This window comes from Triturus cristatus, chromosome 2_2 (assembly GCF_964204655.1).
Source record: "Triturus cristatus chromosome 2_2, aTriCri1.1, whole genome shotgun sequence".
Lineage (NCBI taxonomy): Eukaryota > Metazoa > Chordata > Amphibia > Caudata > Salamandridae > Triturus > Triturus cristatus.
Window position 1 is genome coordinate 437,490,005 of NC_140582.1, and position 72,089 is coordinate 437,562,093.

The window sequence follows — 72,089 nt, forward strand, 5'->3', positions numbered from 1 at the left end:
CTGTGAAGGTCTGGGTATTGGCAGGATTGCTGTTATTTGGTGTACTTGCAGGCACACCTTCTTCCACAGAGGCCAGCTAACCCCCCTGTAGGATGCTTCCATTGCAGGGAGTCCAAGTTAAAGTTCTGGATGTCAGGCAGTGGTGTCCTGGTGTATGTTGGTGCACAACCCCCACCAGGCCCTTGTGCTCCCCATAGCAGAGCCCAGGGTCAGCCATGTCGTCAGTACTTTTCCACTCACTGTGAGGTGTACATGGTTCAGGGTGGGCTTAATGGGCCATGTGGGAGGGGGTCGGGTGTCTATGACTACAACTCCCATTGAGCTTTTGGCTACACCCACCCTCCAAGCATACTCGACCTTCCTTCCTGTGACTCAGCTTCCCTGTGAGGTGGTGTAACAGTGCTGGCAAGATGGCTGACAGTGGTGTCCTGGTGTGTGTTGGTGCACAACCCCCACCAGGCCCTTGTGCCCCCATAGCAGGACCCAGTGTCAGCCATATTGTCAGTACTTTTCCACTCCCTGTGAGGTGTACATGGTTCAGGGTGGGCTTGATGGGCCATGTGGGAGGGGGTCTGGTGTCTGTGACTCCAACTCCCATCAAGCTTTTGGCTACACCCACCCTCCCAGCATACCCAAACTTCCTTCCTGTGACTTAGCTTCCCTGTGAGGTGGTGTGACAGTGCTGACAAGATGGCTGATAGTGTTTGTTGGTGTTTAGTACCAATGCATTGCTGTATTTGTTGTTAGGTTTTTACATGTTATGACCTAGTTCTATATTACTCGGAGATAGCAGCTATTGCGTTTCTGTAACTGGCATACACATCACAGAATAACTTGTTTCTGGCCTAATTTGGCTTTGCTAACACTACTTGTTTTCAATTTCCCCTTGGCAGTTGCCACACAATATTGACTAGATTGGTTGTGTACTCACCAGGCTCTGGTATTCCTGTCAATCCATGGATGCCCTCCGGTGGGAGTATGGCCCACACTTTCTCCTCCCAGGATGTGAAGTATGTTGGTTTTGAAGGAGGGCCACCACCAGTACGCTGGCTCAAGGCATGCTCTCTGGCTATGAGCTTCTTGACCCTCCTTCGCACATCATAGTACCTGTTCTGGATGTCATCCTTTGTGCGCAGGCAAGGTGCTTGTGCATTCACCTTGCCGACAATCCTCTCCCACATCTTTGTTTTCTGTGATATGGGGGTTTGTTCGACCAAGGTTCCAAATAAATGTGGCTCTACTCTGAGTATTTTATCAACCAAGACTGCCAACTCACTATCTGTGAACTTTGGATTCTTCTTTGGGGCATGGTGCTGGGTGGTTGTGGAGATTGATGTGTGTGTGGGGGTGTAAGTGAGGGTGAGTGGGTGTCAGTTTCTCTTGCTTGATGTGAGTGTGTTTAGGAGGTGATAATGGTCTGGATGTTGTGTGGTGAGTGAGTTGTGGGTGTGGCTCAGAGTGCTGTGTAGTTGTCTTCTCTGCTGTGATGTGTTTGAAAATGGCAAAGGATCATGGTTGTGAATTTGGGCCTTAATGTAGGTGGAGTTGTGGGTGTGTCTTTGTTCATGATTTTTTTTTCTTATTTCTTTATTGATTTGGACATTGCTTGTTTGAATCTTTTTCTCAGGATTTAAATGTAGGTTTTGTTGTGCATGATGGAGACGTTCAGTCGACTGGGAATGACGCTGACAGGGGCAATTGAGAGGTACTTTGAGTCTGTCTCACTCACAATGTACTCTGATGCAGTGTTTGCGTACGCGTCAGTCACGACGGGCTGTTTTCGATAGTACTCACTGTTTCCCATACGTCTCGTTCTTCCGGATTGCGCTCCGTGCGAGTCGTTTTATTTTTGTGCGCATTGCATCGTACTCGTACGCTCGTACGGAGCTTGTATGTGTCGTTCGGGTCCAGTCTGGGTCCGTGTCGGTCGATACGTTTCGCATTCCCTTTACGGGCGGGTCACTGTTTATCGTGCGGCTCGGGCGTGCGGGTTGCGCTCTGTGAGACTCATTTGGAAATCACACGCATGGCATCGTACTCATATTGTCATACAGAGCATGTACGTGTGGGTCGGACTCCAGTCCCGGTCCGTGTCGGTTGGTACGTTTTACATTCCGGATCGGAATCGGGCCCTTAGTGCCAGCACTGAGACTTAAAATGTTTCTTGTAACATCTACGTCTAGCTAAAGAAGGGCTATCTTTCCAGATGTTTGCTCCTTTCCACCAAAATCACCCTGCCAAAAACCTTACACATTTACACACAGCAAGTGCAGGTCCATGTCCACTTCATTACAACAGAATGTTTTTCTTCAGTGAGATCTCTTATTGGGTTCTATGATTCCATCTTATTGCTTGCAAACACCGTGTATGAATTCTTCGGTTAGTGCTACAGAAGCAACAATCTGTATTTGGTCCTTTAGTGTATTATTTCTGGCTAACTGATTCTCAGACACTCTGATATATATATTTGGCTATCTTGGTATTTTGTGTCTATGGCCCTTGTTTACTTTGGGCCATATTGAACCACTTTGCTGTTAAACCTCTGTCATGAATACCTCACGTTTCATATCCCGGTCTGCCTGAGCTGTATATTCCCCACTGTCATCATTGTTTTCCAATTTGGCAGGTGCCATGTACTCTGCTATCTACATACTTTTGCATGTTCTGCTGTGCTCTGTATACAAGTCTGTTAAATAAAGTACAAGTGCCTGGATTTTTTGTTTAAACAGCTTGTCCTTCTGAGCAATCAATAAAAGACCTCCATTTCCTGTCGGAGTATCGGGTATTTTGTTTTTGCTCATACAATGGCTGCTGACTTATTATACACAGGGCTCCATTGCCCAGCAGGCACCAGGGCCCCAGGAGGCGGTCCATGCAACATAGACATCTGTTTCTGCTTGTCCTACGATGCACTATAAAGCGCAAGGTGTTCTCCTGGAGCGCGGGATCCAGCAACACTAACAGGCAGGACTTCATTGCCTATCAGATGCCAAGGCCCCAGGAGGCAGTCCCTGCAAAATTGGCTACTGTTCTTGCTTATCTCCCACTGGCGCTATAAACCATAAGGGTTTCTCCCACAGCACGGAATCCAGCAACACTAATGGGCCGCACTCCATTGCACAGCAAACACCAGGGCCCCAAGAGGCGGTCCCTGCAACATTGGCAGCTATTCCTGCTTGTCCCACGTTGGCACTAAAAAGCCTGAGGTTTTCTCCCACAATGCAGGATGCACATGTGTCACGCCAGGGGAAAGCCCGAGCCAAGGACTTGCCAGTCTATGCCCGTCCCGGGACGGACAAGGCTGAGCTGGGCTGGGCCACCCTCCTTGGTTTTTCAACAGAGGGGCTCTATATTTTGAGGTGCTTTGTTATGTTTATTGCCTGATATTTCTGTCATGGTAAGGCACTATTATTTCCTGCTGTTGTTTTGGCCTCAATAGAAACCAGTCTTGCTGTGCCCGGTCCCCCTTTGATGCCCCCCCCATACAGTGTCTGTTAGGTTTAAGAAAATCTGTGGTGTTATAGTGGAACTTTTGGCAACAACTTTATTGCAACACTACAATGGGAAAGAGGAAAGCAAGGGTAGTGACACCTTTATCTTCTAAAAATAAGTTTCTGGCTTTGGCCGCTGGAAACTGTGTATTGGACTATATTGACAATCTTATCACAGAGTGTGTGGCAATTGTAAATCCTGCCCCACCCCAAAGTGATAAATCTCTTCCAGCCATGGCCCCCAAGCACATTCCCAAAATGTTTCATAAAGCCAAGAGGGGACATGGATTTTCATCTGAAATAGCACCATGTGAATCTGAAACTCCTTGAGCAGAAGATAATGATGCAGCAATTGAATGCTGAAATAGTTTCTCAATTCTTTGTCCTGATATTGATGTAAATGAAGGGTCCTGTAGTGATGTTTCAAGAACCCCTACACAGGAATGTTATATTATGCTCTGTTGTTTGATGGGCATCATAGGGGGCTTAATGGACCAGATAGCATCTCTGATAAAGGTGGTAGTGAGTTTTGAGGAGAAGGAGAAGAAGTGGAATAGTGCTATTGCCTCTGGGGAATTGGAGCACAAAAGGTTGGATACACATGTGATTAATAACCAGGGGTTCCCTCGTGATACTTCGTATTTCAATCCGTTGCCTAGGGAAACCCTCGCTACATTTCATCAGCTTATCGCACCTCCAAATCCCAGGTTTAGTTTCCACCATGGGGACGTCTAATGTGGCACCAAGGGGAATGATTTTTCTAGGAGGGCTATGGGAGCTGGTCTACGGGGGAGACCAAGGCCACCATTACTGAGGTGCCACCCCTCCAACAATTTCCAACCGCTCTGTCCTAGGGAGGTGGTGAGAATGGTCGTTACATATCCAACCAATGGGAAGTCATAGGCACAAATCTTTCTTACAGTGCAAAAATAACTTCCTAGGCAATTAACATTTTTTGTATATTGCTATGTAAAGCGTGTCCAAGTAGTATAGCCAAAAACAGTATTTAAAAATATCATATAAATGTTTATTGTTAATATGATTCTCACTCAATCAATCAAAATCAATAATCAAAGGCTTATCGGCATTATCCCCAGCTGAGTAAACGTTCACGAAGAAGGAATCGGCACCCCATCACGCCGCAGATCAGGATATCTGTCCCTAAAACCAGACGCCCGTCATCCATACGGCACCACTTTAATTATCATCTGTGGCAATCCTTCACCAGGTTCACAGAACAAAAGAGTTTTGCTGCACAAAGAATTTATCTTGAACAAATGAAAAATTCCGTTCATTCAAGTTATTTGATCGACATATGTGAAAATTCATTCTAGCAGATAGAACAGGCTTTATGACCATCACCTGCAATACCCGACAACGCTCTTTTTATTTACTGTGAAACCCCATGGTTAAAGGCATTACATCAATTATCAGACCGTCAAACACTACCTCCAGATAAATCCTTCACCTGCTATCCACTCGCTAGACTACACCTTGAAGAATTGTGGCATTTCCTGACGAAGGCGTACTTTTCGCCGAAACGCGCGTAGAAGATGATCATATGGCCACAGATTTGTTTCTACTTTTAATTGTTGTTGAACACATTGAATGTCTATACTATGTATAAATGCATTGTTGAATTGTTTTTTTATTGATTTTGTCCGTGATTCTGTGAGAATCATATTAACAATAAACATTTATATGATATTTTTAAATACTGTTTTTGGCTATACTACTTGGACACGCTTTACATAGCAATATACAAAAAATGTTAATTGCCTAGGAAGTTATTTTTGCACTGTGTTATACCGTGTCCTAGGAATTACATTCCATTTCCTCATGTTCAGGGGGTCCCTGTTACCCACATAACAAATCTTTCTTACATCAGTCCCCAGGTTTCCCGATGGTGGTAAGGAAGATTACGAGTCACTCATAAACAAAGTTATACACTGGTTCCAGGCTGCTCGCCAGTGCCATTCCATCATAAGAAGCAAAGTTATGGCTGCTGAAAGATTGTTAAGCCCAAAGGTGAAAATAATAGTTATGGTCCAATTCTTCCAAAGGCATTTAGTGAATGGTCTTATCGCTATGGATGCTAGAACCATTTCCCAGGCCAGAACTCTAATTGAGATCAAATATCAGAATCTGGAAAAGGGTGCAAGTAGTGCTGTAGGCAATTTGCCCAATGCCAGGGGGGATGCAAACCCCAAGACAAATGGGCCTTTTTCTTGACTGACCCGCTATGCCCACTGCTATTATTTATGGAATGGATATAGCAGCCCTCCCTTCTCCTTCTTGCCCCAAAAAAGCCTTTGATCACTTCCAACTAGTGAGCCAGTCCTCTGCAGCTAGGGGAAAGTCAACAAGTGCTACATGTTTTGGGTCTGATTGATGTCCACTTATTTTTCATGAGCAGATTGTCCCTGTCTCCCCAACTCTGGATGTATAGCTAGTGGTTGATGATTGCTTTTTATGCGGCCAGCCAAATGTATCCCCGTTAAAATTCTTGTCATGAAATGCTGCTGGAATTTCAAAACAGCTTCCCGATTTGGAATGGGGAAATTTCATTGATTCCCATGATGTTTGTCTCTTTCAATAGACTTCGGGCCTCATTTATGAGAAATGGCGCATCTCTGCGTGAAAACAACTATGCGACACTTCTCAGCGACATGATGGATGAGTCTCATTAACCGTATGAAGCATCATGTCACAAGGAATGACAGATACGGCAGTATTACTGACATATCTGTCGGTGCATAAGTGGCGCATTGCTGGGGTTTGTCTGAAAACAGACACAACTCCAGCAATGTGTCCTTTCACATGGGGCAAGACCCATGTGAAAGGGCCTGCATCACACTTACGCCTGCCATTAGGCAGGCGTAAGGTTTTGATGCATTGGCGTCCTAGAAGTGGCGCAGTGAAATCTTATATATTTCACTGCGCCACTCCTACGACCCTTTATTGCTAGGGAACGCCGACCCTGCACACATTAAGCCTGACGCAGGTATAATGTAGCGCATGGGTTTAGATGCGTCACTTCGCAAATATGTACATTCAGGTAAAGATGCCCTCAATGGATTCATTTCAGGTTCTAAATGCTCTATAATTTCACAAAAAACATTGAGTTAAGCTCAAACTAGTGGCTTATTTACAAGCAATGTCTAAATCAATTCATGAATTGTACAGCAAAGCAAACGCAAAAAAGAAACTAAATTCCACAGAAATACACAATTTGACAAGGGTCTATACTGAAGCCAATTCCAATTGATATAAAACTGTATAGTAACAAAGGGTACAGATTACACATCACATAAGAGCAAAAGTGACTGAAATGGACATTAATTCCTATATAGCCCTTAAAATGACATACTTTTGGCCTGGTCCATTTCATAAATTCTTTCACAGGAGAACCATCTTTGATATTAAAATGTATGATTCCTGACAGATTGCTGACATTGAAAATGGGTCAAAATGTCGACTTTTTGGTCTTTGGTATGAAGACATCTATAAGACCATCCTCAGGACATAGGGTCAAGTGTATTTTGATGACACCTATATGAACAGAATAATCCCCCAAAAATGTAGATCACTAAAAGATCACAAGATAAGAAAGTGATACACCCCGAATGTGAGAAAAAGAAAACAATGATCAAAGTGGGATTAAGTGACAGCCCCAACCTTTATTTACAAAACGGAGAGATGAACTTAGAAGCGGAGAAGCAGCAAGACCTTCACCAGCTAATTAAAGAAGAAGACTATCCATATGGACTTACTGGATAATACAGAGCTCAGATATGTGTTCCAAAACTGTAAGCAACAGTGCACTAGATACAATGGTGTTCTGAAAATCTAGAGAAAAAGAATACCAAGGTTATTGTTGACAATCCCAATGGCATTAGCTCAAATAAAATCATTATCTGCATGGTTCTTAGTTACTTCATCAAAAGAATGTGAACAACATCAAATGTCTCGTTGTTCTCTGAGCCATGGGAAAATACTACATCAATGTCTGATGAGGCACTTCATCCAATAATCTAATGGTAACTCGTGGCCAATAGCAGAGGAGATGGACACTTACATATAATACTAGAGTGCAGGGGTTCATGTTGTTTAGAGATGAACGATATCTGCCACATAACATTGTTACTTAGCGACAAAAAAGAAAAAACTGAAAGTGCTCATTAATCAGATCTTCCCTTGCTCTAAGTGCATCGATATAGGACAAATTCTCATTGTATTAACGACAGAGAGGTGAGAACGCCCAGTGTGTCTTGCGGCATAAATTAGAGACCTGACATTATCATATTATTAGACAATGATGCATTGGCATTAATATTCAGGAAGGCGAGGTGAAAGCACCCACTGTGTCGAACACTATAGGTTAGAGACTTGATAGTATCGATATTAGACGATAGTCCATAGGTGAGCACTGGAGTATTGGGTCTAATATCTTACCGGCAGGCGCGCAACACCCATTGGACTCGAAGGGCTCCAGCACCCCCCCTCGCGTGTGGCAGCCCGGGATGAGACCGCTTCCCGGGCAGACACAGAGCCGCACCCGAGCACTTCACAGGTCTTTAAAAGACCATTTGCATGTTAATGAGGCCTTGCTGTTGTTTCACCCCTTCTAAGAGCCCCTGCAGTTCCATTCTGCCTATTGCTCACCCCTTCTAAGAGCCCCTGCAGCTCCACTCTGCCTATTGCTTAAAGTTTCAGCCCCCCCCCCCGAAATTTTTTCTTAGCCACCCCCGAAATTTGGCTCTAGTTGCGCCTCTGCTTACCGGGGACACCCAATACGTGTTAATTGGTGTGTGCTTACCAAGATGAGAATGGCAATCACCATAAGAGGGCAAAAGCTCATAAAATAGTGCTGATTCTCTTCAATTTGAATGATAGATTGCTGTGAGTTTGACAACTCTACAGAAAAGAATACAAAAACAATCAAAATAATGTGAAACCACCAATAAAACTGGTGCTCTCGCGAATGTGGTATCTAATATGTTACAAAAGGCACTTACTTAATCAGGGGTTTACAGCATCTTTGCTCTCGTCCTAACTACTCCGATTGAGTGAAGGCAGATCGTCATGGAACGGAAGTGTTTAAATACTTCCGGGTTGACCTAAACATAGAGATACAGCGGCCCAGTATATTCTGCTGAAAACCAGCAGTCCTCTTGATCTGGTCAGGCCAGTATTCAAGAGGACTTACAATGGTGGGGCATATCAACAAGGGCTTTATCTCTGCTTTTTTGGCTTTAAAAGCCAAAATAGGAGAGATAAAACTAGCGCCCTATCAACAACAGGGTGCTAACATGCAAATTTGCATGTTAGCACCCTTTTACTCTACGCTTCCCCTTGCATCTCTAATGAGATGCAAAGGGGGCGTTCCAGAGCAAAATAATAGGAGAAATGTCGCTAAGCGACATTTCTCCTATTATGAAGAATGTCGCTAACCCTGTTAGAGACAAAAAAAGCAGCGCTAACCGCGGTTAACGCTGCTTTTTTACGTCTGGTATTTTTCTGATTTAGCCATGATATCCTATGGAAGGAGGATATCATGGCTAAGTTTGCCTGTCCCTATCAACAAGGTAACGTGAGATTATCGCTAGGTTTCCAGCGATAATCTCACGTTAGCCTGTTAGCGTGAGGAGTTTTATCGCTATTGAGATAAGCGTTGCTAATAGCACGCTATCTCAGCGATAAAAATTCACGCTAGCCGGCGATAATTATCCTAGTGCTATGTGTGCTTAGAGATAATTTTCGCCGGTTGTTGTTGATATGCCCCGGGGTAGTTACAGTGTCGACATGGGATTAAATCTCGCCTCAATATATCAGTTTACTGTTTAGCCCCATTATGCAGCGATGACCATTAATTATTGGTCATTATGCCAAAACTCAAGTGATAAGTCAGTGAAAACAGAAGGATAGATTTTCACTGCTATTGAGATGTTGAAGTTACTACATGTGAGAAACATTTGGAGCAACAACGGCCATCTTGCCATGGTCATAAAGGGAAACTTAATTTAAACAAAAAAACTTGATTCCAAGGGAGAGGTTAAAGTTCGAAAATCAAAATAAAACAAAAAAGTCCACAAGGGGGTTTAGAGATTGTGGAGGGAAGCCACAAATAACTGAACAGGGGGCAAGAAAAGCATACTCAAGCAGATTGTAAAGCATATGTATGGTTGGCTAAAGTGATTGTATTATTTTGTCATAGAGTACCTCTGCTGGGAGAAGGAGTGTGTGTTACCACTAGACCTTGAACGGTCCTACTAAAAAAAGATCAGCATGCTCCCATAATTCTTTCCACAGGAGCTGCAGGTACCCAAGAATATTTTTCTCTCTCTCTCTCCTCTCCCTATTTCCATATTTCTCTTTCTCTCGCTCTCTCTCTCTCTCACTCCCTAGCACACTGTGCCACAGGGTCACTCGTTAATATCAGTCGTCTGTTCTCACACTGAGGATTAATCTCAAGGAGAATTGGTTGGAAATCTTTGCGTCAGCAGAAGTGCTGGGAATTCAGGTGAGTAGCCCTTAGAGTGACTCCACCTCACCTTCTTCTCATTCTAGGAGACAGATCACAATGCCACTGTGAGCACCATAAAAAGTTGAGTACGCAACTAAACATAGGCAGGGCACAGTCTCAGACCATGACAGCCTCTGCAGAAGAAATACTTTTCCACTGGCTTTTGTCGACGCGCTACCCTGTACCTATAATGATCTTTGACCCAGGGCTAAAAACATTTGAAAAACTCAGAAAGTCTCTGAGTAATGTCTCCTTTGTGCAATTTATTTACTGACTAGCCTTTTCTTGCGCTCTGTATGATGAAACAACGTTTTCTCCAAAAATACTTCTGAGATTGTGTCTATTTTAATGTGTCGTGATAACTTGAAAAATAAAGCAGCTGCGAAAACTTTCAAATTGCATAATGACATTTTATGAGTTCTATTTATTTGAAGAGGTGCATGTGTATATATGAAATGCATATGACAGTTCTAAAAACTGTCACTTCATTGCTGTCTAGTTTGTTTAATATGAGATAGCTATGCTCAGAAATGTTTACAGCGTATTTATGTGCGTCTTGGTAGTCCCAAAGAACGCTATGAAATGTAATGTGTATTACAACGAGAACAGGTTAAGAATACCTCTAAAAATAGAGATTTTCAGCCTGACATTACCATAGCAAGAGGAATGTAATGCTCATCTCCTAGTGCTTTACTTCATCAACGCTAACTGAGTTCCACGTGTCTCACCAAAAACTCATGTCACCTGTTGCTTGTGTGTATAAATGTGGGCTCATGAATCAACTTATGCCATCACCATTTTATCACCATATTTACACCACACACGAATATTAGACCTGGCTTGTCCATCAAGTTTATACCCAGATTGTTTGCTTTTTGGCCTTCTGTTTCAGACCTCTTTTGTTGGTTTTATGACTCTGGGCACTGTTGATCAGTGCTAAAGGGCATATGCTCTCCCTGTAACTTGCTATTATGGATTGGTGATTCCATGTTTGGCATATTTGATTTACTGGTAAGTCCCTAGTACAGTGCACTGTGTGTGCCCAGGGCCTGTACATCAAATGCTGCTAGTGGTCCTGCAGCACTGATTGTGCCACCCACATGAGCTGCCTGTACATGTAACTCAGACCTACCACTGTAGTGTCGGTGCGCAGTTTGGTACTGCCATATCAACCTGGCAAGTGCACCCACTTGCCAGGCCCTAACCTTCCCTTTTTTAACATGTGAGTCACCCCTAAGGTAGGCCCAAGGTACCCCTGTGGGCAGGGTGCAGGGTTTATGAAAGGCAGGACATGCCATGATGTGTGTGGCATGTCCTGGTAGTGAAATACTGCCAGTTTTGTTTTTCACTGTTGAAAGGCCATCTGTTCCATAGGATAGAATGGGAGTTTATTTATGACATTTCATAAATATAACTTCCCATTCGGAAAAGATAGGAAGTTGGAGTTTAGAATGCCTGAACTCAGAATATAAAGATGCATCTTTTAGTAAAGATGATTTTTATATTGTGTGTTTGAAAATAACACTTTTAGAAAATGGTTATTTTCTTGCTTAGCCATCCTGTGTGCCTCTGCTAGGCCTGTGAAGGTCTGGCTTTTGAGTGACAGGGGCTGGGGATGTGCATTCTTTCAGACGGCCACCAGGGGGTTTGATGTGTGTCCTGTCTTTCCTTAATGAGTAAGAGCTGGGCTGAATAGACCTGGGCGGCATTTAGAGTAGGGGGTGGAGATTTCTTTCACACCTGAATGGGCTTGGTCTGCCTTGGACAATGCTGTCTACACCGCCTGCCAGGCAGCTGCACCAGAGAGGACAGAACTGCTTTTGGCTGGGCAAAGAGCTCCTCTGCCACAAGAGAAAAATGGAATTTGTGCTATAAAAAGTGGGGCCCAGACCGCTGAACTTTAGATTACTGCTTAACTAAGGAACCTGCCAGGAAGAATAACCGGGAAAGCTGGAGGAGGAGTACCTCCCCTGTGCTGTGTGCTGTTGGGGTTGGCCTGCAGAGGTTGCTTCTATCTTGGGCAGGGACTGGACTGTGCTTTCATCATCCTGCAGTTAGAGTTTTCTTCAAGGGCTTGAAGTAGAGCTTGCCTCCTGTTGGAAGTCTCAGAGATAAAAAAAGAGTTCAAAGATCATTTCTGGGAATCAAAAGGAACCTTTGCCAAGGAGAAAAGCTGGAGAAACTGTGGAGGAATTCTGCCCATGTGCTGTTTTCTGTCTGGGGTTGGCCTGCAGTGGCTACTTTCTGCCAAGGAAAGGAGAAGGACTTTCCTGTGTGCTGTGTACCCTGCTTGGGGAAGATATCCAAGGGTTTGAAATAGAGCTTGCCTCCTGTTCTGAAGTCTCAGGGACACAAATACTTCACCCCCAGTTCCCCCTGAACTCCTTTGTTGTGTGGTCTGACCTGCTGAGAGGCGCCTGCCAGTGTTCTGGACCTCTGGAGGTTGTTTTGTGACTGGAAAATGCAAGAACTGTGAAAATCGACTCATCGCCTGTTTCCGACTCATCCCAGCGGTGTGAGAAGAATTTTCTGATGTATCACCGCCACCGAAGAATGGACGTGCGATGAATCCCATGCACCGATTCCCGACTTTTAAGATTACCGCACTGATTCTGATGCAGACCCTGTTGTGGAAGAACCGACGCACTGAGAGGACTCAGATGAAATCATTGCAGCGCATTCCGGTTCTTCATGCATCGCATCATACCGGATCATCATGCATCACATCGAATCACATTGAAACGTCAAGTCTGTCGCATCGTTGGGGGACGCAGTAAGAAACCAATGCATCACCTCCTCAAGCAGTAAGAAACCGACGTTTCACCTCCTCTACGGTAAGGAACGGACACATCACCTCCCCCTACGCAGCAGTAAGGAACCTTAGCAAGAAACCGATGCAGCACCTTCACTGGGTGTAAGGAACCTACGCATTACCTTCCCTACGACCCTTTTTGCTTGCATTTTTTGACACATTCAAGGTCCCTTGTGTAAAAGTGTCGCATCCCACATTTTCTTGGAACAGACTGTTTCTAACTTTAATAAATCATATTTTCAGTACTGTATGTAGATTTTAGTCTCTTTGGTCTTGTTTTGGTTTAGATAAAGATGAAGGATTCTTCTAAACTGGTGTGGTGTTCATTTGTAGTGTTTTCACTGTATTACTGTATGTGTTCACAAATGCTTTAAACACTGCCTCTGAGATAAGCCTGTCTGCTCCTGCCAAGCTACCAAGGGGGTGAGCAGGGCTTATTTTAGAAGTTTATCCCCCTTACCCTGACTAGGATGAATGGCCCCTACTTGGACAATAGTGCAAACCATTGCCAACGAGAGACCCCCATTTCTAACAAGGTATAAATGATAGGGTACGCAATTTTTGTACTGTTGTATTTTTTAGTCCATTCTTTTTAAAAATGTGTTTTCCTGCAATGCTATTTATTTAAATGTGCATTCATAAATGTAAATATATGCATTGCAATGTGCTTGAAGAGCACTTTGTGGTTTTCCACTGTTCCCTTCACGAGCCTAGATGTGTTCGCCATTGTGAGTAGTTGTTAGATCTGGGGGTCTCTAGTGGGCAGGGTAGGTACCACTGTCCAAGTAGGGACCCTTGCTTCTAGTCAGGGAAAGGGGGATGCACTGTTAAGATAACCCCTGCTCACCCTCTAGGTAGCTTGGCCTGAGCAGTCTAGGCTATCAAAGGCAATGTGTAAAGTATTTGTACCAACACTCACAGTAACACAGTGAAAACACCACAGATTTACTCCACACCAGTTTTAGAAAAATAAGGTATCTTTACTAAAAACTTCACAAGACCAAATACTACAGACAAACCAACATATAATTCAAAAAGGTTACTTTAAAGATAGTTCAAGAGTTTGCAGAAAGTACTCCAGGATGTAAAAGTCAGTGTCTTGCACAATGCGACTCTCAATGCACAAAATGCGACACTTTCGTGCCCAACAGTACCTGTAGTTGCGATAAGGTTCCCAAAAGCTATAACAAGGAAGCTTGCAAAGGCGATGCGATACTCCTGAGATCCTGGGGAGGCTTTGCAGCAGCCCTGCTTCACGCAGCAGAGGTGGATGCGCCGGCTCCGATCTGTAAGGGGAGGATGCGATGACTTTGGCCTTCGTTGCGTAGGTTTCTTAGGGGGAAGCTTCACGCACAGGTTCGATGCGACACTCTTCGATGTGGTGCGATGCGTGGCGCAGCGTTGCCTTCCGGCGCCGCAACTCTCGATGCGCCACGGAACGGGACTCTGCGTCGACGCACGCAGCGACTGGAGACTTTCACGCACCGGCAGTGGTGCGGTTCGCAAACTGGTTCTGCGACGACCCTCGCAATGCCAGGAATCTTCACGCTTCGGGACGATGCTCGACGCACTCGGCGATGCGGGGACCCTGCGTGTTGCGATGGTGCCGCGATGAAAGTTTCCTCGCACTCTCGTCTTGCGACACGCAATCGGATGATGCGTTGGGTACCAGTCACTCTTGTTCACGCTTCTGTTTCCCAGCTCCCAAACACAGCAAAACGACCTCCTGAGGCCCCAAGACTGGGCAAGCACTCCAAGGCAGGTCAGAACTCTCTCAGCAGAGTTCCAGGGGAGCTGGTGGTGAAGTCCTTTTGTTCCTGGGACTTCTTAACAGGGAGCCAGCTCTTCTCAGGCCCTTGGAGATCAGAATCAAAAGAAGGGGACACAGCAAAGTCCTTCCCCTCTCCTTGGCAGCAAAGCAAAACAGCAAGCAGGCAGTCTTCTCCTCTTCAGTCCTTTCAGCTTTCTCCTTGGCAGAGGTTTCTTCTTAGTTCCAAAGTGATCTAAAGTTTTAGGTGTCTGGGGTCCTCTTCTTATACCCCTCCAAGTCTTTGTCTCTCTTTGTTCCAGTGGGGGGATTCCCCTGCTCAAACCGGTTCCTGGGTGTGCTCTGCTCTGGAGCACCTGGTTCCTTTCAGAGTGAGGGGCAGGGTCGTTAGACGCTCAGCAGGAGGTGGAGCCTTCTTTGTGCCAGCAGAGGCAGAGTCCTCAGCCTGGCCAGCAGGGGGTGGAGCCAGCTTTGTGTTTGTCAGGGGCAGCCCTATTCAGACCCGGGGACTACTCCTCCCACCCATCTAAAGCAGATCTCCCTATTCACCCTGCTGCTGACTCATCCAGGCTCCTGGAGCCACCTAGCACATCACCTGACACCAGTCAGCCAACCAGCACACAGGCACACAGGAAGGTTAAACAGGAGAATAGCTACTTTCTAAAAAGTGCTATTCCCACACAGTGAATTTAAAAACCATCTTGCTAAAAAGATGTATAATTAAATTCTGAACACAGAGATACCAAACTTGGATTTTCTATCTTGCCCCTATGGGAAGATAGGCATGTAAACAGCCTTCCCCATTCTATCCTATGGGCAAGATAGCCTCTCAGCAGTGAAAAACGAAAATGGCTGTAATTCACTACCAGGGCATGTTACACACCTCAGTACATGCCCTACCTTTCAGATACACTGCACCCAGCCCAGGGGGGTACCTAGGGCCACCATAGGGATGCCTGACATGTACAGAAAGGGAAGGATAAGGCCTGGTCAGTGGGTGCACTGGCCAGGTCGACATGGCAGTCCTGGACTGCACATAGGCACTGCAAGCAGGCCTAAGACATCATTTTAGCGCTACTCCTGTGGGTGGCACAATCAGTGCTGCAGCCCACTAGTAGCATTTGAATCACCAGCCCTGGCACACGCAGTGCACTTTACTAGGGGCTAACAGGTGAAACAAATATCCCAATCATGGATAACCAATCAATACAACAATTTATACAGAGAGCATATGCACTTTAGCACTGATCAGCAGTGGTAAAGTGCCCAGAGTTCTATTGCCAACAACCACAGGTCAGAAAAAATAAAGGAGGAAGAAGCAAAAAGTTTGGGGATAACCCTGCAAAAAGGGCCGTTTCCAACACAACCCTCTTCCAGCCTAAAGCCAGGGTAGACCAAGCGATACCTCGATGGGATTCCCTGGTTAGGGCGATAGAACACGGAAACTGGCCCAAACAGCAGAGCACTATTCCTGTTCTATGCCTTCCTGAACCCGGTTGGATCTCTCCATCCATACTCTCAGGGTCCACCAAGCCAACCCATGTGGAACCCTTCTCCTCACCTGTGGACACCATCTGTGCAGCACCTAGCCTTAACTTGCTCACAGGTGTGTCCCAACAGACAGACAGCAAGCCGCAGTGACCAGTGACAGTGGTCAGGGATGAGACCCAGGCCTTATGCCTCTCAGGGCCCTCAAACCCCTGTGGTGTCAGAGGGTGGGGGGCAGTAGCCCCAGGTGCTTGGCACCCTTTGTCCACTCCCTTCCCTGTCAGGTCGGGTCTGACAACCTGGCACTGACCGACCATCCCCGGGCCTGTATCCGGTGGCTGGACAGGAGGCTGGGGTAGGCTTTTCCATACCCAGTCCTCCTCTTCCTTGGGGCTCTGTACCCTCCCACCTGGAGCGGTACCCCCTTCTAGAATAGTCAGGGCACCTGTGGCAGGTGTCCTGCACCATTCGCCCACCAGTTCAGGGGTTCTATCCTGCAACTGGGATCCCAGGTCAGGGGGGACACCCCGGACCTGGCCCTCCAACCTAGGGTCTACACCCTCCAGGTGAACCGGGGTCAGAGGCGAGGACTCCCTCCCTCTGCACCCCCTTCCAGAATTCTGCACCCTCCTACTCGGAGTAGTACACCTCAAAGACAAACTGGTAGAGACACTGCTTACAGATGTCCCTCCCTCCAGTTCAGGACCTCTCTCCAGCAACTGGTCTCCCAACCTAGGGTCTAAACCCTCAGGTTGCACCGGGGTCAGAGGCGAGGACTCTCTCCCTCTGCACCCCCTTCCAGAGCGCTGCACCCTCCCCACTGGAGTGGTACCCCTGGAAGCCAAACCGGTCAGGACACAGCTTACAGATGTCCTTCCCACCAGGTCAGGCAGATCCTGAACCTGGCCTCCCAACCCAGGGACTAAACCCTGCGGTTGCACACCTGCCTGGCATGCCAGGACTTCTGGGGACTCACACAGTATCTCCCCGAGGGTGACACATGACTCATGTGTCTCGTGACAGTCTGCCTGGCGCAGATCTCCCGTCCCCTGTCCACCTGACAGTGCGCGAAGATCTCCCAGGACAGAAGTGGTGTCACCATGGTCACTCCTAGGGGACTCAGCCCTTCTGGCTGGTCCCTGACCCACTGGTTCTCCCACTGGGGAACACATCCCCCTCTCACCCCTCAGTCTGGACTTCTGCACCCTCCCAACTGGAGCGGTACCGCCAGACACCAGAACCACTGGAGCTCTGTTTACAGAGGCTCCAGGTTCTCCTGACACTAGGAGATCCTCCTCAAATGGCCTACTAGCACCGTCTAGGCCCCCAACCTGGTGTTCCCTTAAGGAACCCACCAGGCCCTGAGACTGGGTTTCGGGCACCTTAGGACCCACAGTCCCACACTCACCCCTTCTCCACTGAGACAGGACGTGAGCCCCTACACCCCTCCCACTACACTGGGACCTAACCGGGCTACACTGAACCTCTTCCACCTCACAGGTCTGGAAGATATCTGGGCCACTCCTTTTGGGATCACTCCCCAATGCCTCTCCAGACCTTTTGGCATCCAACCAAAGGTCTGCCTCCAACGCAAGCTCTCTGGAACCAGAGAACTCACACTCCACCGGGTGTTGGCATAGCTCTGGAAAACAGGGACTTAAAATATGCTCTCCAACAAATGAATCACACAGCCCCCCACAGTTGTTAACCAAGCTACCGTTTGCCTCACCCTCCAGTGCCTCACACAAGTACCCCACACCACTCTCCTGAGATTGGCAAGACAGTACCTGACTGTCTCTGTCACACAACTCACACTCTTCTGGGCGGTCTTCACACTCACACACCAAGGTTTCTACCATGGGGGAACCCCTCTCCCTGTACCTCTCATCTAGGGTCAGTAGAGTGTCCCTCCCACCACTAGGAATATGGTCCCCTGTGCCAGTTCCCCAATCCACTTCAGGGACACTGCACTCCACTGGAACTACATCATAAACCTGAACCCCCTGGTGTATGTCAACCCCCTCCCTCAAGTTAGGCGCCACATCTCTGGGTGTTTGTACCTCTCCCTCAGCACTGGATATTACAATCTTGCTGCCACCATCTGAGCTGGACTCCACCTCCAACTCAGCAAAGCTCACTTCTTGAGCTAACCATTCTTCTTCAGCTGAGACACTCATGGCCTCAAGCCTCTCGAGCTCCAAATCAAGCTCCCTCATTCTTAATTCATGTGCCAAGGTCAATTTCAATTCTTCCAAGGCATACATCTTCTTGCTCTCCTCCTTTGCCATTTCCATTTCAAGCCTCATGACTTCTAACTCATGATCTCTAGCCCTTTGATTCTCCTCCAACTCCTCTGGAGTGAGACTCTTACTGGAATGGGAGCTGCCAGCCCTTGAGACTGGTCCGACCACGAGCAGAGCTTGGGGAGCAAAACCATTCTCTTCATCTGCATCATCTTCCTCTTGAGCCTCCCACCAGGCCTTCAAGACTCTTTGTAGCACATCCCTTCTAGATCCGCTTTACACTGGGCAACCAAGGTCTTTGCAGAATTGCTTGAGCTCCTCAACCTTGTACGAATACAGATCCTCCATGGAAAACTCCAATTCTGCCCTCTCACTTATTGCCACCTGAGACATGATGCTCTTGAAGAGTTACTCCAAAATAGAACCAAAATCAAAAATACAGCATGTGGTTGTCTATTGGTCTGCACTTAAACTAGTGATGTACACCAATTACTGTGGGTCAAGTACAAATACAAGTTCAATCCTCACCGCTGACCACCAATGTTAGATCTGGGGGTCTCTAGTGGGCAGGGTAGGTACCACTGTCCAAGTAGGGACCCTTGCTTCTAGTCAGGGAAAGGGGGATACACTGTTAAGATAACCCCTGCTCACCCTCTAGGTAGCTTGGCCTGAGCAGTCTAGGCTATCAAAGGCAATGTGTAAAGTATTTGTACCAACACTCACAGTAACACAGTGAAAACACCACAGATTTACTCCACACCAGTTTTAGAAAAATAATGTATCTTTACTAAAAACTTCACAAGACCAAATACTACAGACAAACCAACATATAATTCAAAAAGGTTACTTTAAAGATAGTTCAAGAGTTTGCAGAAAGTACTCCAGGATGTAAAAGTCAGTGTCTTGCACAATGCGACTCTCAATGCACAAAATGCGACACTTTCGTGCCCAACAGTACCTGTAGTTGCGATAAGGTTCCCAAAAGCTATAACAAGGAAGCTTGCAAAGGCGATGCGATACTCCTGAGATCCTGGGGAGGCTTTGCAGCAGCCCTGCTTCACGCAGCAGAGGTGGATGCGCCGGCTCCGATCTGTAAGGGGAGGATGCGATGACTTTGGCCTTCGTTGCGTAGGTTTCTTAGGGGGAAGCTTCACGCACAGGTTCGATGCGACACTCTTCGATGTGGTGCGATGCGTGGCGCAGCGTTGCCTTCCGGCGCCGCAACTCTCGATGCGCCACGGAACGGGACTCTGCGTCGACGCACGCAGCGACTGGAGACTTTCACGCACCGGCAGTGGTGCGGTTCGCAAACTGGTTCTGCGACGACCCTCGCAATGCCAGGAATCTTCACGCTTCGGGACGATGCTCGACGCACTCGGCGATGCGGGGACCCTGCGTGTTGCGATGGTGCCGCGATGAAATTTTCCTCGCACTCTCGTCTTGCGACACGCAATCGGATGATGCGTTGGGTACCAGTCACTCTTGTTCACGCTTCTGTTTCCCAGCTCCCAAACACAGCAAAACGACCTCCTGAGGCCCCAAGACTGGGCAAGCACTCCAAGGCAGGTCAGAACTCTCTCAGCAGAGTTCCAGGGGAGCTGGTGGTGAAGTCCTTTTGTTCCTGGGACTTCTTAACAGGGAGCCAGCTCTTCTCAGGCCCTTGGAGATCAGAATCAAAAGAAGGGGACACAGCAAAGTCCTTCCCCTCTCCTTGGCAGCAAAGCAAAACAGCAAGCAGGCAGTCTTCTCCTCTTCAGTCCTTTCAGCTTTCTCCTTGGCAGAGGTTTCTTCTTAGTTCCAAAGTGATCTAAAGTTTTAGGTGTCTGGGGTCCTCTTCTTATACCCCTCCAAGTCTTTGTCTCTCTTTGTTCCAGTGGGGGGATTCCCCTGCTCAAACCGGTTCCTGGGTGTGCTCTGCTCTGGAGCACCTGGTTCCTTTCAGAGTGAGGGGCAGGGTCGTTAGACGCTCAGCAGGAGGTGGAGCCTTCTTTGTGCCAGCAGAGGCAGAGTCCCCAGCCTGGCCAGCAGGGGGTGGAGCCAGCTTTGTGTTTGTCAGGGGCAGCCCTATTCAGACCCGGGGACTACTCCTCCCATCCATCTAAAGCAGATCTCCCTATTCACCCTGCTGCTGACTCATCCAGGCTCCTGGAGCCACCTAGCACATCACCTGACACCAGTCAGCCAACCAGCACAGAGGCACACAGGAAGGTTAAACAGGAGAATAGCTACTTTCTAAAAAGTGCTATTCCCACACAGTGAATTTAAAAACCATCTTGCTAAAAAGATGTATAATTAAATTCTAAACACAGAGATACCAAACTTGGATTTTCTATCTTGCCCCTATGGGAAGATAGGCATGTAAACAGCCTTCCCCATTCTATCCTATGGGCAAGATAGCCTCTCAGCAGTGAAAAACGAAAATTGCTGTAATTCACTACCAGGGCATGTTACACACCTCAGTACATGCCCTACCTTTCAGATACACTGCACCCAGCCCAGGGGGGTACCTAGGGCCACCATAGGGATGCCTGACATGTACAGAAAGGGAAGGATAAGGCCTGGTCAGTGGGTGCACTGGCCAGGTCGACATGGCAGTCCTGGACTGCACATAGGCACTGCAAGCAGGCCTAAGACATCATTTTAGCGCTACTCCTGTGGGTGGCACAATCAGTGCTGCAGCCCACTAGTAGCATTTGAATCACCAGCCCTGGCACACGCAGTGCACTTTACTAGGGGCTAACAGGTGAAACAAATATCCCAATCATGGATAACCAATCAATACAACAATTTATACAGAGAGCATATGCACTTTAGCACTGATCAGCAGTGGTAAAGTGCCCAGAGTTCTATTGCCAACAACCACAGGTCAGAAAAAATAAAGGAGGAAGAAGCAAAAAGTTTGGGGATAACCCTGCAAAAAGGGCCGTTTCCAACAGTCGTTGAGAGCGCATGTGGAGGAAAGTCTATGTATTATTCTATGTGACTGAACAAGAGAGCCCCAAACGAGAGATCATTTGGTCTCATCATTTAGTCAATGACACAGTTTATGATACGTTGAATATGAATTACATCACAGGGAACATGAAGAGCCTGATCTGTATATATATATAAATAAGCTTTTATTCTGAATAGGCCTCATACCTGCTGTGCTCGATTGCTAAAAACATATGCAGAGGGTTTAGCGCCCACTTACTATTGACAGATAGAAAATTAACCAAAAGAATTATAAAACCTGTGAAGCGTTCTGTTGTTTTACATTTTTGCTGTGTGCAGAGAGGAGACTGAGTGGTGTGCGCCTCCTTGAGGTGACTATGACATGTAGGACATCCGAAGACCCCTTGGGATGATAAAAGGCAAAACTAAGCCTCCTCCAAACCATTTGGAGTTGTTAAAAAAAACAGTAACCAATTGTGTCTGAATTACGTTCATAGATGGAGCAATGCCTTCAGTGCTAAACATGGGCAAGGACCACACAGTTGCACAGTAAAAGTGCCGATTTTTGGACAGAGCTGCAAATCATTAACACACTCTGGGTACAATGACAGACCTTTCCCAAAGCCACTGTTCACCACATGGGCTTTGTCTGTCGGGAACAGGGATATGCCTAACATGGGAGGCAATATTCTTGTGAGAAATTCACCCACAGAGTCAGGACGGCTCTAACACTCAGCAGGTGACTCACGTGCATACCTTTGGAACTCCATCGGGAAAATTATGAACAGACACATTTTAGCTTGCTCCTCTCAGCTATAAGATTGGTTCTTGGAAGCGAAACAGAAACATTTTCTTAAGCCTCTGCAGAAATCACTGCAGGTTGTTGCATAATCCACATTCATCAAGGTAATCAGGACCAGAAGTCCTTGCAGCACAGCTGGATGGAAACACTTCCTATGGAAAACATAGGACTCGAGGCTCCTGCAACAGAAACTAAAACTTGTACATCACAATTTACCAAAGTAACATCTGCCTTAAAGAACTTCATATGATTTGTAAGACAACAAATATTGAATGTGTGCAACACTCAGTAGAGTTCCACAATAGTGATAAAAAGAATACTGTAAAAGATCCTCGAAAATTAAGCATAGACTGTAGAAAACTGTTTTTTTTAATATAACTATCTTTTAAAAACAGTAAATAAATCTTACTTAAACGTTGTTTGTCACTCACGAGACCTTCATTTGAAAATACCAGGTTACTTACTGACAAACTTTGTAGAGTTCTGCACCATTGGCAAAACTAAGGGGCAGATTTATATCAGACTTGTGCCACTTTTACGCCGCCGTTGCGTCACTTTTGTGACGCAGCGGTGGCGTAAACCCTGCGCCATGTTGTGCCCCATTTACATCGTGACGCATCTATGGAGATGCGTCACGGTGTAAAAGCCCTGCGCCACATGAAACCTGCGTCAGCTTTCATGTGGGCGTTTCTACTCAGGGGGGGGCGTTCCGTCGCAGGAACGCCCCTGAAAAGTGACTCAGTGAAATCTATAAGATTTCACTGAGTCACTTTCCCAATGCTGATGCGTCAAAACCCTGCGCCTGCTTGAAGCAGGCGTAAGGCTTGACGCACCATGTTAGGGATAGGGTAGGTTGGAACAGTGCTGGAGTTGCGTCGCGCTTGCGACGCAACTTCAGCACTGCGCCAACCTCACGCCGGCAGATGCGTCACGTATCTGCTTGTCCTTGCGCCACGATGCACCGCATTGTAAATGCGGCGCATCTGCGGTGGCGCAAGGGCAAACTTACGTGACTCATCTTCCCTGGCGCATCCATGCTGATTTGCAGGGATGCGCCAGGGAACATAAATCTGCCCCTAAGTGCCCCATTACGAGTTCAGTTGTTTCTCTCAGAATGGTAACTCCTACTGAAATAGTGCAGTTTGCATTTATGAGTGTTTCAGGTCCCAGAATTCTTGGATTCTAAATCCCCAGGCCTGATAATTCTGGGCAGGAAACATTGGGCATCTCAGAGAAGCTGTAGGAGCTGGGCTGAAAGAAGCAGTATTCCACAGTCCTGTCTGCTGCCTGCTGCAGTCCAGGGGAAGCAATTAATGCCAATGGTGGTGTGGTGATGTAGTGTTTAGATTTTTGACATGTCATGGAATTCAACCATGTCAATAGGAGCTGCATTCCATGTATTTTGTTATCCAGGGGATGCCTGCTGTATGAATACATATCTTGTTTGTCAATAAACATATCTTTTAACAACAATCCTTGTGAAGGAAGGACTACAATATTGTGGTGACAAGCTGAGAACAGGACCAGAATGTGGCAGGGGCCAGAGACTAACAAAGAACAACAAGGGCAGTGCAGTATTTATTCGATGTCGTGTGGGAGGTGTCACACAATATTGCACCCAGCATGGAGAGCTTAGACTTTATCTATATTTATTATGGATGTAACCTTCATTTAAAGGAGCATGTGAGGAGCACAATCCTAGCATTTGTTTCAATTAATGACCGGTTCTAATGTAGTGTGAGGAGGACACAAGCTCTATTGTCAAGAGCGTCCATGACCTGTTTGTCTGCGCATGCGTTTTTTGTTGTTACAGTGCGCGCACTGATGCGGTCTCTATCGGCCAGCGACTTAACAATCAGGGAGGCTTGTAGGTGCAGTATACAATGGCAGACGGTGAAAGGATAAATAACAAAGTGGCAACATCTATTAGGAAAAGATTACTCACAAGGCTGACACGAGCTGGTATGATGGCCAGTGGAGTTCTCCCAGCTGCCTCATTGTCTCACATTCTGTGTTCAAAGTAAACAAATAGTAGGACTACAGCATAACACTTAGAAATGAATAGAACTAAGACTTGAGACTTGAGGATAAATACTAGTCTACCACGATCTGCATGCTTTTTTTAGGATATTATTCATTAAACAGTAATTTGAACATTATTGTAAAAACCAAAAGAATTCAAAGCAATGTGCAGATCAACATTCAGTGAATGCGCAGATCTGCATGCTTCCTTAAGGATATTACTTGTCAGTCAATGATTTGCACACAGTTTTAAAAAAAACACAGTAAAAGTAAATCATTCTTCATTCAGCTATTTGCATGCATTCTTAGGAATGTGAAAATTATTTGTCATTCAACATTATGCAAGTTGCATGCTCATTGAGACACGGGAGTGAAACATTTGTAGCTAGTAACTCATAGTATTGGCAAGCATAAAGTTGGTTGTTCTAATTTATTTAATTCTCTACCAGATTGTCCTTATTCCTTACATTATTTATCTACTAAAGAAGATGTAGAATGTACCAACTCCTGCTTCTTTCTTATAGGATACTGGTGATCGATTTATGGAGTACAATCTATTGTTAAGTTCTCTTAAAGGTATTTATGTGTGATTGACACAACAATCTTCAGACCTAAAGGAAACCACAAACATCTCTTTTTCGAAAAGAGCTCAATCATCCAGAAAGGAGATAGTTCTGTTGCAGCTTTTCTCCCTCTCATTAATTCAGTTGGGGATTTCCCAGTAAAATCATGTGGTGTGGTGCAATATGGCCAAACTAGTTCCTTTACCGCTTTACTCACATCCATATTACTTCTATATGTAGATTTTACACATTCTACTAAGAGCCTGTTGAAGCATTCCACTTTACCATTGCTTTGGGGGTGGTATAATGGTGTTCTTACATGTTTTAGAGCACCCTTATTCAGAAAAGTGATCATCTCCACTGACATAAACTGAACACCATTATCAGTCATGATTTCTCCTGGGATTCCTTTCTTGGCAAAAACCTTCTGTAAGCAATCAATTACCTTTTTAGTCGTTGGTTCGCTAACTGGTTCGACTTGAACTCATCTCGAAAGATGATCAATCATGACTGTGAATTATTTCATATGATTGAGAAAGATATGGTATGGTCCCAAAAAATACACAACCATAGGTTACCACCCCTGCTTAGACATGACTTGGTGGACTCAACGGCACCTTCAGTTATCAAAACTTTGTCCCTCTTATTATATTTTATACAGTTCTACAAAATCTTCAATTTCACCATAAATTTTTGGCCACCATAATATTCAAATATTGTCCAAATAGTTGTTTTCCAGGACGACATTTTAATATTTTCAGGCAACGAGTGTGAGCATGACCAAGTGTTGACTGGTGTGCTAAGAATACTTGAGAAAAGAGGAGCTACTTTTTTAAAGGAATTTTTAATAAAAGAGAAATAGAATATCTTGGCCGTGTGTTTTCTGGACAAGGAGTAAAACCCAAACTCAGTTTAATCAAAAGAATAGTTGAGGCACCAGCACCTAAAAATAGGAAGCAATTGTCAAGTCAAGTCAAAATCAACTTTATTCGACTGATATAAGCCATAAAAGTGTACTGCAAAACATTCTATAAAAACAGCATAAAAGCCTATACAAAAGGTCATATACCCGTAGTGTTAGAAAAGCCTTAAGGATTTAAATGTAGACGTCAATCTTCCCCCTTTTGACGGTTAAGTGCAAGCATACGCAAAAATTAAATAACAATTTCATCATGGTGACAAAGAATAATCAATCTAAAGCTCAAGTTGACACGAAATTCATAAACTACACACCTCTTTAGTACTGGCCATCATAAAATACCAACAGTTTAAATCAAGAATCATCATAAAGTTCATAAGAGGAATATGCGATAATGATCAAGGTAGCCCAACACAATTCATCCTAATAGTAAAAATAAGAAATTATAACATTAGAATAGCCCTATATTCGCTTTCCATAGTAGCCACAAGTTAAAAAGATGATTACATTAATGCTAAAACAGCGTCTTGAGAGTCAACATGTTATGTCTTCATAATTGTATTACACTATAGGACAAGGAGACATATATACAAAACCACAGTGTCCGAGGTAGCTAATTAGTATCTTGCTCAGACAAGTTGTCACAAGAACAGGGCTTTAATGATTCAGGTTTGGAGTAGCCTTTTGGAAAAGCCAATAACCAGGGAACCATATTAAGTCTGAATCTCGTCAAGACAAAATCATGATAGGCTTTATTTATATATGACAAGTATGGTTGCATCTCCTGGCCCAGACTGAGAGTAGCGAACCTTCTTACTGAGCGTTTGATTAGTTCTTTCTCCTCCCTTAGACCTTGGCGTCTATCTCTAAACTGCTGTTTGAAAGCTCCAATAGCAGTCTTGCCTAAGGGGGTGGGGGTCAGAAACAGACCGGGACAACCAAGGATCTCAGTCTGATCCTTAATATATTTCAGCCAGGAAATGTGCAGACCCTTTTCTAGGGCTATACAATCAAGGATGATAAGTTGATTCAGATTTGGAGTAGGTTGGGCCCAAATTCTCAGCCAGCGTAAAAGTGGTGCAGCCACAATCTGATCTGAGATATAACCCACTCCCATGTAAATTAAAAATCGGTGTGGCTACAAGGACTGAAAGAAGTTTACGCCTAAAATTATTTTCAGCCCCTTGTTTGTCTTTCACATCCTTGTAGCCCCAGATGTCACTGCCATAGGTGGCCATCGGGATACACTTTGCATTGTAGACCTTCAGGGGCGCAGGGAGTGACTTTGAGCCTATTCGTTTTGCAAAATCTAATACAGCCCCTGCACTTCTAGCTAAAACATTGTTTTTTTGTGTGCGTTGTGCGCACCATGAGCGTTGGTCATCGAATAGGACCCCTAGGTATGGGAACGTGGACACCTTTATTAACTCTGCCCCCTTACAATAGAATTTGGCCTTAGCTGCCTTCCGGGAGCCTATGGTCATGGCATGTGATTTTTTTAAATCAGTTCTTAAATCCAAAGAGTCCATAAAATCAATAAAACAGTTTAAAAGTAGTTGCAGCCCCCTTGCCGTTCTGGAAACTAAAATCGCATCATCTGCGTATAAAAGTGCGGGAATCATTTTGGTACCTGCTCTTGGTATATCCTTACAGCAAGATGTTAAGGCATCCCCTAGTTTGTCAATATAGAGGGTGAACAGCAAAGGAGCCAATCTGCATCCCTGCCTGACTCCTCTTCTTACAGCCCATGAATCAGTCAGGCTCCCATCTTCAATATGGCGTACTGCAGCTGTTGTGTTATTATGTTCAGTAGCCAGAAAAGAGATCAAGTCAGCATCTAGACCCATATCACGAAGGATCAACCGCAACTTAGACCTATTGACAAGATCGAAGGCTGAGGTTAGGTCCATAAAAGGCAGATGTAAATCCCCTCCCTTGGTGACAGTATACTTCCCAATCACCAAGTGGAGGTTGAGGCATTGATCCAATGTTCCTTTCCCTTGCCTAAAGCCATATTGGAGGTCAAAAATGATGTTAACATGATCAAGCCAGGCTGTTATACGCTCCAAAACTGCTTTACCCATGATTTTAGCTGCAGAATCAAGGAGCGAGATGGGTCTGTAACACGCTGGGTCATCTCTTGCATCCTTTATAAAGATAGGGATAATAATCGCCTTTGCCCATGATGGAGAATAGTCAGACACACAGGCTGCATTAAAACAAGTTTTAAGATCTTGGCCCAAACTTTCAGGTCTGCCTTATAAAGGTCGCCAGGTACTCCGCCAGGGCCAGTTGCTTTACCCCTTAGGGTTAAAATAATGGCTTGATGGACTTCATCCTCATTAGAAACAAGAGGAGAACCTGCTACTCCGGGAACGGTTTGTCCCACAGAGTCCCCTAAATCGTCATCGCCATAGATTTTACCAAAATGCTGGACCCATTTATCTTCGGGGACTAAGTAATCTCTACTAGAATTTGGTGTGTCTGTAAAAAGAGAGCTATTAACAACAGACCAGAATTTAGAGCTGTTGGCCAGCACACTAGGTTGGCTAAGCTCCTCCCAGGTCATCTCTCTTAACTGTTTTTTCCTACTCTGGACTGCAAGTTTAAAGGCCTTCCTACTATTCCTAACGAATGTTGCCTCCCTCGGTCTTTGTTTAAGGGACTTCATAAGCTCCTTATGGGTAGCGACGCAGGCATCATCAAACCACCTTTTTAGTTTTGGGGACCTTGCTCTAGCCGAGGTGGATAAATTAGAGGCAACCTGTTTAGTGATTTGTTCAAAGGCATCTAGGATGCATCTAGCATGGGATTTCGGATCTAGACACACTTCGAACTCAATGGCACAAGTAGTATACAGGTTATCAATAAAGCTTTTTGGGATGAACCTTTCCCACTTCACTCTGTGTGATTGATCTTTAAAGCTAATAGTTTTATTAATGACTTTGCTCGTAACCCTATTCTTGCGGGCAGCCTGAAGGTGAAGGACCAAAACTAATGGGTTGTGGTCACTAAAACAGTTCTGAGTGACACTTAGGTTCCTAACGGCCAATATTAACGGGGAGGATAGCAAAATACGTTCAATTATACTATGTCTACCGTGCCCCAGTAGGTCGAAACCAATGCTGACCTATCTGATTGTTGTAAACAATTCAGGTTATAGGCTGACAGGATACTTTCTAGAAAGGTGTCAGATGGAGTATGCTCAAAGTGATTTTGCACCTGATGGCCTTCTTCCTCCTCAAATAATGCTAAACAATTAAGGGGGCAGACACAGATGTTAAAATCTCCCAAGATTAGTAATTCATAGTAGGCTTCTGTTGCTTCGCCAAAGCTTGACAAAAAGCCTTCAAGTGCCATCAAATGCTCATTCTCGTGGATTCTTGTAAAGGAATTATAGAAATTTACCACTAATAAGGTTGGCAGATTCTTCCCTGACAGTTCCACAGCTAGAACATGAGGCAAACAAGAGTCAATCGGCTTGGCACTATAGGTAAGTTTAAGACTAATCATCAAAAGAAGCCCCTTCCAATTGTCATCTTTTTTGAGGTCTTTGCGAGTTCTTTGCCAAATGCATGAGGAATTTTTGAGTATGTAACTGAACACTTCTGAGCCCTTTTAAAGAAAGGTGTTGATTTTGAGTGGTCTGGTGCTTGTGACATGACTTTCAAAATAGTTATGGAAGATATCATAAAGGCACCTGCTCTACAACCCTTTGTTTAAGGGCTAAAACCAATTGTCACAGTAGATGCATGTGAATATGGATTGGGAGTAGTCTTGTCCCAAATGGAATGTGCACATGATAACACTTTGGTTTTTCATCTAGAACAGTATGTCAGGGATAGAGAGGAAATAATCTGTCATTTTAAAAGTATTACTGGCGTGTGTGGAGAAATTTAGGTTGTACCTTTGGGGAAGGCCATTTGTGAAAAGGACTGATCCTTTAGTGGACATACTGTCAGATAGGAAACTTAAACACTCATCTGTAGAGATTGCAAGATTGTCAGAAGGGTTGTTGGAATTTATTTTCACAGTAGAGTATATCCTGAGCGGGAAAAACTCTAGATCTGATTGTCTTTTGAGACTACCTATTGAGGATATGGAAGACTACGAATGGGAGGCTGAGATAGAAGAGTGTTTTGTAGCTCATGTTGGAGAAGTTGTCATTTGTAAAAAAGAAGAATGGATTAAAGCTATTGAGAATGATAAAATTTTGAAAAACGTGATTTCACTTGTAAACTCAGTCTGGCCTAAAGAGAAAAATCTATCAGATGATTTACAAATGTTTTTATAGGTTGCAGATGAATTGTCTGTTGAGAGTGGAAAGTTAATGGCCAGGCACAAGATGGTTACGCCCTTATGTTTCCGCCACAGGATTTTTGAACGGGCTCATTTAGGGTATTTGGGATCAACTGTAACTAAATAGAAGGTGAGAAGTGATTTTTGGTAGCCAAAAATGGATGGTGACATTGAAGATTTAGTAAAGAACTGTGTAAAATGTTATATGAGTGACATGAGTGACAAAGTTCTGCTAACTGAAGGTACAGTTGAGTTCACCACGTTATGTCCAAGCAGGGCTTGGCAATGTGTGGGCGTGGAGTTTTGGGGACCATACCATATGTTGCCCAATCATATGAAATACATTATAGTCATGATTGATCATCTTTCAAGATGGGTTGAAGTAGAACCAATTAGCTAACCAAAGACTAAAAAGGGAATTGATTGCTTTTAGAAGGTTTTTGCCAGGGAGGTAATTCCAGGAGAAATCATGGTTCATAATGGTGTTTAGTTTACTTCAGTAGAGAGGACCATTTTTCTGAATAAGTGTGCTGTAAAATATGTAAGAACACATTTATACCAAAGCAATGGTAAAGTGGAATGCTTCAATAGGATCTTAGTGTAATGTGTACAATCTATATATAGAAGTAATATGGATGTGAGTAATGTGGTTAAGGAACTAGTTTGGTCGTATCGTACCACACTACATAGTGCTACTGGGAAAATGCCATTTAAAATATTAAGAGGGAGAAAAGCTGCCACAGAACTGTGTCCTTTCTGGATGGTTGAGCTCTTTTTAAAAAAAGAAGACGTTTGTGTGTGGTGGAAAACTGATGAGAGAAAGTCTAGTCTGGTGAATTTAGAAAGATTAAATGTTAAAAAGTGAAAGAAAAGTGTAAATTGAAAATAGGGGACTGGATATGTGTTAAAATCCCATTCTAGTGGGCAAGGGTATGTTTAAATGTAAAGAAACTGCACAAGTATGTGAGTTATGAAAAAAATTCATTGAAATTGGCGGATGACAATTGGTGGAGTACTTCCTGGGTTGCTTTGATTCCTGGGGACCACAATTGCGTTTGCAAAAGAGTAAATTATGATTCAAGGCTGGAAAAGAATGACCATTTGGAAAGAAGAAGCACTCACAGTAGGTATGTGCCTAAAACAAAAGCATGTTTTTACAGAATTTTGACAATTGAGAAAAATGTGTGGTTTTTTAAAATTGTGTTTCATTTATATAGTTTCTTTTACTTATCATTGTGTTAGTTCTAAAAATCGGTGGGTGGGGTGGTGCTATTATATTTTACGTGTGTTTGGAGTAAGAAGTAGTTTTCAATATTTCACATTAAAAGTTGTTTTTACGAAAAGGTGAGAAATGTGGTGATAGAGTATTTGGATTGTTGACATGTCATGGCATGTCATAAAATATAACTAAACAAAGAGAGAGAGAGGGATAACTAAGACACTCTTATACCCCCTGGTAATAGTCTGAATCAAACAACAGAAGAGTGCAGAACGAACAAAAATTCATGAATAAAATGGAAGTGAAATCACTCTTGTGAGTAAAAAGAACCCTGACTCACCAACCTAGTTGGTGACATGCTTCATCATTGGGTTCCCACCAGAGAGGCCGAGTGCCTCCCTGGTGTGCTGCAACGTCTGGTTACAGCGGAGCACGTTTTTTTGTCATCCAAGTGTGATGAAAGTGAAAAAGTGGTTTTAAAAATGACCAGTTTAAATCCAAAAAAACTTTATTCGCGGTAAACCTGGCACTATTAAAATGATGGTTGGATGTCCAAATAGTCTAGCCAAATGTATCCAGACTCATCCATAGTGTAAGTGAATAAAATCATGGTCAACATGTTTCAGCCTCGTTTCGCTAATTTCGCGAGGCTTTCATCAGGACCAAAGGAAATAGACACACCACGGCGGTATGCACACACTAAGGCGCACCCTAACCTGTAGTGTTAAAAAAAAAATTCTTTTTTTTGCAAGACTTAAAATTTGTTGTCAGGCCTCCCACATTGTCACTGGCAACTAAAAATGGAATATGGCAGACCATCATGGACAAGGTGAATGCAGTCAGAGTGCTGAAGAGGTCAATGGAAGAGGTCAAGAGGCGCTGGAATGATGCGAAGCGCGAAACCAAGCAGAAACTCGCAAACAACCGGAAGGCAGCAATGCAGACTGGAGGTGGGAGTCCAGTGCCACAGGAGGAGCTGGACGAGATGGAGGAAATGGTGTCCACAGTCATCAGTGGGGAGACGGTGGCAGGAGTTGGGGGCCCGGACACTGTTCAACATGACCAGACATAACAGCAACAGGGTGAGTAACAACCAGGGACTGGGGGAACGGGGGAGATGGGCACAATGGCACACATGCACAATTAAGCATAGCACATCTGTGGACAAACCATGCCCCAGACCCCCAACTCACATCAAGAGAAAAATGCACCCAAGTATGCAACATCTCAGCACTGTATAAGCACAGAAGTCAGAGGCACACCGCATGTAAGGGATAAGGGGCAGCCTAATCAGAGCTGCAGGGGCGACTCCCCCAAAATGCGGCTCACACACATTACCTGCAGAGCACATCAACATTGACAACGATGTGGTACAAACCGCAATACGTCTACAACAGAACAGAGGACACAACTGGTTCCGCATATGCGTAGAAACTTGCCGATAACATTTGGCATTGAAGGGAAATGTGAGTTGACAATGTACAGGTACAAACACACATCTGTGATGTTGTTGGAATGTCCACTGTCCAGCATCAAAAAGGCAGCTCCCCCCAAACAGTCACAATGTACACTGCCATGCAGTCTGAAAGTAAACATGTACAATGCGTCAACATACATGTGAACACAATGTTACACTGCATCTTCCCTTCACGTTGCAGGGGGAAATCCAACACCACCTGCAGAGCAGGCCGAACTTCTCTTCACTGATGATGAAGAGGACCACCACAACTTCGACTCCGACACCCTCCAACTGCTCATGGAGAGGCCCCGCAGCCCACTTCCAGTAGCAGTGCAGCCCAGCTGCTACGAGGAGAATCCACCCCCTGCACAGAACACACAGCAGGCAGCACCCACCATCACGGCTGCCTCCCAGGACCCCCACGACAAACACATGGCCTTCCAACGCCGTGTGTTGCGGTGCCAGGAGAAGCTGACTGAACAGGTGCAGGTGGGGTTTGACCTCATGGCAGTCTAACTAGATGCCATACATAGGTGTCTAAGTCACATCAGGGACCACTTACAGTCCCTAACGGACACCCAAAGTCCGCTCCATGCTCTCCAAATATTCCATGGCTGACACCGCTGGAGTCCTGACTCTTCAAGAACATGAACATGAACTTTCTAGTCAGAGTGGCTCCAGCGATGTCATCCGGCAGTTGGAACACATGCGGAGGAACATGGAGAACATGGAGTGGATGCAGGCGGAATGAATGGCTGCCACGGCTGCACACCAGCGAGATGTAGCTGGGATCTTCCATGCCCTGCAGACCCTCATCATGGCATTGCTGCCACAAGGCCTGGCACGGATGAATGCTGCTGTTACTACTCCATCCACATCTCCGCTCCCTGTGTCAGTGCCTCACAGTGCGGCAGGCAATCCACCTCCGGCACCTGATGTGTCACTGCCACACAGTGCGGCAGACATTCCACCTCCGGCCCCTGATGTGTCAGTGCCACACAGTGCTGCAGACAAAATCCCATCACCCACATGTGAGGAACATGAGACATCAGAGGACGAAGACGCGAATAGTTCTGCCTTAGTAGTAAGAAGGAAGTGGTAGCATTCATCTCCGCCATATGGCCTATTTCTGCTTGGTTCTGCCCTCTGCATCATCACTTTCAACTGCGGACTAAACTCTTCCTCTTCCGAAGAACTTGTCATTCCCTAAAGGAGTCTGGCTGGCCCTCCAGGGGCATCTGTGTGAACATTCAAATTCACACAGATGTGTCATGTTTATGATCATTCAAGGATAAAAGTAAGGATAAATGCAGGGTCAGTAGTTCCCCCTTATGTCCATGTTGCTCATGTTGTGGGACTTGAGTCACATGGTGCAACATTGCCGATTGCAGTCCAGTTGGCGCCGACACTAAAACAGAGACACATGTATTTGTTACTTCCTTGTCCAGCCCAGAACTGAACCACACCCAGAGCCCCGGGCTCATTGTTCACACTCCTACGCTGGACTGGCATACTCCAGCCCAGCTCACTCTGCTTACTCCTACAGGGGGGATGACAAAGCTACATGTCCCATGTCTTCCCTGTAGTGATCTGCTGGTGACTGGTCTAATTTTCAGCATGCCACAGCCACTCCCTGAGGGCTGGTTTACACCCAGACCACACTCACCCAGTACAGGCATCACAGGACATGTGAGCCTGCTAATAAAGGGGGCCTACCACATCACATTCCCCACTGCTGGAGGTGACATGATGGCATCCGCACCACAAGACTCAATCATAAAGGGTCCATGACTTGTGGTGCACTGGGTTAGTGGCACCCGATGCACTGCGGCTGGCACGGGCATAACGCCACAGGACGATGACTTGCTGTGCACAGAGTTGGTGGCACCCGATGCACTGCGGCCGGCACTGGCCTACTGCCATGGGACGATGACTTGCGGTGCACAGAGTTGATGGCCCCTGATGCACTGCGGCCGGCACGGGCCTACCACCACGGGACGATGACTTGCGGTGAACAGAGTTGGTGGCACGAGAGCTGAGAGGGCGTGCAGCCTGCAATGATGCGTAGGCCTCGATACGCCGTCCTGCCAATCAAGATTCGATTTGAATTGAGAGCCCTGCTGGACCGCAGTGTAGGCCTGAGGCAGTGGGAAGCGCGGGCCTCCCGCCACGTGGAGATGACTTGCTGTGCACTGAGTTAGTGGCACCAGAGCTGAGCAGGTGTGCAGCATGCGATGATGCGTAGGGCTTGATATGCTGTCCTGCCAATCAAGATTCGATTTGAATTGAGAGCCCTGCTGGTCCGCAGTGTATGCCGCAGGCAGCAGTTAGCACACACATGACTCCGCGGTGAGGTTCCAAAGGGTGCGCTGGGGGCCTGTGGTGCAGAATCCAGCGATCGGCTGAGAAGGTTAAACCGACACGTGGTGGGCCCTCTTGGAGATACACTGGTGGCGGCAGGTGAGCATTGAGGCTTGGGTTCGCAGGGGCGGCCAGTCATCTCTGGGCGGCGGATGGGTCTGGTGACCAGAGCTGGGGTGCAGCAGGCGTACAGGATCGTGCAGGCACCACCGGTCATGGCAGTGAGCTCATGGCTGGGTGGGGGGCGCCGCCCTGGCAGACACGACCCTGCATGCAATGATGAGATGTGCATGGGTTGGCTTGGAACGTAGCCACCTCATCTCCAGTGTAAATCTGGCCATTAAAGGTGGTCGGCCACGTGTGTGTAGGCCTATGGACAGGATATGACGGACACAGAGACACACGCAGTAGTAACTTTGTTGGCCATCTCAGAACTGAACAACGCCCAGAGCCCCGGCGCTATTTATTCACGACATACGCCGGCCATGGCCACTCCGCTCATACTGGGGACGACGACAAAGCTACATGTCCAAGGTCTTCCACACTGCCTGAGGTGACCTGTTTGCGTCCACTATCCACAACACTACAAACACCAGCAGTATATGTCCCCATGGACATGTCTGTGCTCTGCATACTGAAGTCTGTCCAGCACATCTCTGCCACACTTGGCATTGTGTACATTCACATTGATGGGTCACTTGCCTCCTTCGCACATACTTGGTTCCCACCTCTCACCATATTCTGCAATTGTGTGGCAGAGGTGCCATGCTGTGGATGGTTTGTCTACATGGCTGGCCACGGGTACCACAGTTACTTATGTTGTCGTGTCTGGTAGTTGGGCATGTTGATCGGCATGTTGTATGTGATTTTGTAACATGTGTATTCCCACAGTTGTGAGTTGTATGATTGTGGAGTTGACGTGTGTGGTGTATTCAATTGGTACTTACTGACGAGCAGTGCATTTCCATAAGGGCCATCCTCAAAGCGCTGGTTTGTGATGGACTTGCAGAAGATGTAGGAATCATGCACACTGCCTGGGAAGTTTGCAACGACATTGGTGAGCATGCCCCGGTGGTTCACTTTTGCCTGCACATTGATGGAATGTAAGTGGTGTCTCTTGCGGTGATTGTGTGCAGTGTTGGTAGGGGGCACAAGTAGTACATGTTTGTAGTCAATTGCCCCCAACACATGCAGGAAGCCAGCTATGGTGTAGTTCCCTTGCTTGGTCTCCAGCGTTTCCTGCACAGTGTGGGGGAAGTGAAGGTGCAGGGGTATCAAGCTGATACAAACCGTGATGCCTACAGGTGTGATAAATCCTGCATAATAAGACCTTAACAGAAGTTCGTGTGGTCGTAACCTTCCTTTTCTTTCCTACGAAGGTTACGACCACGCAAACTTCTGTTACGGTCTTTTTATGTAGGATTTATCATACCTGTAAGCATTCCAGTTAGTTAAAGTGCAATACACTGTACCAGATTATGTTTGTGACTATACGGACGCTTGACCATTGTCACCATTTATCCAACAGGTTTCTGAATACTGACTTTCGGAATATGGAATTGTATTGGGGAGTTCCCGCAGCATATGCAGTTAATTGAATCCACACGTTGCCCAGATGAAGTTCCCCGTTGGGAATGGAACGCATTAGCTGAGCTTTTCGTTTTGTTGATTTATGTATTGTAATAAAGAACTGTTTTTACACTACTGTTGACTACTGGACTTCATGACCTGGCGCACCCCCATTTCAGTGACTACAATCTTGGATCTGGAGCACAAAGGTGTCAAGCAATGGCTGGCGTTGGGGTTGGTTGCGCAGGAACACTACGAATTGGAACTGGCGTGTGGTGCGAATACAGGGGCCCGACGTTGCTTTTGTGGACGTGCATCCAAGACATGTGTGAGGAAGTTTGATAGGGCTGGTTGTGAGACTCCTCCGACTCTGGCAGTTGTTGGTTGGAAGGTTCCAGAGGCCAACAGGTGCAGCACAGCCAGCAGCTTTGTCTTCGGAGGGATGTTGGTTCTCCGCTGTGTTGGTACCGTCAGCCTGTGGGCAAAGGGGGTCAGGATGCGGAGGATGTTTGTCCTTTTGAGCCTGTAGTGGGCAATGACATCTTCTGGCATTGAGTCTCTGAGTCTGGTGCATTTTAGGAAAGGCCGCTGTCTTGTTCTGCGCTGCCTAGGTGGTAGTCAGGGGTGGGTTGTCCGGGGGGGGCTTGGGGTGGTGGCGGTGGGTGACGTGGCCCTCTTGGGTCTCTGAGCTGCATGATAAGTAGCTCCATGACATGTGTTGGTCTTCAGATGTGGCTCTGGGCTGGGCTCCCTTTCATACTGCAGGTTGCCGTCCTGCTTAACACCAGTAAAAGGCAGGTGTTAAATCCTTGCTGCTAACGCGCCTTATTGCCTGTTTTTGGATCACTTTGCCGATCTGGCTGGCCATTGAGAATATCGCAAAGTGGTGTTTTCGTGTGTTTTTGCACGGGAACGCCTACTCTGTATATCATTAGCGTTAGTTGTCGCTCTCATCCGTGGCGATGTTATCTGCGGCAGCTATGGCTGGAAAACTGGAGATATCGGCAGTGTGCACCTGCTTGCGAATAGGGCGAAAAATCTATCGCCACTTTTGCGGCGCTAAAGTGCCGATAAATCAGCGATAAGTCTTTAAAAAGATCCCCAATATGCCTTAGTCTAGAGAATTGGTGTGCTAGTTGCAAAATTCGCCATCAATATTGAGCAAAGATGTCAAACGTCACAATTTGCTTAATTAGAAACCTTTCTTGGCTTCCGATTTTCCCCATCTCCACTTGCAGCTGGAAGTGTTTGACGCAGAAACATGTTTTGCACAAAAAAAGACTGACTTTCATTAATAAAAATGCCTGAGCCTTCACCTGTTTACATGGGACAAAGTTAAAGGGATAGAAAAGCTACTGTGCAAGACGACTCCTCGAGTGAGCAGAAACAGTTAGTAGACCTGTTTGGCAGTTGTTCTTATTGGAACAGAAAGTCCTTTAATTGGCTGGCAAAGACCCCGGTCTGATGAATATACGCAATCAAAAATAAATATAGTTTTTGATAAACTTAAAAAGGGAATACGGGGGCGTGGCTTGGCGCCTGACGGAGATGGTGGCATCCGGGTGAAGCTCTCCGGTGGTTTTCGGAGGAATCAAGCTTCTGGACCGGACCGCTTCGTAACAACGGCAGATATGAGTAGCAGAAGACTCGGGGAGCGCTATGTCATTCACAGAGCCCTTTTTTTTGTGCCAGCAAGTATAAGTTTTAACATATTTATCGGATGCGTCTTCACTTGGCCGCCATTTTGTTTTTTACCGCGAATCGCGGATTCTGTGAATTTCCCCTCGGAATTTGCACTGACTACTTTTTATGCCCCCAGTCTGCCTTTACAGCTGTTTCTTTTGTATAATTCACCTCATTGCACTGGGGTTGGAGGATGTGGAGCGCTGCTGGGGGTTTGATGGGAACCTGAGGAAATTACGTATAGCAGCCATTTTGAGTCTCTGACGAAACCTTTGTGGATCTCTCGTATCACTGCTTTGATGATGCTGGCTGTCAAATATCACAATAATATCTCCACATTTCTTTGGTTCTATTTTTAATGCGCTTGGCCAGCCCTTGTATTTAAATCATTGGTGCATCTCCTCTTTGTTGCCTCAAACCACGTTGTGGGCATCTGCGCCACATTCTCATCGATATTTTTTTTTTTTTTGTGAGAGGTGATTGAGACGGTCATCGGATGCTTTTGCGGTGGGTCTCATAGCATACACCTCGTGCGCACTCATTGTGATCTGGCGGTGGGAATTTTAGATCAGCATTTTATGGGCAGAACAGCAGGAAATCGTACCTCTTCATCCAAGAAGCATATTTTTATAAAAAACTCAAAACTTTTTACGGAGTTTTCTAAGCTTGACATTCCTTTAACGACTACATCTCAGTGCTCAAGCGTAACTATGGATCCCTCTCCTGGAGCCACTGCTAAATCTCACACTAAACGTCTCAAAAAAGACCCTCCCTCGCCACCCAAGCCATCTTCACCTGTATCGATGGTGTTACTACTCGAGGAGATTAGGGCCCTCAGACCCTTCATGGAAGAGACTAATACCAAGTTGCAAATTTTAACGGATAATTGGACTCAACTTGATGCAAGGATTTCTACCGTTGAACAGTCCGTTTCCTCTCTGCAAGAGTCTTGTTCCGCTGTTTCTCATCTACATTCTCAGGTCTCTCTGCTGCAGAAACAGGTCGAGGACCTTGAAAATCGCAACAGACGGAATAATTTGCGTATCTACGGCCTGGGAGAGGGACTTGAAGGGTCGGACCCGATCGCCTTCTTTAAGTCGTTTCTCCCCAAGGTTCTTCACCTGTCAGAAGGGACGCAGCTCAATATTCAACGGGCTCACAGGTTGGGCCGAGTTCCATCCCAAGCCAATTCCTCGCAGAGACCAAGGGGCGTCATCTTATACTTCTTGGAACATACTGATTTGATAAAAGTGATTTCAGCAGTCAAAGCTTCTCCGAGGATTACATGGTCAGGATCATCTTTGTTTTTCACACAAGACTACGCTAAAGCTACAGCTAACAGGCGTTAAGCTTTCCTCAACTTAAGAGCTGATCTCCGCTCTTTGGGGGCCAGATTTGGTCTCTTTCATCCGTGCCTCTTCAAAGTCACATATAATAATCGAACAACGACGTACGAAGATCCACACCGTTTACAAAGCTTTATAAATTCTTGCAAAACAGTTGCTATGGACTCCTCTAGACCTTCTTCTTCATTGAACACTTGAAGGTTCTCCTTCTCTCCCTTCTTTTTCCACAGGTTCTTCAGGTTTTGTCAACCTTAGTATCACATTTGAATATTGCAGAAATGTTTCCCCGGTAGAATTTGATTTCCTTGATGCCGTTTCCATGAAGTTGCATTTTTATGCTTAGTTCTTTATCGCTACTGTTGGCTCTTCTGTTCTCGTCCGATCCATTATATGTTGTATTCATGTGTTTCAATGCTCACTCTACAGGTTTATGTTTTCTGTTGTATTCACAACTTTCACCGTTGTATTGTGGTTCCTTCCTGACTTTCCGTACAGCCGACCTCAGACGCACAGCCTGCTCCTTGTGGTTCCAGCCCCCCTTGTATATTCCTGATCCTTCTTTTGTAGGTATATTCTCTTTTTGTCCTTCCTTAGCTATCTTCTCCTTTCTGTTTCTTGTTTTTTGTCTTTTTTTGATTGATGGTAGTTTTTTGTCAGTAGGTGTTCTCTGTCTATTCTTCTCATCCTATTTAAACTTCTTGACTTTTCTTTTGGTCATAACCATTCCTTCATTCCCCTATCACTTATCCATTTGGCTTATCCTTCTTTCTTTTGTAGTTTCTGACTATCTTTTCCTGTATTGGCTCTTTGATTCATCTCCTCATTTTAACGGTGTCACTGGACAAATTGCTTACTTTCCGCTTTACCTCCTTTTTATTCTATATTGCTCACGTATTGAATTGGACCTTTGCTTCAAGCTTGCACTATGTTTTGTCTCTGATTACCTATGCCTTTGAAACTAATTACATGGAACGTTAAGGGTTTAAATTCTCCCATCAAAAGGCAAAGAATTTTAACCCATTTAGCCAAATTAGATGCTGATATTGTTTTTTTGCAAGAAACTCACTTGTCTGATGCTGAATCATTAAAGTTGAAGAGGGGTTGGGTGGGGGAAGTCTTCTTTTCCCCAGGTGATGGTAAACATAATGGAGTGATGATTCTTTGCCTACCGCTTTTACTATTGGCTCAAGACTCAGATGCAGATGGAAGATGGTTAAATGTCAAATTGTCTCTGAAGGGAGTTCCTGTTTCTCTTTTTAATGTTTATGCCCCTACATCTGCCGAACCTTCCTTTTGGTTTACGCTGGCTGAACAAATCGCCGTTTGCATGGAGGACAATTTCATTTTAGCTGGCGACTGTAACCAGACTTATGACCCGTTTGTTGACAGGAACTCCAAAGTTTCATATATTCCTAACAAATCTCAGAAGTCATTTGTGAGAGCTATAACTCAACACAAACTTTTAGACGCTTGGCGTCTCTGTAATCCGACTACCAGAGAGTGCACGTTTTATTCCACATCACACCAAACTCAATCACGAATTGATTATGTATTTGTTTCCCACTCCATCTCACAAACCCTTACTCATGCGGAGATTGGTCCCATTTTATTGTCAGATCACGCCCCTGTTTCAATTGGTCTCGAGATTCTACCTAAGGTTATGGGTCCCAAAAGGTGGCATTTTAACAATACCCTCCTCTTAGACCCAAAATTTACTGCCTCTTTTACCACCTTCTTTGATGAGTTTTTTGCACTGAATCAAACCTATTCCATGCCTTTCTCAACGGTATGGGATGCATTTAAAGCCTCAGCGAGGGATTTTATTATTAGCTTTGTTGCCAAGAGACGAACAATTTCACGTAAACTCGCCAAGGATCTTTTACAGGACATTAAAAAACTTGAGCATTCTTTTTACACCTCGCACTCGCAGGAGTCGCTTTCACCTCTTATTAATGCCAAATTGCAATTCAATAAGAAATCAACGGAAGACGCCTCACTATATTTGTTAAAATCCAGCACCAAATTCTATGGGGGCAAAAACAAAGCAGGGAAAATATTGGCTAATTACTTAAAAACTAAACACAACAAACTTAATATCGAATCTATCTAGGATGATTGCTCAGACTTAAAATTCAAAGATGCCGATATTTTGCATGAGTTCTCTCTTTTTTACAAATCTCTTTATGCCTCGGAGATACAACCCTCTGACCACTCCCTATCACACTTTTTCTCTAATCTCCAAAGATTGCCTCATACTTTACCGGATCTATCCCTTCTGGAGTTTGATTTAACACAGCAGGAATTGTTGTACGCTCTTCAGCAGCTTAAGAAACACAAAGCGCCGGGGCCTGATGGCTTTACAGTAGAATTTTATCAACACTTTTCCAAACTTATAATGCCCAAATTACATTCTTTAATAAATCTGTTTAGCACAACAGGTAGCTCCTCAGGGTCTTTTTCAGAGGCACACATTTGCCTCATACCCAAAGAGGGTAAGGATCACAGATATTGTAAAAATTACAGACCTATCTCCCTGGTAAATATTGATTATAAAATGTTCTCCAAAGCTTTAGCCATGCGACTAGATTCTTACTTGCCTGATCTATTAGGTAAGGAACAATCGGGATTTGTCAAGGGTAGATTCATAACTGATAACACCAGACTCCTTTTTAACGTTCTCTCTAAATCTTCACACTTAAATCATTCACTCAGGGCAATTGCACTCGATGCTGAAAAAGCATTCGACAGGGTGGAATGGACTTATTTGTTTCATACCCTTAGATGGTTTGGTTTTGGACCTAAATTTGTATCCTTGATTTCTCTTCTTTATTCCAGTCCACGTGCGGCTATTTGCGCCAATGGCTTGATCTCCTCATTTTTCGATTTGGGTAGAGGCGTACGTCAAGGCTGTCCTTTGTCTCCCTTCCTTTTCAACTTAGCTTTGGAGCCATTTCTTTCTAAACTACGTCAAAATCCAAATTTACATTGCTTTCAAACAGCAAAATCTCACATTAAACTAGCGGCATACGCTGATGACATCTTACTCTTTATGTCCAAACCTAGTGACTCTATTCCTGCCTTTCTGGCGGAGGTACAAGCTTATTCTAATATTTCTGGTTAACGATAAATGTGAGATCCTTCCTTTAACCAAGTATACTTTTAAGGCGGGCTTTAGTGCCTCAAATTTCACTTGGAGCCCCTCCCATATTAAATAACTCGGCTTGCATGTTACTTCTTCAACATCAGACACGGTGGCGCTATGCATGAATAAATGTATACAGAAAGTTGCTGACCTAGCAGCCTAATGGTATCCCCTCTATTTATCGTGGTGGGGTCGCTTGGATACTATAAAGATGATGCTGTCACCCATTATTTTATACACCATTTCTAATATTCCAGTTCCCATTTCTGCTAAATTTTTTAAAAGGATCAATTCCACTCTTTCCTCCTTTTTGTGGAATTCTAGGAGATCCCGAATGTCTATCTAAATTGACGCATCCTAAAATCCTAAAACAGAAGGTGGAGTTAACTTTCCTGATTTTCAGGCTTATCAGAAAGCTTTCCTCTTACGTCAAGCTTCTCTTTGGTTGCTTGACCCTTCGGAGGATTGCACCTATGGATCACAATCGAACATCTTTTTTTATCCCCTTTCTCTGAGTACCTTTCCTTCTCTTGTAAGCCGCAGACTGTGTCCACTCCTTTAATTAAATTCACCTCTAAACTTTTGGCCTCTGCATCCCATCCTCCCTCCAACACTATTGAATATTTCCTGAATTCAACAAATTGGCACAACAAGGATCTGGTTATTCGCAATAAGCCAATCTATTGGAAGACCTGGCGACAGAAAGGTTTAGTATGGATACGCCAGTTAATCTCACATTCGAACTTTTTATCTTTTCCCTCACTTAGACAAGTATTTAACTTACCTGTCTCATTTATACATAAATACAATCTACTTAAGACGGCTGTGATGGATAAATATACTCAGTTATCAGCTACACCTAGTGTTTCAGCTCCCCAGAACCCTTCTTCACAACTTCATACCCTGCTTAAAACTAAACCCACAGCCTCCATTATATACAAGTATTTACAAGACAAAGATATTGTTAGACAGAAGTCTAAAATAGAAGAAGCATGGGAGCGAGACTTTCAACTCTCTTGGCCAGTAACTTTATGGGATAATATATGGATTAAACTGCGCAAATCCTCCAGAGCAGCTAACATAACACAAACGTTGTTTTTTGTTTATAATAGACTTTTACTTACTCCGAGTGCTCTGAGCAAAAGATTTGCGGCTTCCTTAGATGTTTGTTGGTCATGCTCCTCCCCAAATGCTGACTTATTGCATATGTTATTCTTGTGTCCAATAGTAGACAGTTTCTGGAAACAAGTGTGGTCTCAAATTAACCTAATTTTTGGAACTAAATTATCGTTTTCTATCACCCATGTTTTCTTAGGGAGTCTTTCATCTTGCTGGAAGAATGTTACGTTTAATGTAAAAATTATCGATCTGTTAATAGCGGTTGCCTTCCAGCAAATCACTGCTAATTGGAAGGATTTCCCAAAAATTTCTTACAGGGCATGGTGGTATGCTGTTTGCCATAATCATAGGCTGGATACTTCCTTTGTACATCCTATACAGCTGGCAGCGAAACGTTTGGACTTGTGGTCCCCTGTTACACTTTACCTTGATGTATGTGCCAAACGATGTTCCCAGCTAAAACCGTCCCAGCAGGAGGTTTTAAAGCCCCCTTGATTTCCTTACACGTTCCTAGCTTATCTATAACTCCAATACTTTTATGATTTACTTTTTATGTATCAATTGTTTATCTTCTTTTTTTTTTATCCATAGGTCCGATTCTACTTTATGTGGTGTAACCTATTGTATTGTATTGACATGAATTTCTTGTTATGACTTTTGTATTGACATCTTTCTTTCCATCAATAAAACTTTCTTTCTGAACTAAAAAAAAAAAAAAAAGGGAATACATGTTATTTTTACATTTTTGGGGCAAAGCATTTTTGCATCCATGCACTAACCTCTCAGTGCTTAAAATGGAAGGAAACACAAAGGGTTCAGAGGAGTCAAACGTCATCATGGATTCTGGATGTGCCATGTTCATAAATTAAAGACGGAACAGAAAAGGTGGTTTATCCCCATCACTAAACCTCAGGGAGATTTTTTCTTGGCAGAGAGAGCTGTGCGGTTGAATCCCACAGGAAGCTTAATTTGAGCTGGTGATTTCCAATGCTCAGCACCGGCACTTATTTTACACGGCTGGGTCTACAGATTTTGTTTCATCTGTTAGCGGTGGTCCCGAATTCAAAATTAAATTAATAATGTACCTTGCACGAGGAACTGCTTGATATATGATCGAGGAACTAGGCAATACCTATGATGATGTAATCACGCCTGTCAGGGCGACCCACAGAAGACCTGTCCTCATCTCAATCTAGTCTTGTGCTTTTGTCACTACACCTGGTGCACCGTATCCCTGCCTTTGTTGTAGCATCCCATTGGATAATTGTACCTGGGGGCTGCCTTATGGCAGGTCAAGAAAGAGCAGGGGCAAATTTGCATTTCTTTGCAGTAATTTAAACAAGCAGAAATACTGACTTTGTACTTGATGCCAAACCAGTCCAACTGTAAACTACCCTCGACGTACTTGAGGCGGCCGCAGACACTGTACTTTCACTCCTCTCGGTCTAAGTGGCATACAACTACCAGACTGGTACAAACATTTGCCCTGGTTGCATGGTGCAAACCTCGCATCTTTAGGTGCAGGTGTATATCAGTGCGGTGCCATTTTTGCACTGGTGGCTGTTATAATGGTAAATTGCACTGCTGTTGTCTGCCCCTGATTTATATATTGCTATAATTGATCAAACAGCAATGATAAACACTAAATGAAAACACACATTATTGCATTTCAAGGGAACTTTTGGAATCTTATTGGTGCTCAGCTTTGTTGTGTGATTAGTATGATCTGTTCCAAATGGGGGTCAAAGCTACTGGTTTATTTGTTGCAGAGGCCGCCCCCGAAGGGAGCCTCCAGGGTCGGTGCCATAACAAACGCTGTAGTCCTGTAAGGATCCAGTTCTAGCCACCTAGAAGCACCCCGAAGCAGAAGGGGCGCTTCCTTTGTGGCAAACTCGTGCCAGAGAGGCACCTGGTTACCTGGTCAATGGAGGGGGGCTAAGTTATGTTTGGAACCCTCCCCCCCAATCACAGCAACCACCCGTCTCGGCGAAAATTCATGGGGGGGATATAAGGCGCTGCTCCCAACATTACAGCTCATTACTATAGTGTAGAGCTGGGGAGCGGTGTCGAAGGATTTACGAGACCACAAAAACTACCACGAGTGTTGGATGTCTTTGGTAATAAATATATAAGAAAGTTTGCAAGCAGTCCTGGAGTGGGCACAGTGCGGGTGTTATGGCGTGAGGAATCAGAAGATGAATCTCGGCTTTTGATCCTGAACACATCACACATCTCACTGTGCGTCAGTGCCCAAAACTCACAGGCTTGAGAATAGGTTTAACTGGCGCTGAACATAATGTCTAAAAAGACGCAGGGCTAGAGAGAATGGTGGTGGTAGAAAGAGGCATGAGGTGGAATCAAGACGAGATGGCCTTGGTATTCAGCAACCCAGGCGTTCAGAAGCGCGGGGCTCCTGAAAAGATTATGGGTCCGGCACTTATTCTTATACAAATTAAGCACTGCCCACAGGTATGAATACTACTTTAGTGACAATCACCCTGCAAAGTTCCAGTGTCAATAGAAAGGCGCTGGGTGCCAATGTAAATTTAGTCCATAATTTTGTTTGTCTTATTGTGGGAGGAAAGCCTTAATTTGTAGCAGGCTTGTAGTGAATTTATAATGGTGTCAGGTCACTATTTGAGATGCAGTGCAGGAAGAACAGTGATTTGTTCTACCAAAAGCTTACTTAAAACCAATTCTGTAAATAAAGCATGCCATTCTAACAAAATCAAGCTTGAACTTTTTCCACAAACTTTACAAACATCTGTGTTGTTTAGGGTTTGAGCTCTGAAAGTTGCATGCGTCTAACCTTTGTGGTAGAGGAGGAATGCCATTACTACAAGAAGTCATTTTGGACTTTTCCCAATGACTTTTCAGAACTCTGGAGAAGTGAGCCCCTTGTTGGCTGCGTCTCATTAGCTTATTAGCAGATTTCAAGGGGATCCCTGTGTCGTGTTTTTAAGATGTCCAACTCAGATCTGCCCTGGAGACTAATGTTGAAGGCAGCTTGAACCAAGGTATCAATGCCGGTGTTTTAAGGTATGTGAACCGCATAAGGTCTGATTCATATTATTTTTTTTGCGAGTGGTTGTTAGGAGTGTGACTCACTCTTGAATTTTCGTAGGGAGTTCACACATACTCATAAAAAGCGTTTACGGATTAGGATAAGGGTACAGTTTGACAAACTGAGAGGCATAAAGTCAGAGAGAGGTATTTGAACATTCAGGTTGGCTTCAGTATTTCTGGATATTCAGTTTTATTTGACTTCTGGATATCACTGTATAAAGCTAGGTGGACAGTGATAGAGATACATATGCCCGTATTGGGTATATTTTGTGCATCATTCTATTTCCTAGCAAAATACGTCCGGGCACTTCCTCATGCAGCGAGGTTTTATGGATAGACACTCATCACCGCCATCTTTGAATAATGCTTATGCATCATTTTAATTGTCCGCTGTCTTTCTAATTGCTGCTTTTCAATTCCTTTTTGGTACACCTTCCTGTCTGCGAGTTACCCTGGCCCTGCACTTTAGTGCTTATTGAGGATATGCAAGTATGCACACCTTGCTCAAATCTAGACGATCCATACCAACAAATTATTATCATAGTAGCACAAACTTCTGAGTTCTGCTCTAAATATAGGCACACAAAGTTTGTTTTTTATTATACCCGAGAGCGTTTTACGCACTTTGCAATGACTGTGCGTATTTTATAAAGATTTTTTTTCACATTTTATAAGAGCATGAACCAGGCCCGAGGGGAGTAACTTCACAAGCAGGTCAGGAGAATACGCGGAGCTCTTCCACGACGATTCTTATTGATTTGTTGCTGACTCAAGTTGAGAGGCCAGGAAATGTGAGGTGTGAGCTCTGTGCAGTTATTGATTGTTAATGGTATCCAATAGGGAGCAGGGTTTTAAAGGAGAGGAAGGCATTAGTTACGACCAAAAGATAAGGAGCACTGGTGTTCGGTTTATCATTGATTGATTACTAATACAGATTTAAATACCCCCATCATTGTGTTTTAATTTGTTCCCCACTGCTGTTTGTGCAAGCTTCCAGTAGACGGTGCGCTCTTGCCAAAACCATCTCTCGAGTCAAAGGCTGTAAGATGCTTTTGTTGTTTGTTCTGTTGCTCGAATGCCAAAGCGCCTCACTTTTAATTGAAGTAAAGGCGTGTGCCAATGCACAAATATTTCTAAGGAGTATAGTTTAATGTTCATTCTTTTGATGTTTCCTGGAGACAAGAAGCAGAAACAGAAAATGAATGAACTTCACAGTAAAACTAATTGCTCCAATATGCGTTTAAACATTGAGATGCAAACCTAACAACTTGGCTGAAGCAGGTTTTGCGGTGTTAAATCCGTTTTTTTCCGATGCCTAAGGCTGTGCCAAACATTAAACAATAATTCTGACATTGCACAATCTGGTAGGGTGTGGCGTGGACCATTTAATATTGTCTTGGACTTATTGTCTTAAAGGCAGTGATTTGTGTGCAGTATGATTGCTGTCTTGCTCACCTTCAACTCCCCCAAAGGAAGAACGCATTATGGATACTATTAAAATAGTAAGACGGCTCCAGAGGCAAATGCTGCCAATTCTTGGGAAAGTATGAATATTTCAGGGTTTTTTAACATCATTATAAATACGTGAAAATTTAAAAACCAGCACGAATTACAGGGGAGGGTCAGAAGGTCTTAAATACTTGAGGTTTGGGGATCAAGTCACCAAGGGGCATATCAACAACAACCGGCGATAATTAGCGCTAGGATAATTATCGCCGGCTAGCATGGATTTTTATCGCTGAGATAGCGTTCTATTAGCAACGCTTATCTCAAAAGCGATAAAAATCCTAGCGCTAACTGCCTAACGTGAGATTATCGCTGGAAACCCAGCGATATTCTCACGTTAGCTTGTTGATAGGGACTCACATACTTAGCCATGATATCCACCTTCCATAGGATATCATGGCTAAGTCAGTCCTGAAGCAGGTGTAAGGAAAGTAGCGATAACAGGTGTTATCGCTACTTTTCCTGCCACTATGCTTCATAGTGTGGGGCTTGATGATAAGAGAAACGACGCTTAGCGACACTTCTCCTCTCATGTCAGGTCAGGAACGCCCACTTTGCATCTCATTAGAGATGCAAAGCTGGGCGTTAAGAATCCCTACGCTAAAGCAAGGTTTCACGCGTTAGCGTGACCTTGCTAATTAGGCGATAAAATTATCGCCGCTTTTCGGCCAAAAACGGCCGCTAAAGCGGTGATATTTTATTATCGCCTCCTTGTAAATATGCCCCATACTTTCTTGCACACCTTTGCTCTCTTCAAAAAAGATCTCTGGGCCTAATTACAGAGATGCTAATTTCTACATTCACGATCTGCAAAGATTACGGATTATGCATGCACCAGAGCCCCTGTTTCAGGAAAACCTGTTGCAGTTTGAAGTTTAGGGTAAAAAGGGAGAAAAAAGTGTCTGTAAAGGCGAGGGGCCATCTCCCACAAACAAGCATGCTTGTGGATACTCACAAATATTTTCAATGGACTTTCCCACCCACAATAAACGTAATATTTATGCATAATAAAAACGGTTTTCTACCGTAGGTGGGAATTTATTTCGAATTTTAAACAATTAAATTCACATTTAATTTAATTTAAACTACTTACACTAACGATTAAGTAAATAGTGCTGTGTTCTTTTTTCTTTAGTTCTACATATAAAAAAAAATATAAAATAATTAACATTCATATTCACTGCAAAATTATTTTAACAACATTTTTCAAAGTTTAATAAACTTTTATTTTTTTTTATACAATTTACCAGGTGGGGATGTTCACCCCAATTGTGAAGTCTCCCCATGGTAAAGTATAAGGAACATTTAAACCATGTGTAAACATATTTTATGTTAAATAATAATGTATTTGTTTTTAATTAATTGCATTTGTTTTTCTGAAGTTTAAATTAAAAACAAACCCCCACATAAAGTAAAAAAGAGCTTTTAATATGCAATAATAATGATTAAAAGTGCTTTGTAGAATGAATTAAAATTAATTCAATTTTAATTCCTTGTTACATTTATTTTTTTATTAAAAAAGGGTTAGTGACATTTAATATAATGAAATGAGGAATATGCATTATTTTTATATACACTCTTATAACATTAAATCATAATTATATATATTTTGTACTGTTTAAAATAATTTTATATTATTTAACATTATTTCATATAGGTTTTAAATTTGTCACTTAACTCATTAATTCTATTGAGAGGGTATTGCAGTACCAGTGGCTAGCCACATGCATTACTGGACTTACTTCAGCTCTGAGATGGTGCACTTTACTACTACTTTAGTCCCTTTTTGGCTGCAGTCACTTTAGAAGTGCAGTACATGAATAGCAATGGGTTTACTCTTTTGAGGGTGGGTGAATGTCACTTTTTTAGTCTTAAGTGTTCCTCAGTCTCCGGCCACTCCCATCTCTTCCATATTTATGATGAAAACACATACCTGTGTATGGGGCCCCTTCAGTCAGGGTAGAGATCGCTTTACAGAAAAAAGGTAGGAGAGGCATAAACACTGCACTGAGGTTTGTAAATAGCATTTTGTGTAGGGATGCTCTGGGAACTCTTTAATAACAATGAACAGGCTTCTTTAACATTCAGCTTTACAAAAGAAAAGAGTAGGAGTGGGCACATTTCATTCTAATTGGTTTAAGTGCCCACAAATCCCCACGCCAACCTGCAAGCCCTTTGAACCGCTAATGGTAAATCCTGCAACCAGAGCAGGATTTTTGGCTTTAATTATGGTACTGTATGATCCTCCTAGGAATCTGGTTTTGTCAAAGTTCCAAAGCTTTGGTGAATAGCTTCAGCATCTAATAAATAATCCCATTTTAGGAAACATTATCATTCCTCTAGACAAAGAAGGTGCCATGGTAAAATAATCTGGGACATTGCTTACATCGAGGATGCCATCAATTACTTTCTGTTCTCAGTTGTAATCTGCCCTCATCAAGCCCCTCTATCCTCCTAGTATCTTGGTTAGTATTAGAATTCTCTATAGACACTTCACAATCTAACTACAGATCAGATAAGCCAGCCCAAATTATATTTGTGAATCTAGGAATCCTAAATATGATCTAATCCTTCAACCTTTTCCTATGTTGCTTGTCCTATGCTACTTGACATTACAACATTTCTGATGACATCACCAAGCAATTACATATCACATATGTTAGTTTCACACCATCAAAGAACAAGAAAGTTTCCTTTAGTAAAATAACCAACAGCACTGATATAACTCAAATCTTTCCCAGTTGAAACAAATAGGGATGCATTTGGAATGATACTTACATAAAGAACTAAGGGGAATATTAACAAGGAACGGAGAAAATTAACGCTAAGGGCGCTTAGCATTAATTTTTTTAACGCCTGCTATTGCTGGATAATATCGCCTGGTTATCACGTTATTAACAACGCTAACCGCCTAGGCGATAAAAAACCAGCGAAAGCGGCATTTTGGGAGGTTATCGCTGGTAATGCAGCGATAAAACTACAAGGATAGGGTTATCCTTGTTGAAAGCCCATGGTGGACTTAGCCATGTAATCCACCTCCCATTGGATTACATGGCTAAGTATGAAAATTATCAGAAGTAAAAAAGCAGCGTTAACCGTGGTTTGCGCTGCTTTTTTTGTCTCTAACAGGGTTAACGTGAAGCTTGATAATAGGAGAAATGTCGCTAAATCATGTAATCCAATGGGAGGTGAATTACATGGCTAAGTCCACCATGGGCTATCAACAAGGATATCCCTATCCTTGTAGTTTTATCGCTGCATTACCAGCGATAACCTCCCAAAATGCCGCTATCGGTGGATTTTTTATCGCCTAGGCGGTTAGCGTTGTTAATAACGCGATAACCAGGCGATATTATCCAGGGATAGCGGGCGTTAAAAAAATTAACGCTAAGCGCCCTTAGCGTTAATTTTCCCTGTTCCTTGTTATTATGCCCCTTGATGAGGGAGAGTCATAAGGGAATTGTTTAAACTCTGAGTAATCAACCCTCTATAGTGGTGGCCAGCAGGCAAATTCTTTGTACCTCTCAAGTTAAAACTGACACAATATCTTACATTCCTCGAACAAGCAACAACTCTTCTACGTTAAAAGAAAAAAAAACAAAGTCAGATCCAACCACTCATCCTAACTATTAGCCTATTCTTACCTTAATATTTTTATAAAAAATTCTAAAAGCATTAGTCCATCAACTCTAAAACTAAGTATTTTCTGTCTGATACCCAATCAGACATTTGCCTTTTAAAGGAGACAGATATAACAATCATGGATATCAATGGAAAGGCTTTAGATTTCAGTAACTAGGGCAGCTGATAGCACTCTTTATGATCCTTGGCACCGTAGACCTACTCACTAAAGAACTAGAGTCAAATTTCATAGAAAGCATAGGTTTAGCTCCTATCTAAAATGACATGGCCATCTGTTGGAAATGGCCCTTTCTGCAGGGTCATCCCCAAACTTTTTGCTGCCATCTCACCTTTTTCTAACCTCGTTTTTGTTGAGTTTAGGACTCTGGGCACTTTACCATTGCTAACCAGTGCATGTGCTGTCTCCCTAAAACGTTAGGTTAACCACAATTGGCTTATTTAATTTACCTCTAAGTCCCTAGTAGTGTCCACTGCATGTGCCCAGGTCCTGTAACTTAAATGCTACTAGTGAGCCTGCATCACTGATCGTGCATCTCACTTAACCCCTTCTGTGCCCATGACGAGATAGTCTCGTCATGGAGCGCGGTTGCGCTGTGCCCATGACGAGACTATCTCGTCATGGACCCCGCCCGCTAATGAAAGGGCTGGCACAGGAGGGGGAAAGGGCGGGGCGCTCGAGGGGTTAAGTAGTCCTTTAAACATGTCTCTGGCCTGCCACTGCAGAGCCTGTGTGGGCAGTTTACACTGCCATGTCAACTTGCCATTTAAAACCCCTTGCCAAGTCTTAAACTCCTGTTTTATTACATATGTGTCTGCCCTAAGGTAGGACCTAGGTAGCTCATAGGGTAGGGTCCTGTGTAATTAAAAGGTAGAACATGTACTTTTTTCTTTTTATTTGTTTTATTGCATTTTTCAAATATAACAAATAAACAGGGAGTAAACATCAATGGACCGCATGTGCTGGTCATAATGCACCATGATGACAATATAGAGCACTACCATACCCCAAACACAAAACAAGTACAAAGGAGCAATTCCCAAATAAACATTAAAAAATAAGCATAGTACAGTATTACCATTACATTGATCGTGACTTTGTCACCAGTCCTGTAGATTCCGATTCAGTTTTAGTGGTGCTTGTTTTTAAACCTCCCATGCTGCGTCTATGTCCAACATATTTATTATGTATTTATATATCTCAGCCATTACCAATGGGGTAGGTTTGTAAATAGTTCTTCAGCGATTGCCAGATATGACAAGACAAGAAGTGATGAGTTATAATGTGGCATAGACATTGCTCATAGGGGGATATTCTCAAGGACGTGTGTTAATTATCATAAAATTAGCTTAACGCAACTTTGCATATCGCAGTCTATCGCGGGAAAATAACACTGTGTTAACGTTGTATTCTCAACCCGGCGGCACCATGTGATAATCTCATGATAACGTGCCAAATCACAGCGTTAAAACAAATGCAACGCTGAAAAAATTCAAAACACGAACAAAGTTGCGATGTGGCCAATCACGATACAAAAATCAGCGATAACCAGGGACAGGCCTGCAATTCCCACGTGTCATGCGGGGAAAATGCACTATAAAAGCAGAACAAAAAAAAATAAACTGCGTAGCACCATGGATGCACCCGGACCGAGTGCAGAGGACAATGCGAACCCCACAAGCCCCACAGACGACCAGCAAGGAACCTCGGGGTCAGGGAAGGCAAAGGAGAAGAGGAAGAGGAAGACGCGGCTCAGTCTGTAGGAAAACAGGATCATCGTTACGGAGGTGATAGAACACTACCAACAACTGTTCGCCACCTCCAACATGTCATTGGCAACAAAGACGCAAATATGGCAGACCATCTTGGACCATGTCAATGCAGTTGCAGCATTGAGGAGGACAATGGAAGAAGTCAAGAGGTGCTGGAATGATGTGAAGGGCAAAACCAAGAAGAAACTCGATGCCAACATGAAAGCAGCTGCGCTCATTGGAGGTGGGGGTCCAGCGGCACACCAGGAGCTGGATGACATTGAGAAAATGGTGGCCACAGTCATCAGTCGTGATACGGTGCCAGGAGTTGGGGATCCGGACACTGCCCAACATGACCTGACACAACATCAACAGGGTGAGTACCGACCAGGGACTGGGGAGACAGGGGGAGATGGGCACAATGGCACACATGCACAATTCAGTAGAGCACACTGCACACCCACAATGACTCCGGATTATGTCCCTAATCCCCGTGGCACACTGCAGCACACATACAAACAGCAAGTAGCCCCCCTACCCCATGTCCCCAAAGGGGTCCCACCCCACACATCACCAATCTCAACAACAACACATGCACACATGTGAAACCCAGCAAAGATGCATATTTGTGAGCCATGCTGACAATACAAGTGACACTACATGACGATTAGCATGGCTGCAGGCCAATCATCATGACATCATGCACGCCACGACACTGAGGTGGCTGAGTGTGGACCACATGCGTTAAGGAGCAAGTCACACTCTGACACATCCACGTGCACAAACAACCCCTGACGGACACAACACATCTGCGGAAAAACCATGCCCAAGAGTCACAACTCGACCAAGATCCCAATTCACCCAAGTCCGCTACATCTCAGCACTGTAGAAGCACAGAAGTCAAAGGCACACCTCCTGAAAGGGATATGAGGCTGCAAAATCAGAGGTGCAGGGGCGACTCACCCACAATGCAGCACGCACATGATAATAAGAGCACCTCAACATTGACAACAATGTGGTACAAACTGCAACACTTTCACAACAGAACACAGGACACAACTGGTGCTGCATGTGTGTACAAAATGGCCAATCACATCTGGCATAGCAGGAAACTGTGAGATGAGAAGCTACGAGTACAACCTCAAATCCCTGATGTAGTACAAATGTCCACTGTCCCGGATCAAATAGGCACCTCCCCACAAACAGTCACAATGTACATCGTCATGCTGTCTGTATGCAAACTTCGCCAATGCGTCAAAATACATGGAACACACTGTGAAACTGCATCTCCCCTTCACATTGTAGAGGGACACAACACCTCCTGCAGAGCAGACCCTACATCACGTCAGTGATGATGGAGACGACCCCCAGGACATCAACCTAGACAAACTCCAACGGTTCATGGACACCCTCCCCACCCCACCTCCAGTAGCAGGTCAGCCCAGCACCATTGAGGTGAGCCCACCCCCTGCACAGACCACACAGCAGGAAGCACCCACCACCACGTCTGGCACCCAGCACCTCACCAAAGAACACATGGCGTTCCAATGGCGTGTGTTAGACTGCCAGAAGGAGCTGGCTGGACAGGTGCGGGTGGGGTTTGAACTCATGGCAGCCAAACTAGATGCCATATGTGGGTGTATAAGTCCCATCAGGGACCATTTACACTCCCTAACAGACACCCACAGTCCGCCCCATGCCCTCCAACAATCCATGGCTGGTGTCGCTGGAGTCACCACTCGGAGACAACAACAACTGTCCAGACAGAGTGGCTACAGCGATATCATCCGTGATTTGGGAAAGATGAGGAGGGTCATGGAGAACATGGAGTGGATGCAGGCAAAAAGAATGGCTACCACGGCTGCACACGAGAAAGCTGTAGATGGGATCTTCCATGCCTTGCAGATCCTCATCATGGGAGTGAAATTGCGCAGATTAATGCTTCTGCTACTACTACATCCACATCTCCGGCCCCTGATGTGTCAGCGTCACACAGTGCTGCAGACCAAACACCACCACCCACATGTGAGGCACATGAGACGTCAGAGGCCGAAGATGTGGATGAATCTGGCTTAGTGGTCAGTAGAAAGCAGTAGCATTCATCGCCGCCATATGGCTTCTTTCTGCTTGTTTCTGCCCTCTGCATTATGCCCTGGAATAACACCTTCCACTGTCCCCCGGTACACTCAGCGACACTAACCTTGCACCTCGACATGGACTGACATATATTCTTTACAAAACAATGACGCAGCAATCAACCTTCAGACTGGACTCTTTCCCTTCTGAGTAACTTGTCAATCCCTAAGGGACTCTGGCTGGCCCTCCACAGGGAAACATTGTAAAGTGTTGTCTGCATGGCCCAGTACTAAGACAGCTTCAAAACTCCACTGAACGTGAATAATACATTCCAATACACACAGATGTGTCATGTCCATGATTAATCAAGTGTGAAAGCATGGACAAATGTAGGGGCAGTGATTCACCCTTATGTCCATGTTGCTCATGTTGTGGGACTTGAGTCACAGGGTGCATCCCTACACCATGGTGGTACATATCTGACCCCAAAATAATCCCTGTTGTCAATTGTACATCACAAATCACAGCCTATATGTCATGATTTGGGACACATGGGAAACGCTGATGAGTGGGATTCCGTACTATCTTCGACACACAGAAATGGCATTTCGAATATGTGACACCCCAAACAGCCTCTCTGTACAGAGGTGACACACCCAACACCTATTCTCAATTTCCTAGATTGTTAGCACTACATGTTGCACTTACACTTGTCAGAGTGATGTGCTTGTACAGAGGAGTGACATGCACTCAGGGAATGTGTGTTGGAATGCATTTATTAGCACATGCTGTGCCATTGGTCATTTTGACTGTCCCATGATTGCTAAGGACTGTGACAATGTGATGTGCTCATGTGAAGAAATTTTCAATGATGGGGTTTCTGCTGCAGCTGCAGTGGGGTGTGGTCCACTTGCCTTATCTTCCTCATCATCATCAGGTGCATCTGGCACTTGTAGCCATGGGGCATTGGTGCGTACACATATGTTGTGCAACAGACAACATGCAACAATCATCTTGCACACGATGTCTGGGCTGGAGCCATCCACCTGTGATGTCCAGGCACCTGAAACTTGACTTCAACACAGCAAATGTGCATTCCACGATGCCCCTGGTGCATTTGTGGGCTGCATTTTACTACGTCATCATCCAAGAGCAGAGTGAATATCCTTGGTCACCTGTGACAGTGCAGAGACATGAGTCAATAGTTGGTTCTGCACGATGTGTTCGCAGGCTCACTGGTTCATTGATGTGTGATATGTGTGGCTTAGTGATTCCTGTTTGACATGTACTGCTTGTAGAAAATGAGCGGCATCAATGTGTATTACGTAGCCTCACTGCTGCTCCTCCCTTCCCGAGCCAATTTACTATTGTTCGCAGCGCGGTTGCATCACTTGTACTCCTACAGCACACCATTGTCATGCCTGTCTGCGCATGTCCACAAGCCTGAAAATGATACTGATGTTGTGCGTTGAAGGTGGACGGCCACATGTGTGTAAGCTTATGGTAAGGATGGAGGGACACAGATGCAGAGTTCATGGCTGGCTGAACTCGTGCTGCAGTTGAGGGTAGACCTTTGGCTTATGCTGCAGTAATAGCGACACACACAACAGTTGGCATGTTGGATCTCGGACCCAGAGTGGGCTTGCACTCCCTCATTCACCCCTTCGGCTGAGCCAGCACTCCGGGGGCATTCTACATTGCAACATTGTCCATTGTGGGACGGGTGGTGCCGACACCACAACAGAGACACACGCATTAGTTACTACCTTGGAAAGGCCCAAACTTACCCATGCCCAGAGCCCCGGTGGCCCTCATGCATACATAATGACCACACAGACACACTTAGACAGTTTGTGGAACTGGCTACGGGCACGTGCGCCTGGCCCCTTTTATTGCAAGGGTCAAATGTCCAGTGACGCCTGTGCTCGATGGGTGTGGGGGGGTGTAAGCCAGCCCTCATGGAGTGGTTGGTGCAGGCAACAACTTGAACAGTGATCACTATTAAAGCAGAAACAGAAAACACCAACATAACACAAACAACTGCGAAGCATCATGGTGGCAGCCGGAGCAAGTACAGAGGTCACCAAATATGCAATCAGAAGGGTCCGTGAGTTGCAGTGCACTGAGGTTTGGGCACCAGAGCTGAGCGTGCTCATGTGAAGAAATTGCCTAGGATTGTGTCCCTTCGGGATATTCCTGCTGCAGCTAGAGGGGGGTGTGTTACACCTGCATCATCTTCCTCATCAACGTCCAAGGTCTTCCCCACTGCCTGAGGTGACATTTTTGCATCAGCTGTCCACAGCACAAAACTTAATCAGAAAGGGTCCATGAGTTGTGGTGCACTGAGATAGTGGCACCTGAAAGCTGAGCAGAGTATCAAGCTGATTATGGCATCCGCGACAGGTGTGAGCAACTCTGATAGTCTGGCTGTAAGACTCTTTCGACTCTGGCAGTTGTTGGTTGGAGGTGGTCCTGGAGGTGGTGGCGTGTGCATCCTGCGGTGATGCGTCGTCCGGACAGGTCAGGACTCGATTTGATGTGTGAACTCTGGTGGACCGCAATTGAGGCCAGAGGCAGTGGTCAGCCCAGGGCCACAGACACATGGTGTTGATGACCCCCAGGCCATCAACCCATAGGCCATCCAATATTCAATCAGACAGGGTCCATTACTTGAGCTGCACAGAGTTAGTGGGCTCGGATGCAGTGCGGCCGGCACAGGCACATCCGCAAGGGACGGTGACTTGCGGTGAACTGAGGTAGGGCCATGAGAGCTGAGCGGGTCCTCGTCGATGTCCAAGGTGAATGTCACAGAGTGTTTCGGGGGACAGTGGAAGGTGTTCTTCCAGGGCATGATGCAGAGGGCAGAACCAAGCAGAAACAGACAATGTGGATGAGATGAATGCTACAGACTCGTTATTAACACCAAGTAAGTATCAGCTACATGATGATGAACACAACCCCCAGGCCATATACTCAGACGCCACCAAAGTTCAACCAGAGAGTGACCATGAATTTCGGGTCACAGAGTTAGTGGCACCAGAGCTGGAAGGGGATGCAGTCTGCGATGAGGCCTGTAAAATGATATAAACTTTGACATAAATAAATCACGACTCGGTCCCAAATGTGTGACCTACAGTGTAGGCCGGAGGCAGCGGTCAGCAGGGGCCCACAGCCACGTGACATTGGCTTGTGATGCACAGAGTTAGTGGCACCAGAGCAGTTGTTGGTAGTGTTCGATCACCTCCGTAATGAGGATCCTTTATTCCTCCGGACTGAACTGCATCTTCCTCTTACTCCTCTCCTTGTGTACAATGACATGAACTCCGCTATAAAGAAATCAAGACTCAGTTCCAAATGTGTAACCTACTCGACCGCAGTGTAGGCCAAAGGCAGTAGTCAGTAAGGGACCACAGACAGGTGTCGTTGGAATGCTATGCACAGAGTTGGTGGCACCACATCGAAGGGAGTACAGTGATTTAAACTCTGCCATAAAATATGTACTCTGCCATTGTATAATCAAGACTCAGTTCCAAATGTGTGACCTACTTGACTGCAGTGCAGGCCGGTGGAGTACGTCAACGAGAAAGGAGTGCTGGGGGCCTGTGCCGCAGAGGCCGTGATGGTCTGAGGAGACTGACAAGGTCACGGGCCTCGGGCTTGTAGCTTGTATTGGCAGGTGGTGGGCCCTCTTTGACACACGCCGGCGTTGGCCTGGTTGTGCAGGGGCGGCTAAGACGGGTCTGGGACCTGCTGCCTGGGGTGCAGCAGGCACACATGATAGCAGGCACCGCCGCTCACGGCCTCGGCCTCGTGGGGGGCTAGGAGGTGCTGCCCTGGCTGACACTTTGGCCATTCCAGAAGAGAACCACGCCCAGAGCAACGGGCCTTCTATTTACACCCCTACGCTGGCCTGGCATACACCGGTCCAGTCCACTCTGCTCACGCTTACAGGGGGGGATGTAACAAGCTACATTTCCGCCATCTTCCCCACTGCCTGGGGTATCATGGTTGCATCCACTGTTCGCTACACTCCAAACCCCAGCAGTATATGTCGACATGGGCATGTCTGTGGTCTGCATACTGCAGTCTGTCCAGCACATCCACGCCACACTTGGCATTGTGTACATTCTCATTCATGTGTCACTTGCCTCCTTCGCACATGCCTGGTTCCAACCTCTCCCCAGATTCTGCTATTGTGTGGCTGAGGTGCCATGCCATTGATGGCTTGTGTACATGGCTAGCCCAGGTTACCACAGTAAGTTGTGCTGTCGTGTCTGGTAGTTGGGCATGTTGTTTGGCATGTTGTATGTGAGTTTGTAACATGAGCATTCCCAGAGTTCTGAGTTGCATGATTGTGGAGTTGAGGCGTGTGGTGTGTTCATTTGGTACTTACCAACGAGCAATGCATTCCCATAGGTGCCAGCCTCAAAGCGCTGGTTGATGATGGACTGTCGATGATGGACTGTCGGAAGATGAAGGGATCATGCACACTGCCTGGGTAGCTGGCTACGACATTGGTGAAGAGTCCCAGGTGGTCCACTATTGTCTGCACATTGATGAATTACGTGTGCCGGCAGGTGGCACGAGGAGTACATGTGCGCAGTTGATTGCGATTGCGGAAATCCAGCTTGGTCTCCAGCCATTCCTGCGCAGTGTGTGGGAAGTGAAGGTACTGGGGTACCAAGCTGATGATTGCATCAATCAATCATTCAATCAATCAATCAAGCAGAGCATTTGTAGAGTGCAGTACTCACCCGTGAGGGTCTCAAGGTGCTGAGGGGGAGGAGGGGGGAAGGTGCTGCTACTGCTCGAACAGCCAGGTCTTGAGAAGTCTCCTGAAGGTCAGCATGTCCAGGGTCTGTCGCAGGTGGATGGGGAGGGTGTTCCATGTATTGGCGGCGAGGTGGGAGAATGATCTCCAAGACAGGTGTGAGGAACTTGGATATTATTATTATTATTATGTGTTCTTATATAGCGCTCAACTTACCCTTGGGCATCTTGGCGCTTGCATTGGGAACCCGTCCTGGTTTTTCCCTGTGAGATAACCCATACTGGGCATCCCCAAGGTGAAAGCCAGGCATCCCGCCGTGGGGGGGCCGTTGTGGAGATTAAGCAAGCTTGTTGCCCAGAGCTGCATAGTGTGAACTCGTGCTTAGAGTGGGCACCAAAGCGAGAATTATCGAGTCCGTGGACAATTGGGCTCCGGACCCTGCCGCGTCGGGAATTGAACCCTGGTCCCAGGTCTGACCTCTGCTTCAGGGTATGCCTCCTCTAACCAGTGAGCTACACTTCTCCACAGGGCTGGGGCTACACTTCTCCACAGGGCTGGCTGTGAGACTCCTCCGATTCTGGCAGTTGTTGGTTGGAAGGTCCCAGAGGCCAACAGGTGCAGCACAGCCAGCAGCTTTGTCTGCGGAGGGATGTTGGTTGCCTGCTGTGTTGGTACCATCAGCCTGTGGGAAATGATGGTCAGGATGCGTAGGATGGTTGTCCTTTTGAGCCTGTAATGGGCAATTATATCTTCTGGTGTTAGGTCTGTGAGGCTGGTGCGTTTTCTGAAGGTCCGCTGTCTTTGTCTGCGCTGCCCCTATGGTAGTCTGGGGGAGCGGGGGAGTCCCGGGGGGGCGGCGGGCCTGGGGGTGGTGGCAGTGGGTGTTGTGGCCCTCTTGGGTGTCCGAGCTGCATGATCAGTAGCTCCATGATATCTGTTGTTCTTCAGGTGTGGCTCTGGGCTGGGCTCCCTTACATACTGCAGGTAGTCATCCGACTTGACACAAGGTAGGAGCAGGTGTTAAATCCTTGCTGCTAACGCACCTTATCGCAAGTTTTTTGATCTTATCGCCGATCTGGCTGGTCATTGAGAATGTTGCGAAGTGGTGTTGTTGCAGCTTTTTGCACGGGAACGCCTACTCTGCATTTCATTAGCGTTAGATGCCAGTGTCATCCGTGGCGATGTTATTTGCAGCTGCTATCGGAGGAAAACTGGTGATATCAGCTGTTAGCACCAGCTTGTGAATAAATTTATCGCCACTTTGGCTGTGATAAAGTTCCAATAACTCGATGATAAGTCCTTGAAATATGCCCCATGGTGTCACAGTGAATAAGGTTACGGAGCAAGGCCTATACCGTTGGTGTTTGTGCTCTGCCCCAGTGCACAGACATTTGGCGTTTTGTTATGAGTATGGCTATCACAGAGAACCTTCTAATACTTCTCTTATATAGTTTAACATACCCCAATAATGCCATCAGTGGTGTGGGTTTTATAATGTGTTCCACCATGATAGACAAATGACGAAAAATGTCTTCCCAGGACACACTTACAGGTGCACAATTCCATGCAATGTGAGAAAAATCTGCCTCTGGTTCTGAGCATCTGGCACATGTACTTGAGATGGAGGGGTTCATTTTGGATAATAACTTCGGAGTTATATACACTCTATGGAGGTATTTTAAATGTATTAAATGTATTAATTTATGCCTATGATAATTTGAGATGTATCGTGTTTGCTCACAGCAATAGTGCCTTACAATGTCAGTTATTACTATGCCAAAATCCCACTCCCAGGATGATCATGCTTTAGTGCCCAACGCAGGGCGGAGTGATTGTGATAAGTGGTATATACGTGAAATTAGATGGGTGCCGTCTGATGAGCTTATAACAAGCAAAAGTGGGGGGAAATCATCCAATAGAGAGCCTCGGATTCTATGGAGTAAAAATCTATCCATATATGTAGCAGCTCCCCGGGAGGCGAGTTCAGCAGTCGTACATGGCCTGGAGTCTTTGAACAAGTCCCCCACCCTTTGAAGTCTATGCTTGACTGGTGTCTTTTTAGTAAGAATCTCAGTGGCGGGGGGTATCCACGGATTATATGCCAGCGGTATATGTGGAGAGTATAGTGACTTGTGTTGCAGGTACCTTCGTAATTTGGTCCATGGCCAGCATGGCATGGATAAAGTTTGGATTTCTGTAGGACAACGTGGTAGGCCACGGGGTACAATCGTCGAAATTGAGTTAGGGTGTACTTGGGACCTTTCGGGTTTGAGGTATTGAAGTCGGGTATCTGGATGATACCAATAATACGTGATGGGAATTTGAGCAACTAAGTAGTACAAGTAAAAATCAGGGACCCCAAATCCCCCCATTCGTATAGCATAGTCAGGGTGGTCCAGCTTATGTGCGGTTGCTTACCTGCCCAGACTAGTCGAATCAGCAGCGACCAAAGCGTATCGAAAAATGTTGCAGTCAAGGCAATGGGAATGTTTAAAAAGAGATATAAAAATCGTGGCAGTACCACCATCTTTAGTATAGCAATCCTGGCAGCCATGGAGAGGGGAAGCTTCGTCCATTTGTCGAATTGTGTCCCAAGTTGGTCTATCGCGGGACCATAGTTCAGACGAATGACCTCAGGGGCACTGTAGTGCAAGCGAATACCCAGGTATTTGGGGGGGATCAGTACACCACCGTAGGGGGAACTCAAGGTCCACCGGGGTAGTCGCAGGGATCAACAGAAAAGTTTAAGACTTGGTCCAGTTAATGACCAAGCCAGAGTGCACCCCAAATTCTCAAAAGGGGGAAAGGGGGGGGGCAGTTTCTCAGCAGGTTTGCGTACAAACAGCATTACCTCATCCGCATAGAATGAAGCGACAAGTGGGCCTGTATGTAACTGTAGCCCACAATGAAGATGTCGTTCGTGTATGTGACGGGCAAGTGGGTCCATTGCTATGATAAATAATAGGGGCGAAAGAGGGCATCCCTGCCTGGTGCCACGTGATAAGGGGAACTGAGTTGTTATTACCCCATTAACTTTCAGCCGGGTCATTGGGTTCGAGTACAACAGGCAAACCAGATTTAGAAAGCCAACAGGTATGCCTAATTTCTGCATTACAGCATATAGAAAAATAACTGCTGCCGGTAGAGTGGGCTCCATTTGATTCATTACTGAAAAAGCAGCTCGCAAGTTGAGTGTCGTGGATCTGCCTGGAACAAATCCTGCTTGAAAGGGGCATAGTGTGGTGACCACTAATAGCGACAGGCGGGCGGCCAGTATTTTGGCAAGAGTTTCATAGTCATGATTGAGTAATGACAGCGTTCTATAGGCCTGACATTTACTTGGTGACTTGTCTGGCTTAAGCAATAGTGTAACTATGGCCTCACACATAGTTGGAGAAAGGGAACCATTCTTCAAGGCCTCATCGTACACCTGTAGAAGGCGCAGAGCCAATTCGTGTTGGTAGGCTTTATAAAAGTCTCCGGAAAGGCCGTCAGAATCAGGGGCACGGCTGCCAGACAAATCTTTTATCGCTAGTATGATTTCCTCGACACCTATTCGAGAAGCCAAAAACTTGTGCTGCCCTTCTTCGAGCCACACCATAGCTATCTCCTGAAAATAGTCCCCAAGGGCCTGCCCTGCAGGAGGATCACGCGTCCTGTATAACTGGATATAGTAATCCAGAAAGGAATCAGAGATGTTCGCACCTCTTGTCAATGTGTCCCCTACGTCGGTATGCAAATGTGTCACAAATGTCGATTGATATTGTGGCCGAAGGAGGTTGGTGAGTGTTCTACTGGGCCTTTCACCCTCCCCGCACAGCCGGGCCATAGCGTATTTGCTGAGATATTTAACTTTTCGGACAGCTGCATCGCTGAATTCGGTCATTAGCGTGGAGCGGACACGGAGCAGTTCCAGTGAAGGGGCACTTTGCATGGCTGTGTCTGTGTCCTTTAATTTCTGTTCTATTTTCTCTAATTCCCCTCATATAGAGCGAAGCACACCAGCATGTTTCGAGATACAGACCCCATGGATAAACGCTTTAAAAGCGTACCAGAGTACTAGGTGCGAATCTACTGTTCCCTCATTTAACTGAATACTCCCTGATAGCGTCTCCTACTTCACTGCGAAATACCAAATCAAGCAAAGCCGCCACCGGGAATCTTCATAGTGGACGCTGTTTTGGGATCATAGGGAGATCCACCACCAGTAAGACAGGGGCGTGATCAGATATAGTGCGGGCAAATATTCGATCTTTCATACCGCCATAAGTAGTTGCAGCATGAGATACCAACGATCTATTTGAGGCCATGTACTATGTGGGGCTGAGTAAAATATGTACGTACGGAGTCCCGGGTAGATGACGTGCCAGGGATCCTCCAGCAGTGCCGTTTGTAACAGATTAAGAAGGACCTTCATGGCATGTGGCTTTGTAGTGCGCCCTGATCTGGTGGTGTTAGTAGTGGGGTCAAGCGTGAGATTAAAGTCTCCTCCCATCAGTATAGTATCAATACTTAATCGTTCAATGTGTGCCGTAACTTTAGGGAAAAATTCAGAGGTGTCAATATATGGGGCATATATGGTCATAAAAAGTACAGACTCACCCCACATTGATCCCTGCACAAGGACATATCTGCCTTCAGGGTCCGTCACAACTGCCGTGGCCTGAAAAGGAAGAGAGCGATGCACCAATATACACACTCCACGCAATATGTACTATAGCAGGAGAAGAAACGGCTCCCAAAGAATGATGCCGCAAATCTGTGTGTAGTGAGTGGTGCATTATGTGTCTCCTGGAGGAAGGCAATTTGAATAGAGTGTCTAGTCATGTATGCTAAAACCTGTCTACTCTTTTTAGGACCAGATAGTCCTCTCACATTTCAGGACATGCATCGAAGGGGCAAGCCAGGATTGCTTACAGGATCAGGAATCATTTAATCACTAGTGGTGCCATTATTGCAAGTTGAGGATATGGAATAGCGACATGCCGTATTTATGCAAAGAAAATGAGCTCCAAACTAATAGACAGCAAAACAAGAACCATAATTAAAAAAGAATACATTCCAACCATCCCGCACCCACATCGGATTCACAAAAACAAGGCACCTGGTGAATCCCAATCAAGGAACAGTAAACCAGGGAAAGGGGACGGGAAGGGGGAGAAAGGGGAACGTAAGAGCAGGAGAACATCCTGAGGGGTATGGCAACGCTCCGGTGGAGCCATCATTTTGTAGGATGGTCAATGCCAAGTATATGTCCACTCATCCTGCGTCTACAGCACAGACAGGAGTCTTTGTCACCAGATGAAATCATGGAGGCGAGCTTCTGCTCCCTGAGTTCTCGAACCAACCACCGCTCCCTCCGTACATGAGTCAATGAGTGTGCCAATGCCTCACCATCGCTAGAAACGTCTCAAGAATATAGTATCTCAGTAGGTATCCGTAGGCTATCAGTAGTCAAGACCAGACTCACCATCTCTTTTCTGCTGCTGAGCCATAGACTGTTGTTTCTTTTCGGAAATTTGGCCGCTTCATCAGGGATATCAAAAATGTGGAATTTACTGCCGATCTGGATACAAAGTCTGGCTGGGTACAACATGGCGTATTTGACATTCACCTTCTGGAGAGATCGCTTAATATCTATGTATTTGCAGCGCGCATCTTGCACTAATGGCGTGAAGTCCGGAAAAAGAGAGATGTTAGCCCCCTGATAGGAAAGCGAGCCACATTCTCTTGACAAACGGAGCGCCAAGTCCTGGTTGTTATAGTTGAGTTTTCTGGCAATGGTGATCCTAGTACCAGGTGGGGGCCCAATGACCGATGCGCTCGTTCAACAGCAAATGTAGCAGAGAAAGCATCCCTACTGAACATCTCCACAAGTACAGCTTCAATAAATCTGCTCATAGGGCCAGTATTCATGGACTCGGCAATACCAGCAATGCGAATGCTGTTTCTGCGCGAACGCGCCTCCAAATTCTCGGCCTTAGTAGCAAGTTGTTTGATCAGGCCCTCCGCCCTCTCCAGTCTTCTCTGAGTAGAGGGTTGTGCGTCTTCAAGATCTGAAATTTGCTGCTTTTCCAATCCGCGTATTTAGCGCCTCCAGCCAGCTATGTATGTCATCAAGTTGATTGGTAAGAGTGTCTAAGCTGGAGTCTATAGACTGAAACCCAACCCGGAGTTCGGCCATTATGGCGGCAGTGCCCTCTAGCTGGCTCGACTCTGGTTCAGTGGCGCTCTTGGCCTCATCTTGTCTGGGGGTCTTCCCGCCTTCAAAACTGAGCAGATGTTGTTTGGAATCGTTATGGCCAATTGCAAGTTATAGGGAGCAGGTCACGCGTCTACCGGAAGTGATGTGCAATCAGAACTGGTAGTGTTCACAATGAAGGCAGCCCTGCCCGGTTCCCTGCAGTCAGACTTCCACCACAGCACTGCCCATAGCAGCACAAAATATGTAGTGAGCAGCAGTTAGTTGCTGTAAAATGGGAAAGGGAGTATTGCACTGCACACAATATTGAGCTGTTAATTGAAAAGTAATTGAGGCAGTCACAAGTCTGGATTTATCATTGCATCAGGACATAGTGTTGTATAGTGTCTCTGTAGCCAGATATTAATGTGTATACCTCTGGATGAGTGCACCACTTGAATTCAGGGCCGCGTGTGACATGTTTGGGCTTCCTGCTTTCTGGAGTACGCAAATCCTACCGTGACGCAGTGCAGCTCTCGCTCCCCGCTCCAGCCAGCATTGGGTCCCGACTCATTCCATCAGTTGTTGTGGCGGGGATTACAGCGTTTGCTCCAGAGCCCATGGGGCTGCTCCACAAATGTCCCCACAAGTCGTGACGCTCACCGCCCATTAGCTGCACATGGGCTTACCGGGCCCTGCCCTCAGAATCACCCGAGAACCCTATCAACTCGGGGCCTCCGAGGGCTGTACCAGGTCCGTGTGCTCAGTGGGCCAAAGCTCGGCTCAACAGATGAATTTGGGAGCAGTTCTCGGGTCGATGGATCACCCGCTTCTCAGATGCCTCCACAGCAGAGCATAGGCAGTGTTTGCACCAAAGATATGAAGGTAGGCAGAAATTCACTGGCGATGACTCCGGAGCTTCTGAGTCAGGCGGCCATTTTGGTCGCCGGCTCGGCCATGACCCTAGGACATGTACTTTTACATTTACACTGGGGATTCCTTATTATATGCAATAGGCTGTAATTCCCAATTGGAAGGAGGTAGATTGGTCATGGTTACTACCTATGGAATTGTGATGATAAATCATCTTTAATGGTAAAGTTGAATAAATCATTACAATTTTGAAAATGTCACATTTGAGAAGTTGATGTTTTCCTGCTCTTAGCCCTGTGTGCCTGCAGTCTGACTCTAATACACACCTGGGAAAGGTGACAGCTGGGCTTTGTGCATTTCCTCTAGACAGCAACATACAGGTGTAACTTAATTGGCCATCCTGGGAGGATGGGAGGGAGGAGCAGGGAACAGCCTCACACTTACACCTGAACAAGCTGTGTACTGCTTAACCCCCTGTAGTGAGTATGGAGTCAGGGCAGGAAGGGAGGACCTCTGTGCACTTCAAAGCCCTTCTTTGAACTTTCCCCCATTTAAATGGCACCACTGGGTATAAAAACTGGACTTCTGACCCTAGCACTTCAGCACACTTCTGGACCTGTGGATGCCCTGCCTGGAAGGTGGACTGCTGTGTTGCTGAAGGACAGTCACTCTGCTGAACTGCTGCTCCAGAAGAACTGCTTTCTTGCTGTGCTGACCTGCTGCCTGATGCCCTCCTTGCCTGGGTGAGAATTACTGGACCACATCACTTGAACTCAGAACCAGAGTGACTCCAAGGGCTTGCTGGCTTGCTTCCTGATTGAAGTCTCAGGGACATAAAATATTTCCAACTCATCTGCTACAGCACCTGGACTCTGCCATCTGAATCTTCCCTGACAAGTGGTGCCAACCCAGTCCTAGATCCTTGGAAGTGGTTTGAAGTGCTGCTCCAGCAGAATCTACGCATCGCCGTTGACTCAGTGCTTGGAACCGGCGCATCTCCATGACTGCGGATACATCCCCTTCTTTGCGAGTTGCGAATCTGATGCATCACTGGTTGCGCGGTGCATCGACCCTATTCGTGATGCATATTCACTGTTGTGCAACTCGGGAACCGATGCATTGCCTTCCTTTATGAACCATCGACCACTGCTGCTCCCCCTTATTTATGCCAATTTGAGTGCCGCATCATGCTAGGGTTGGCGAATATTGAAGCCAGGCAGGAACGTATGGACAGGACCTGAAGAAGCTCCTAACCCACCGTTAGTGCCCCCTTCAGCCCCTTTTTAATCTGTTTTTGGATGGGTTGGTTGGAATTTGGGAGTTGGGGGATTGTTGGGTTTTTCTTTATTTATGGACATTTGAATTTACTATGGGTCAGTACTTGGACATTGTTTGGGGTTAGGGAGAGGGGTGGGTGAGTTCTGGGTTTGGTTTAGAAAATATTTTGTGCAGGGAATAAACTCTTCATACTTTTACATTTTATAATTCTGAATGATTTAAACATTTTTTGTGGGATTGTTGTTTTACTTCGCACTGCTGCCATTGGCGCTGCCAGTTTTGAAAATATGATGATAGTGTAAACAGAATAGTTATGCGGTACCCTCCCTTGTCCTACTACTCTGTCCTTCTAGTTTCTGCAGTCTACTCTGCTACTATATATAGGAAACCCTAAGGACTTGGAGGGGGTGGGGGTGAATTTCAATTGTATAGAATGATTGATGTTCAACAATGAATCAATCAACCACAGTTCACTTCTCCTACCTGATTAGATGAAGCAAGGGCTGCATGGTTTCCCAAGGTGCCATAGTGGTGGTAGTAGTAGCAGCATGCTTTGCTAGCGTTTCTGTTGATATTGAAGGCAAACTCATCAGAAGGTCCCACTCCCTCCTAGGTGAACTAGAACTGTAGGATAAGGACTCGGAGAGTGGGGACTATTCATCGCAGGGAAGTTAACAAATTGAAATAAAAACTAGGTTAATGCTGTTATACAAACTTCGGAAAAAATGACATTCACCAGAGATTAGACTAAGACTACTAGAACAGACTCAGACACAAGAAGAGAGTATGATAAGCAATGAAACATGAATTATTCAGAACAATGTTGAGCTACTATGAAAGATATGAAGTAGACAACCTTAAACTTAGACGCAAATCAATACAGTGCCTGATTGATGATGCTGGCAATGAGATGTTCCTCTGAAAAAGAAAAATCATACACTGTGCGGGGTTGGATAATATAATATACTGCCAGTGAGGGCTATATGAGCTTAAGCATAAGATCCTCCTCACCCTACACTGAGTTTGTGTTGCTTTCACCACATACGCCCCACCAAGTGTGTGATCAATTAATGGTGCAAAGTATTGTCACACCTCAATAAATCACACAGCCCGGGGGAAGAGGGTTAGGGGTTGGATGAATAGATGGGAAGGGGGATTTGAGGGAAAGATTTGACAAAGGCAAACACTACACAAGGAAAACAGCACAATCATCTTAGCAGCCAACCATCATAAATCTGTTATGGGAGGAAAAGGTAAAGCATCCCTGATGATGAGCACTAGACTAATACAGGTAAACCAAATCAAATTTTTCGTCTGGCCCCAGAGAGACCCAAGTTACATTATGTTCTGTTGTACCGGGCTTTGAAAGATAGCAAATGAAATTAAATATCTGTAGGAGTCAATGTTAGGAATTGTACACTGAGCATGGCCAGTACTCAAATTGTGCAATGAGCATGGCAAGTGTTCTGTGCAGGATGGTTATTCTATATATATATATATATTAAGTGGATTTCAGCATGACATGTCTGCCCTGATGATTGTTTAAAGAATATTGACTTCAGACATGCTTTGATCAGAAATAAAATGAAATAGTGAATTCACGTGGTAACAGAATCAGGACTAAGCATGAGTAAGCATGCAGCCCTTCTCTCACCTGTGTTATTTTGACAATTATCCATGTGCTGTATCTTGCCGGTTGGCAGTTCGCCAGCTGCAGCCTCATGTGTTTCCCTACCCACTCCTGAGCTACAAATAGGAGAATCTAAACAATGGAAGCACTTGGCCTCCTTTCTCCATTTTCACTTACTGAAATCCAGCATCGGAGAACAACGCTTCCTGGAATCTTCTGCACCCGTCCTTCCTGAAGCTCGAATTGCTCCGGCAACATCCACGAGTCCTGTGTCGCATTCGGAAGTTCAGGTTAGCCTCCATATCTCTTCTAAAGCCCTGAAAGAAAAGAAGAAAACAAACAATCAGGATAAAGGTATTTCTCTGCACTTGCGTCTTGCGGATGCCGATTTTATTTATAACAGTTATCTTTTGTGTAACGATTACCGCAATATTAATGCAAGTGAACTTGGACCTGAGTTTGGAAAATATTTATCCTTTGAACTTTGACAAATCACTCTTTTAAAACTATAAACCAAGCTGGAGTAAGAGCATTTCTATGCAGTAAGTTAAACATTGGATTGTTCGAACATTTGAGAAACTCCAGATATACATTTTTGGATTTTAATGTTTGTATTTCTCTCTTCTCAATTTTAGTTGATATTCAAAGACGTAGTGAATTACTTCAGCTAATAGTCGCAGAGTGAAGAATCTCCCTTTAAGTATCGGCACATTTGTGAGAGGTAATAATTTAGAGCAAAACAGAATGTTCATTACAAAGACAGTTAACTAGGAACAAAAAGAGTTTACTGTTTGTTTGATCATTTGTTTATGTATATTTTTGTAGAAGTTGGACCCGATTCACAGAACTAACTTAAGACAAAATCCTAAACTTACTGCCATTTTTTTTATTCACAGAAGGCACTTACTCATTTTGGTAGTCACAGAAGGCACTTACACATTTTAGTATTCACAGAAGGCACTTACTCATTTTGGTATTCACAGAAGGCACTTACTCAATGATGAGTAAGTGACTTCTGTGAAACCAAAATGAGTAAGTGCACTTACTCATTTTGGCATTCACAGAAGGCACTTACTCATCGAATGCCTTCTGTGAATACCAAATTGAGTAAATGGTAGTAAGTTTAGGATTTTGTCTTAAGTTAGTTCTGTGAATCGGGCCCAAAGGATGCACAACATTATTCTCCAGTACCAGTCATTGCTAAAGGTTGAGCGCACAACATTATTTTCCGGTATCAGTCATTGCTAAAGTTTGAAATTACCAAGATATCAAAAGTACATCAACCTGAAGAACGCAATGAATGTTTTCTCTCTCTCATTTCTCTTCCCATTCCCCCTTTCCTCTAGGATTCTAGTCACGCTTAGTGTGCTTTTCCTATCACTGTAGCAGGAGTAGAGTCTTGGGGTGTTGGGATTTAGCATCTCGTCTCCCCAAAGGAACAGCCTGGTTTTCAGGAGAGTGGCATCCTAACAGAAGGCCCAGCCACAATAATGAAAGTTCTTTTTGGGAGATATGGACCAAGACCAGGATCATATTGATACTCGTGACATGG